This window comes from Molossus molossus, unplaced genomic scaffold, assembly GCF_014108415.1.
Source record: "Molossus molossus isolate mMolMol1 unplaced genomic scaffold, mMolMol1.p scaffold_m16_p_10, whole genome shotgun sequence".
In the NCBI taxonomy this organism is placed as follows: Eukaryota; Metazoa; Chordata; class Mammalia; order Chiroptera; family Molossidae; genus Molossus; species Molossus molossus.
In genome coordinates, this window is record NW_023425345.1 from 87030522 (window position 1) to 87102610 (window position 72089).

At 36.7% G+C, this 72089-nt stretch overlaps 1 protein-coding gene across 2 annotated transcripts; it reads right to left on the reverse strand.

Annotated features, from left to right (window-relative positions):
* Nucleotides 1-8276: 8276 nt before the first annotated feature.
* Nucleotides 8277-48900, reverse strand: DCN (decorin). Of its 2 annotated transcripts, none has more exons than XM_036251679.1 (8): nucleotides 48733-48900; nucleotides 44508-44784; nucleotides 30135-30247; nucleotides 22513-22726; nucleotides 21595-21708; nucleotides 17616-17709; nucleotides 14364-14502; nucleotides 8277-9011 (listed from the first exon to the last, which is right to left on the reverse strand). In XM_036251679.1, exons 2-8 carry the CDS (start codon nucleotides 44749-44751, stop codon nucleotides 8817-8819), a joined length of 1113 nt encoding a protein of 370 aa, XP_036107572.1. In that variant the 5' UTR covers nucleotides 44752-44784; nucleotides 48733-48900; the 3' UTR covers nucleotides 8277-8816. The 2 variants fall into 2 exon arrangements, with proteins under 2 accessions (XP_036107572.1, XP_036107573.1); XM_036251680.1 differs by lacking the exon at nucleotides 48733-48900 and adding an exon at nucleotides 45594-45709.
* Between the last annotated feature and the right edge of the window lie 23189 nt (nucleotides 48901-72089).

Here is a 72089-nt window from a genome sequence, read left to right on the forward strand (position 1 = left end):
GTACTTTAATAGGGATTGCATTGAATTTATAGATTGCTTTGGGTAGTAAGAACAGGCATATAGATCAATGGAACAGAACAGAGAACCCAGAAATTGACCCAAGACAATATGCACAATTAATATTCGACAAAGGTGGCAAGAGCATACAGTGGAGAAAAGACAGTCTCTTCAATAAATGGTGTTGGGAAAGCTGGTCAGGTACACGCAAAAAATGAAACTATACCAATTGACACCATACACAAAAATAAACTCAAAATGAAAAAAGACTTAAGTGTAACTCAAGAAACCATAAAAATCCTAGAAGAAAATGTAGGTAGAAAGATCTCAGACATCACACACAGCAAAATTTTCACTGATATAACACCTTGGGCAACAGAAACAGAGGAAAAAATTAATGAATGGGACTACATCAAACTAAGAAGTTTCTGCACAACAAAAGAAAGAACCATCAAAATGAACAGGGAACCCACTCTCTGGGAGAACATACTGGCCAATGATACATCGGTTAAGGGGTTAATATCCAAAATATATAGAGTACTCATACAACTCAACAAAAGGGAGACAAACAATCCAGTTAAAAAAAGGGCAGAGGAATTGAATGGACACTTCTCCAAACAAGACATACAAATGGCCAGAAGACATATGAAAAAAATGCTCAATATCACTAATCATCAGATACATGCTAATTAAAAACAACTGTGAGATATCACCTCACACTTGCCAGAATGGCTGCCATCAACAAATCCTCAAACAAGTGCTGGTGAGGATGTGGAGAAAAGGGCACTCTGGTACAATGCTGGTGGGAATTCAGACTGGTGCAGCCAATATAGGAAACACTATGGTGTCTGGTTGGTGTGCTTCAGTGGTTGAGCTTCAACCCGTGCACCAAGAGATCGCTGGTTCAATTCTCAGTCAGGGCACATGCCCATGTTGTGGGCCAAATCCCCAGTGGGGGGCATGCAGGAGGCGGCCAATCAATGTTCTCTCTTATTGATGTTTCTATCTCTCCCTCTCCCTTCCTCTCTCTCTAAAATCAATAAGGAAAAAATTTAAAAATTAAAAATACTTTTAAAAAAAAAGAAAAATAATTGGTGATTCCTCAAAAAATTAAAAATAGAAATGCCATTTGCATTGATCCCACTTCTTGGACTATATCCTAAGAAGCCTGAAACACCAGTCACAAACAATATATGCACCCCTATGTTCATGGAAACGCTATTTACAATAGCTAAGATCTGGAAACAACCCAAGTGCCCATCAGTAGATGAGTGGATAAAAAAAATTGTGGTACATATACACAATGGAATTCTATGCAGCTATAAGAAAGAGAGATCTTTTACCCTTTGAGACAACATGGAGGGACCTGGAAAGTGTTATGCTGAGTGAAATAAGCCAATCAGAAAAAGCCAATACATGATCTCACTTATTTATGGTTTATCATGAACAAAATAAGCTGTCAATCAAAATAGATCCAGAGTGATGGAATTAGGGGACAGACTGACAGATCTCAGAGGGTGGGGGTGAGGAGGTCGGAAGAGATAAACCAAAGAACTTACACGCATATAGGCATAACCAATGGACACAGACATTAGTTTGGGGGAAAGCAGGAGGTAGGTGGAAGAGGGGAGGAGGGGGTCCATGAGGGAAAAGAGGGGTACATCTGTAATACTTTCAACTATTAAAAACATAAAAATAAATACAAAGTTAATCCACCATTTAAAATAATAATAATAATAATAATAATAATAATAATAATAAAATGGCCTAGAAAGTCCTGCAAGAGTTAGGTTCCCATTACCTCTTGGACCTCGGGTCACATTTTGCCTCTCCTTCCTCACTTTGCTGTGTATACATTTGCCCTCTCTGCCGTTACTAGAATCTTCTGCACACCTTTCTAATTAGAGGTCCTAGTTTTTTGCCTTGCTTCCTTCAGTCAATATCTCTGCTCAAATGTCACTTTATCTGAAGGTCTTTCTCCGACCGTCCTATATAAAAGAGCACGCTCTACCCTCTTGCATTCCTGTGTCCCAGTCCCGCTTGTGTGTCCTGCCTCGAAATGTCTCCTCCACCGTGACGTCTGCTACATGAAGGAAAGATATTATTCACCGCTCCATCAGCCACGAAGGCAGTGCCAAGCACACAGCTGCTCCTTAATAAATATGTGTTGAATAAACAGAGTCATCTTTGCTGGGAGATATATAGCAGGCCTGGACAGAAGGGTGAGATTATTTTGATATTTTGAGTATATTTTTACGTGGATTGGTGTCTCCTTATTGCTCACAATGGCCTGGAAGCCTTAATGTTGTCCTCATTGTTTCCATTGCAGTCAAGTGCCTGGGGACAGAGGCTCCTGATCATCAACGGTGAGCCCCTTGTGAGAAGTCACGTCTCACCCAGTCCTTTTCGAATGATCTGACATTGGGGAAACAAGTAAACTTTCTCCTCCTTGAACACTATTTAACTTTGTTTTGAGGTTGTTTCACATTCCTGGATGTTATTTTGTATTTGATTTTCATAAGTTTAGCGTTTTCTCTCTCTTGATTTTCCTTTTCTACTGTGACGCTTTGTAGTGTGAAACCGACAGTCTGGCACAGACCTGTGACTCCGAATGATTGGGGCAGATGGCCCTCTAGAACGCAAAAGCAGACCCACTGGAAGAAATTCTTTAGCAATAAGCATGGGAGGTAAAATGAGCAGCAAAGTGGACCATGAAATGGCAGTAATATCACTTCCACAACCTATACCCTAGTGCTGTGGGGGATCAGAGTCTGAAGGGCAGCGGGACCTTGTGACGAGTTCTGTGTGCAGGAAGGAGGAAGTCTTGGGCCAGGCCTTTCCGGAGCTTCAGATGACTGAGAAGCTGCTGCACGCAGCATTCGTTTTAGTTTACTGGAGGACTAGGCGTTCCTTTGTTTGCATGGAAGACAAGCAATGAGATTCTGCAGCTACAGCTGCAATGAACAGTGCAATGAAGGAGTTCCTTGCAATAGTATTATGGAAAAGGAGAAAGGGGAAAAAAAGAAAAGCAAGATAATATCACCACTCAGTAAAATGAGTGAACCAGAAGGAAAGTGGAGACCCACATTATGCCTGATTTATGTGATGAGACGACATAGCAATTTTCCTTGCTGGACCAAGGTCATTGAAGAGGAATGCATGAGAAGAACGTAAATACTGTGCTCTGGAAAATGTGGGTCACTTGAATATGGTGAGATGACTGCCTTTAAGACAGAAATGATTACAGCTTAAGTCAGCATGCTAGTATGGAGGGGGCTTACCCCACCGCAAAGGGGCAGAGGCAAATTCACATTTTCCAACCTCTTCTTCAAACTACACACATTCAAACAGAAATGCTAACAAAAATAAGAACAAAAACAAATAACAACTTTTATAAAAATATAAAGTGTGAATGGTTGAATTGTGTCCCTCCAAAAGATATGTTGCCGATGTGACCCCTAGGACCTGTGGCTGTGACTTTATTTGGAAACAGGGTCTTTGCAGATGATCAAGTCAAGGTGAGGTGGAGCCTAATCCGACATAAGTAGGCTCCGTCCAAGAAGAGAATAGACACAGACACACAAGACGAGAAGAGAGAAGGCCATGTGGGAGCAGAGGTAGAGATGAGAGTGAAGTTGCCACAAGCCAAGGACATTTGGGGTTGCCTGAAGCCAGAAGAAGCAAAAAGTTCTCCTTTAGAGACTGCAGAGTAGGCATAGCTCTGCCAGCACCTTGATTTAGAACATTATGTCTCTAGAAATATGGGAGAATACGTTTCCATTATTTTAAGCTACTCAGTATGTGGTCCTTTGTTACAGTAGCCCTAGGAAACGAAAACACTGGTGTTTTCTCGTAGTGGGAGGCCAGAGACAGACACGGTACAATAGGTAATGACAGGACTCTATGGCTTTGTTCCTCAAAGTCTGAGTCAAGGAGCAGAGACATTCCTGGAAGCTTGTTTGAAATACACACTCTCAGACCTCACCCTAGACTTAAGAAACCTAATATCCCCGGAGATTGTTGCAGCCCTAATCACAGCAACAGCATAACCATATCTGAGCCTTTCTCATGTGCTGGGCTCCGATCGGAGAATCACACCATAAGTTAACCCACTTAACTCACCCACCAACCTATAAGGGGCGTAGTGTTATTATTCCCACCTTACAGACAGGGAAACAAGTCACCGAAAGGCGACGTCACTTCCTGAAGTCATGCAAATAGCAAATCTGGAACTCAAGGAAATGAGCTGCATGTATCTTTATTTCAAAGGAAAGACGTAAGAACAGTTGTGTTGACACTGGAGAGACTTGCCTAGGCACACCTCTGAAAGGTCAGGCCTCTCTCTCCTGTTGATCCTGAAATAAAGTTAGAAGTAGCTTTGCTGCTGGAAATGGTGTGTCACAGAATCGGCCTTGCGGATAAAAGTCTGAAGCTGTCTTCCCTATTCTTCTAGCTCCACCCACCTCTCACCAAGTGGTAAGTTAAGCAAAGTAATTGTGAGCTTTACCCCTAGGAGAGGGAAGATACAGTGTGGAGGAGGCAGACTGGAGAACAGAGTGCAGCATTCAAGGTCCTGCTTAGAAAAAAAAAAAAAATCTAGTGATGACATGGCCCTTGAACACTTGAATGGCTTCTGAAAGAAATGTCCTTGTCACTATGAAGGTGGGATCTTTTGGGTTGTAAGAAAGAAGAAAAGAAAGACATTCGTTCCCTCCTATTGAACATTCTAGGAAATTGACATTCTGTGACTCAGCAATACTCTGGAAAGGGTGGCTTCCCCTAATGCTGTCCTTAGCTCTGCGTACATCATATGTGATTGCAAACCACTGCCTCTGCTTCAGAAGTGGGTGGAGACGCATCTGAGTAAATCCTCCTTGATGCTAGCCTATCAGAGAAGACTTGCCTAGGCACACCTCTGAGTCTTTGAACTTATTCTACCTTGAGTAGCCCTTTCCTTAAATCTCCCAGTTGAACTCTCATGCATTCACAAAACCCACTCCACTATTACCTTGTCGGTGAAATCTTCCCTATTTTTCTATGCTTATTCTGCTACTGTTGGCAGAACTGAGCCTCTGAGCCTCTGCTAGAACTTGCATAAATTTGAATGATAAACTTTATTCTTTCACATTTATATTATTTGGTTACATAATTGTGTCCTTTATTAAACTATGATCACCCTAAAGTCGAGGAGGGTATCTTATTTATCATTATATCCCCAACCTGGTAAAAATATTTTTGCATGAATAGAAATCTATTCTATATCATGGAAGTCATATTTAAACTCCTTGGCAGTAATTAGAATATGATAACCAATATGATATCAAGTAGTTATATATGGCTAGTTACTTGAAATTAAATAAAATCTAAAATTCAGTTGTGTAGTTCTGCCACATTTCTAGTGCTCCATAGACATGTGTGGTTAGTGGACACCATACTGAACAGCATTGATATAGAATATTTTCAAAATTAAACAGTGCTGTTGTAGAATATTTTCTATTTGTTATGAACAAATGCATCATTTTTGAAATATAACAACACTAATTTTGACTGGTGGGATTACCCATTATTTTATAACCCTGCACAATATTTTAAAGAAATGGAAGATACCGTGAATGTTCATTGATGCTTCATTTATTTTTTCTGAAGTAGCAGAAGGCAATGGAAGTGATGGAAGGTCTGTTTTTCTTACTTATACGCTGTGTATCCAAGGGAAAATTACTTGACCTCTCTGGGGCTTCATTTGCTCCTCTGTAAAAGGGATATTAAATAACCATACATGGCTCATAGGGCTATTTTAAGAATTAAATGAGATACTGTACATAGAGTTAAAACACAATATTCAGTGAAAGAACAGTTATCTTTATGGCACCTGAACCTCAAGACCCTCACCTATTAACACTATGCTGAGGAACTGCTACGAACCATGGACAGATTCCCTTCTTAGTGGTCAAGACTGCGACCTTCGATTTTGACAATGCTATGAATTGAATAAACTATTGCAAAAACAAAGGCCAAGCCTAACTGGGTCAGCACACAACAAGGTTACAATGCTGACTCCAAATTTTCTATATGTCTCAGTTTCATCGTCTATGAAATGGGAATAATATATTCTTATAGGGTTTTTCTGATAAATAAATACATATGATTAAAAAAAAAAAAAAAGAGCCTAGCACAGAAGCTGGCAATTTGTGAGCACTGAATAAATTCCAGAAACAAATATTTGTTTTTGTTGTTTACATTTTCTATTAGAAGTTACTTCATGTCTAGTTTATTTAGTGAATGAATGAATGAATGAATGTGCTAAATCAATAACCTCTCCCAGTTACTGCCTGATACAAGATTATGAATAAATATCACCAACATGATCTCTTCATGAAAGTCCAGTTAAATTTAATAGATTATACAAAGCTTTGTATATTTCAGGCACTAACTGATGAAAAGAAAAATACAACTTTAAATGCAACAGCTTAGAGATCTATGCTTCAGTTCTCATAATTACCAAATATTATTTTTGTTTTCTGCCAAATTTATATGTAATACATAACTGACCACCCCTTAATATTGAAGAGTGTAAGTTTTCTGTTTACCCTTTGATTTTTAACATGAACCATATTAAACTCTGCTTTAGTCAAAGCCATTGTAAAAATAGCCTGACTTTAATAATGGAAAATCAGATTCAGCTAATCATTTGACAGAATTTCATCAAATATATACTTTTTTATTTATTAGCACCTCTGATCAATGCAAAAAAAAAAAGGTCAAAATAATTGTGGTTCAGAAAATGTGCTGGCATAACATATGTGAACGTAATGCTTATCTGAGGTTAATAGTGTTTATCTCGTGGAATCTGTTCAATCATCCTACAGCTGTAACTAAGGTGCCTGGGCTAGTGATTCCCCAGGTGCCGACCAGATCCACTGTCCTCTCTTCACGGCCCTGCTCCAGGAGAAGACTTCCTCTACCTGCTGTCTTTGATGGTTGTCTTTCCTCTAGGCTTGAACACTGGGAGGGTCGGTATTAGGAGAGAAAGATGCCCTGCTTCAGTACCTCCCCTCTTGTAGAAGTTGGGTTCCTCCAGTAACACAGCTCCTTGGGCATGACAAGTCTCCATGCTGTCATCTCACTTGGCTCCAGAAACTCAGTTTCTTTCCTGTTCATTCAGCTATGTGTTGGGAATGGCTTTCCACCACTGCCAGTCTCTGGGTGTCTCACAACCCCTTGTTTAATGCAATCAACCCTCTCACACCCTATAAAAATCCCTTCATTACATGATCTTCATGTGAATTCTCTGGGGTAAATTCCATTCTCTACCTGAACTTGCCTCACACAAAGGAAAAAGAAAAAGTTCTGTTGCCAGGTATTTCCAGGTATTTCACTACGGAAAAGTTATTTCTACTAACTTCAGTTCACTCTTCTACAAAACGAGAGCAACAACATGTACCCATTGACTCTACAAGGTTGTGACACTGGTATGAATAATCGGAGAGCATCTCATGACTTTTCCTGGAAACACTGCACTAATATTTCTTTGTGTTCTGGATGGGATAAATAATAGGGGAGACCTCTATTTTGGAACCACAAGAGAAGCCAGCTGGAAATATGAGGAAGGAAGGCAGAGCTGAAAGGACCACAGAGAAACTCAGCTAGAACTCTGAACAAACTCCAGCTGAAGGCTCGCCGAACAGCGGCACTATTTTGTATTTCTCTTTACAGTTTAAATCGGTTTGGGTTTGCTTTTCAGGATTTACAACCATGAAACATCCAATGTTGTAGAAGAAATGAACTGCCTTCGCATGTTTACTTATTAGATGCTGATGGTGTAAATACACTTTTTCATAAATATTTACTCTTTGTAAATCAGCCCATTCCCAGGCTTGTTGAATGGTCTGCTTTGACAGTTGTTCCTAAATCCTGCAGAAAACATTCTAAAATCGAAGGAAGGTTTAACTCAATGCAAAAAAAATATATATTTCTAATACATCTGGTAATTATAGAAATGTTCAGGTGAGCGGCCTAATTATACACGTGATAGTATTAAAACCGATTTAGTATCGTAGTCACTGTAAATATCCATTTTCAGAAAAAGTCACTTTAGTTCTTTATCAGCTTAACACTGAATATAAACAATGTGAGTTACGATACACACATGTTAGAGGACAGGAGCAGACGAAATATCTAAGGACTTGAAACAATGTGCTGTTTATATCAAGAAAGCAACACCTGCTCTTTTCAGAAAATTAAGTTTAGGGAAGATTTCCAATTACACTTTTATACAATAGTGACTCTGAATGTGAACTTGTGAGTTTATTTTTTTCAAAATAATGACAGCAAAAAATTTTACAGAGCCTATATTGAATTTACATATTCAACTGAGGCCTTCCCAGTAATAATGGGGTTAATACAAAGCTAGGGTTTGACTTTTGACGTTACGTCAAATGTACTAACCATCCTATGAGTTACAGAAGATTGATACTTTTTAAATTTAAGATCTCCTGAAAATTAAAAAAAAAAAGAGAAAAGCTTTACTAAATTTTGGACACACATATTTTCTCCAAATTTTACATCGAGTGAAAGAAGAAATCTGCAATAGCTCAGTTAACATCAACAGAAAGCTTCAAAAAAGGATCTCGAAATGGCAGGCAAAACATTTTTTTTTATTGTAGGCAATTATTTAAACTGCATATTTGGCTTTATGCTTAATAAGTCATGTGGGAAAAACATCCACATTGCTGTTAGGATTTCAGTATCTAGCTTTCATTTTCTTTTTTCTTTTTTAATGGGATTTTGCCAGGTTAGAAAAGTGAGGGCTTTCGTGGGAGTTACTTGAAGTTTCCGAGCTGAATGGCTGAGCGCACGTAGATGCATCGGAAGGTGGATGGCTGGATCTCCCAGTACTGAACTGGGTTGCTGAAAAGGCTCACTCCCGAATACGAAGCCTTTTTGGTGTTGTATCCAGGTGGGCAGAAGTCATTAGATCCAACTGCAGAGATATTGTTGTTATGAAGGTAGACAACCTGCAACATGAAATAACGGAAAATAATTATTTTCCTTTGAATATGCGGAGGCCCCTTGTGTCAATACTTTACTCTTTTTCAGTATTTTCATTCTTTAGTTCAACTAGTGTAATACTTCTCAAACCAAACTTTTCATTTCTCTCTTCCTTTAAAAACTTGTTTTTCTCTTTCTTTCTCTCCTTATTTTGGTCTATGGCATCTCAATCTCTCAGATGCTTACACTAAGAATATTGTCATTATCCTTTCTCCTTCCTTTCTCTTATACTCTCTGTTCAACTGTTAACAAATCCTGCCAGCCCAAACTTTAAAAGACTCATATAATCCAGTTCTTTCCCCAAAATCTACTCCCAGATCCGTTTCCAAGCTGCCGTTATCGTCTATTACTGAAGTTCTTCCTTTTTTGCCTTCCTAGAGTCTGCTCTTTCTTTTTAGTTCACAGAGCAATTATTTTCAAATTTAAGCCAAGACATATGTTCTTTGTCTCAATATTTCACTGTCTTCCCATGTCATGCAGAGTAAAATCCAAAGTTCAACGGTCTCCAAATCCTACGTGATCCTACGTGATCTGACATCCTTCTGCTCTGACCTCCCTTCCCCCACTGTTCAATCCAACCGCCCTGGCCTACTTGCTTCTCCTCTCACTCACAAAGCATGGTTCCTCCTCAAGTTGGCACACACTGTTCCCTCCACATGGAATAATGTTCTGCAAGATGGCTGCCAGGCTTACTTCCTCATGTCATTCATTTTTGCATAGCTGAAACGTTTTACCTGAACATCCTATTCTACTATTCTCTCTCTCAATTACACTTCTTTATTTTTCTTTATTGGAAGTATCACTATATAACATATTATATTTTTGTTTGTTGTCTGTCTTCCTCCTGTAGAATAAAAAAGCTTCATTGGTAGAAAAACCTCTTCTGTTTTATTCATTACGGTATTTACAGTAACTAGTAGAAAAGAGTAGGTAGGCATTGAATAAATATAGTCAATAAATATATGTTAAATAAATGAATGGATTCATGGTTACATAAATTGTGTCTACATGGAGTATTATATTTTCAGGGCAAAGACAAATGATAAACTTTTCAATTAAATTATATAAAATGAGGAAGTAATATATAGTAAAGAAAAAGGGGTTATACAGTATTGAAATAAAAATAAGGAATCACAAACTCTAAGAAATACTTGAGTGTCACTGCAATTAGAATAAATATACCAAGAAAGTTTTAACAAAAATTTATTCTGTTACAAATTATACTCTATGAATATAATGTTATAGCTCATCAAAACTTTTTCTGAAATATATACATGGTTATGTTTAAGATAATGGTAATATGTTCATAGATTTCCTTAGTGACACTAAATATAAGACAAAAGGGACTTTAGAAATGAGCTTCTTACTTCCATTATGCAGATGTGAATTCTGAAGAGCAATAAATAATTTGATGATACAAGCATAAAACCAAGGCTAGAATATAATGCTAAGACAACAATAGCTGAAGAAAGCTCCAAAATCTGTGAGGTGCTCCCTTAAAATAATTGACTTGAAATACTGTTCTATCTACCAGAACACCCATACTCAATTGTTGGTGACAAGGGCCTTGTCTGAGAAAGGGTTTATAAGGAGAACAATAGATGTCATATAGAAAGAGGAACAAGGGATATTAAAATCAAAACAATACCTGTGAATACTTTTATTTTGTGATTCTCAAATTCTGAGAATTTCTTGTAGTCATTTACTATTCTACACTCCCTAGCAGTGATTACCAAAAAAGGGGAGAGTTGTTTGCTGAGAGTTTATGGCTGGTATCGAAAGTTAGAGATGAAAATATGAAGATATAAAGCAAGCATTAGTTTCTGTTAAAAGGAAAGTAGATTCTCAACTCATTCCAGGAGGTCAATATTTTCTAATATTAAAGACAGACAAAACTCATCACAAGAAAACTATATTCTAATATCTCATATGAGTATAGACCAAAACACTTTAACAACCTATTATTAGAAAACTGTATCTCACAATATGTAAAATCACTGTACTTCATGACTAAGACCGAGCACAGTTTATCTCAGAAATGTAAAATTGGTTTAATTGATTGTCCAACCCCCTCTTAAAATAAGAAACAAGGCAAAGGTTTCTAATTTTATCTCTTCTACTCAACATTGCACTAGCAATTCTACCCATTTTAATGAAGCGAGAAAAAAATATTAAAAGAATTTAGATAAAAAATAATTAGAACTATCTTTATGTGCAAATGACATGATCTTAAATATAGAATGTCCAAAGGAATACATAAAAACTAACTGCAACCCCAAACAATTTCAGTACAGTATTAAGATAGAAGATCAATATACAAAAATCAATTGAATTTCTGTATACTAGCAATGAACAATTCAAAATTAAATTAAGGTAACAATTCATTCACAACAGAATCAAGAACTTAAAAAAAGAAATGAATTAATAAAAGAATTATAACACTTTTACCCTAAAATTATAAAGCATTATTGTAAAAATTAAAGAAGATAAAAAAGATATTACATGCTTGTTCATTGGAAGAGTCAATATTATCAAGATAAAAATTCTCCCCTAATTGACCTAAAGATTCAACACAATCCGTATCAAAGTTCTAGCAGGCTACTTTAGCAGAAAGGGACAAGTTGTTTTGAAAATTACATGGATAGGCAAATAAATAGCCAAAAGAATTCTGAAATCTAAGAACAAAGTTAGAGGACCCTCATTCTCAATTTCAAAACATAATCAAAAGCTACAGTAATCAAAGGTGTAGCGCTAGCAAAGAAATTGTGGCATACCCATATAATGGAATTCCCTTTACCAATAAACATGAACGAACTTCTAATAAATGCTATGATGCAGATGTCCTAAAGTTATTATGATATGTTTAAAAAGCCAGGTACCAAAGCCATACATTGTTATGATTATATTTATATAATCAATATAATTATATTGATAGTCAATTAGATATGAAAAATCATGGCAAATCCATAGAGACAGAAAGAAGATTAATGATTCCCTGTGTCTGGGGATAAGATTAAGAACTGACTAGAAATTAATAAGGTTATATTTTGAGGGTAAAAGAAATGTTCTGTAGCTGGATTGTGGTGATGTTGAACTATATAATTTTGCTTTAAATAATTGAGCTATATACTAGAGAAAAGAAAATAGATTAGTTGAAGTCCCTCTGGTCTGTAGAAAGAGAGGCAAAATGAGTACATGTATAGCCAATGAGATATGGAAACCAAGGGTGAGACCCTTCTGAATGCGGGACCTTGTGTGAAAATCCATGAGATTTGCTGATATTCAACAGATTTCAAACTAAAATGTTTCCTATTTTTTCTTCTATGATCCACAATATGAAACATACTATATAATGAAGTTTAGTATATATAAATCTGTGCATATGAAACAAATTTAAAAATACTTAGCATTATAGGTGATTTTTCCTTTTATATTAAATTTATTCTTCTCCATCCCAACCCGTCCCATCACACTTCATAAATGTTTCTAAAGGACCCATGAAACTGATTTTATGAACTCAAAAATGCATTCAGACTAACATTTGAAAAAGAGCTAACAAAAGGTGAAAATGATTATTCTGAGATCTAAAAATAAAAACAAAAACAAAACTCACCACCAACTAAAATTTTAATAGTAAAAATGATAACTATTTTTATTAGGTCTTCCAAGAGACCTGGTTTTGCTTATGGCTTCAGACCTGCTTACTCATTTCTTTACCATCATCAAAGACCCCCTAAATAAGAATTAGCAAAAATAATGAAAATTGTGATATATCAATTTAATTTGAAGTTTTTGTCACACTCAATTAAAAAATCAGTAATTTATTGATATTTTTGAGAGCAGAGTAAAAGATGAACCTATCTTGAACCCTAAGCAATAAAGTTGAGATACCAGATTACGAAAAGGGCAACTTTATAAAATAATTTTACATATAACATAGTGTCAGTGTCAAGGTATAGTTTCTGAATCACCATGGTTGAACTAAGTATTTATGTAAATCTCTGAAACAATTTAAATATGACCTTTAAGCCCTGGCCTGTTTGGCTCAGCCATTAGATAATTGGCCTGAAGACCAAAGGGTCACAGGTTCGATTCCTGGTCAAGGGCATGTGCCTGGGTTGCAGGTTTGATCTCAGGTCCTGATCTGGGTCATTCAGGAGACATCCAACCAATGTGTCTCTCTCACATGGGTATGTTTCTCTCTCTCCCTCCCTCCCTCCTTCCCTTCCACTCTGTCTAAAATCAATGGAAGAATGTCCTCTAGTGAGGATTAACAACAAAATAAATACATAATAAACATGACCTTTAAAAAGCCAAAAATTTAGATAGAATAAGCAAATATGTATAATCTGTAGTTGTCCTCATCACTGAATTTATAAAAAGTTATGTAATTTGAATAACGTGTTTATTTCCTCAAGTAACAATGGAAGTCTTACATTGCTACATATGAAATCATTATCATTATTTCAACTAAGAAACATGTCTTCCATTTAAGGATCTGCAGACTGCAAAGCTCTATTACCACAGTGGGCCATTGAACCATACTTTCCAATTCTTTCAAATGTATGTGAACTTTCAAATGTATGTGAACTTGAAATTCTTTCAAATTTATATAAAGTTAATTCAGTCATGCTGCTAGATAAACATTCCCTTTCGAACAGTCTGACATTTGTTGAAGCTAGGAGTTATAACTATAATTTTATTCCATATCTATGCATCACAGATGATATCATCTTTTCTGACCAGTATGTATTTATTACACTGATCTGTGACTTGAAAGTATGCTGCCTCATAAAATATAGTACATTCTGGAGGCAAGCATCATTATAAGTTCAAGACAAGAATCCTAATTATTAAAAATTTAATCATTTAAACCTACACTTTATAAAACTAGAATGACTATTTATGTGGAAACATTAAAAATATCTCTCTGCAGCCCTGGCCAGTTGTTCAGTGGTTAGAGCACTGACTAATGGACTGAAGAGTCTCAGGTTTGATTCTGTCAAGGGCATGTGCCTGGGTTGTGGGTTCAATCTTGGTCCTGGTTGGGGTCCTGAGGCAACCAATCGATGAGTGTCTCTTACCTTGATGTCTCTCTCTCTCTCTCTCTCTCTCTCTCTCTCTCTCTCTCTCTCCCCCTCCCTCCCTCCCCCCCTCCCTCCCTTCTACTCTATTTAAAAAATAATCAATGGAAGAATATCCTCAGGTGGGAATTAATAAAAAATGATTTCTAAGCAGAGCTTCCCACCTCCTAGCACCCCAGTAAAGAGGGTCTGCTCGCTAGATATTATTCACAATAGTAAGCGGCACTGCATTACCTGGATGTACTTATGTTCTGCCAGCCCAGCAGGCACTTTGATAAGCTCATTGTTGTTCAAGTGAAGTTCTCTCAAATGAGGAGTGTTGGCCAGAGAGCCATTGTCAACAGCAGAGATGCTGTTGAAGCCCAGTCCCAGCCTGCAACAGAAAAGAGAATTCAAGGTCATACACCACCCATGATGCCTTCTTATAGGTATGTGATAAACCATGTCAATCAATAGAAAAGGACATTTTTCATTTTTGCACTTACTCTTCCCTCTGCCTGGAGTGCTTTTCCCAAGCTTGCTGAACTTGGACCAAGCCCACTTGTTCTTACAGCTTAGAGTAACCTCTTTAAAATTCCTCTGTCAGTACCAGACTGAATCAGTACCTCTGGTAGATGCTCATATAGCAAGCATTCTGCTGTCACCCTCCTGTAAAACTCAAGGGACTGTGTACCTGTGTGTCAGTCCTTGAGAAGAGTGACTGTCTTTTGGTATATTCAATACTAACACAGAGCTTGAAATCAATCATCAATGAATAGCTGTTGACTTGATTTCTATATATAATGAATGTAGTGAATTCATTTGGGAGACAAATAAAAGAAATACCACTATCATTTTGTTACTTTGGAAATTAAGCAATTGTATATTTATTACATAAATTTGTTAGGAATAAAAGCTACAAGGCTTTAATGAGTCAATAAACCTGGCTTTCAAAAAGATTAACGTAATTAGCATCTTGCACTAGTTTGAAAGAGTTCATCAATGACCATCTGTTGCTGTCAGAATGTACCTGGTGCCAACATCCCTAGATCTTGACCTAGATCTCTAAGGATGAGACAAGAAGATACGGAAGAGAGCCAGAAAGCTCCAAGAGAGAACACGAGTAAGAAACCATTAGGTTTCTTCAAATGCAGTGAAAGAGACTTGGGCCCATTTTATAGGATGGTTTCAGCTTGGTTTCAGTTAGTACTGACCACTGAGGCCTTTTAAGATTTAGACACTGGCTAAGGGAACCAAAGTCTCCCAAATTTTAACCATGACTTGGTATTTGAAATAAGTGAAATTACATCGTACTGATTTTAGGTACTAATTAGCAGAGTTGGTTTATTTTAGCTATAGATTCTTAACCTGGCATCTTGACTCAGAATATTTTGCATCTCCCTTAGTTTTAGGCATTCAGATCTTGTTTCTGGTCTTTCTTTTTTTTCCTTTTATTTTCTTGTTTTTGTTTGTTTGTTTGTTTGTTTGTTTTTTATTCAGAATCAAGTCTCCTATTTCTTATAACATTCCAAGCCCCGTATCCATTTTGGGCTAATACATTTCTTGGAATATAATATTCCTAATGATTTATTCAAGAAAACCTTGATTTTTAAATAATTTACTTATTCACCTTGCAAGAGAGATGATAATATAATGATATATGGATATGGATATAGATAGATGATATAGATAGATATAGATATAGATATAGATATAGATATAGATATAGATATAGATATATAGATATAGATATAGATATAGATATAGATATGTGTGTGTATAATAAAAGGGAAGTCTGCCTGAAAATATATTTATATTTTTCTTTTTGCAGAGGGACACACACCATTTCCCCCCACACTGTTCCCCACAAGTAATTGGAATATTCGCCCTGCAACAATGTTCTGTGATCAGTGGCTACTTTCTTCTTATTTTCACAGTTTGATTTTTCAGCACCAAAATACTTCTCATGTTCCAACATCAATGAAAAGCAAACAACACGAGCATTTGATGGTTTAACAGACAAATTTTTTTCTGGACTAGATCCCCCCCCCAAAAAAAAAAAAAATTGTTTGATATATTTAAGAGTTAGGAAAGTTTGCTTTGCCAATGAGGCAATCTGCTCTAATTTAATGAATGGAATTCAAATCCATTTAAACAGAAATCCTCACTTCTATCGATCTTTTCAAAGTTTATTAGCTCTTTGGGCTTCTTTCTAGTTGATACAAACCATAACGATGTTGATATTAAAGTGCAGAATCTCAAAATATCTGTACCATTTTCAGTACAGAACATTTTTTCTTACTAAAAAAGCACAAGTATTATGAATGATTCACCATATTTAGAACATTAGACTATTGGTAGTCTCCTACTACTCCAAATAATAATCCAATAATAATGGCTGTCTTCATTCTGCACAATAAGCAATACAATTTACCTTCCAACATTTTTCTGAAGCTAGAGGGATCAAATAAACAAAGAACAGTGGGTGATGCATAATGCTATTTGGAAAATACTCTCTACATTAGAAGCTGCAGTTGCAATAGCTATAGATAAAGGATTTCTTATCATTTGAGACACACCAGGGTGATGCTTTGTAGCTATTGTCATAGGCATGTGTTTGTCTTCAGCTCTCACCATCCCCTGGGTCACTGAGAAATATCCACAGAAATGGGCAAGTTGCATTATATACCCATCTGGTTCGAGGCAGTTCTCAAACATGAATTGAATATTTTATATGTATTTATCTATCATGAAATTCATATACAAAAAGAGGAGTGAGCCGATTTGGCATAATGTCACGCTTCTCTGTAAAAACATTCAGCAATATGTGTGGGTTGAGAACAAACGTGTTCCTTGAAGACAACCGAATGAGTTTTCCAGCGCTCTCTTCCTCTCATTATTTAGCCAGATTGTAAATACAGGAAGATTGAAGTTAGGTCAGACAGCAAGACAGGCACTAGTGATCATTTATAAGGAAAAGAGAAAATTAAGAAAGGCCAGACACTAAAAATAATGTTTTTATACTACATTAAATGTCCAGACACATTTTAATCTCTTCATAATAAGAATTAGAGAATCTCATCATAACCATTCTAACTCAATAATGTGGTGTAGGATGCCCAATATTTCTATATCCTGGTAGCCTTCAGTTTAATGTATTTTCAAATGCTGGGCACTGTTATAATTTGTTTAACCTCCAATGCAACTAAATTATAACCTGTTGAATAAACATACTGATTTAATTAATAAATACCTTTTAATAAGAAATATCTTAATCTAACAACAACAGGGTATCCATAAAATAGGAGGTTAATCTTTTGGTTACAGTAAGTATACTGTTACATTAGTTTTTATAAGAAATAATTGAGCAATCTAAAGTCTGAGGTTGTTGTAAACAATAGTAAAAATGTATACAGTAAAAATGTTAATCATGTTTCTAATTCTGAGCATGGGCACTAATATACCTGGTTATTTTACTGATAAAATGTCATGAAAGAATATAATTACTTAGCCAAATTATTCAGTCCTTTCAGGCTAGCTGCATCAACTTTGGTGATTTTGTTGCCATCGAGATGTAATTCAGTCAGGGAAGGAGGAAGACCTGGAAGATGGATACAAAATGTTGAATGAGCAGATAAACATAATCACAGAATACAGAATGACGTAACGAGGACATGTGCCATTTGCTAAAACACATACACTTCCAAGTGATTTGCTTTTCATCTTGTTCATTAGTTTTGCTTTTCCTAATTTTCCTTCATTCATAATAATAGATGCTCTGGGAAGTAGTGTGAGATGTTTGTACCTTTCTCCTAAATTGATTTAACAAAACCATGGACTGGGTTTATCCCGTAGTAGATTTATACCCTAGGAAATGTTAGGATACAGTTGCAGAACTGCAGTGAAACCCTGAATCTCATTAGGTTCTTACACCTTTGCTAATGGGCTAACACCACCAGTGACAAAAGATAATAACTCTCAAATGAAGGGATGAGCAGTTGAATCAGAATAAAGAGATTATATACCATAACAGTGAACTAGTTATTTCATTAATGATCATCATTAAATATTGACATACCGGTCTTATTCTTAATCAACTTTTCCATAAAAAGATCAAACGCCTGTCCAACATGGGTGTTTAGAGACGGCTAATGCTTCCTCGGACTTTAAAAATCAAGACAGCTTCTACATACATGTGGAGTGCAGAGGCCTGTAGTCAAGTGATCTGCCATATGTAGAGCATCCGGAGAAGTCGTTTTAGATCCAGAGTATCCACTAAACCTCTGGATACTACTCCTTGAATGGCTAGACTTTCTAAAAATTCAGTGATATAAATATAAAAGTTCAAATATTGTATTCTCATTTCCTCCTGCCATCGGAAGAGGTATTATATTTTTACATAACATTTTAAACAGCATATTGTTCCACTTATAAGAATAGCACCAGCTACAAAGCAAACTGCAAATCGGTTGCATTTAGAACTAGCATCTGCTCAATAGAAAGTGTTGGTTGTTTGTTCACTAAGAACATAAATGAGAAAACCACAGGTTGTGTTTGGTCTAAATTTTTCACTGCATCCTATTGAACTCTGTCAAGATTGTCTATTCACTGTAAAAGTGCACCCACATTTGATTTGAAATGACATTAGTTTCTCTATGTGAGACATGCTAAGGAAAAGTTCTACTTAGTGAATATCTGTTATGTGCCAAACACTTAGATTGGCACTTTCCTTAACTTAGCTTTCTTAATTTTTTCAATATTTAAATTAGTTTTCATTTGTCCCATTTCATAGACGAGGAAACAGAGATGCAAGTTACAAATGTAGGTTATCTAGCTACTTACTAAGTAGGGAATGTAATAAGTTCCCAGATGACCTAAGGGAGTTAAAAGAGCATGTCCTTAATGGAAGGAAATGAAAACACAATCGCATTATTCTCATGAAGAAGTATCAGGAAATCACAGTCACTCTTGGAATAAGGGATTTCAACCACTTGAATCTCCATAGAATAAATACATGTGGGTTTTTAAACTATTTTAATGAGTAAAACAAGTGAGGATATAAAAACCAAGGAATGCATCTCTCTTCTTCCTTATTACCATGAAAAGATGTTTTTTAAATGTAATGTCTCTAGAATACCAATTATAATCACATCTGTCATTCTTACCTAGTATCTAAGTATCTCCCTTTGGGGATATCATTTTCCCAAAAGGAAAGTTATAACCAGGAGGAAGTTTAACTGTGGAGGAAAACTTTGCATAGAATAGAGAGAGTCAAATTTATAAAGAACACCATTAGCCTTTGGCACTCTAGCATTCAGCCAAAGAACCTAAATTACAGTTACTTTTTTATTTCTTTTCTGTTTTCATTTGATGATAAAACGTATTGCCAGCTTACCTTGGGCCAAATACTATGCAAGTGCATTACACGTCTTACATCTATAGATCTTCACAAATGTTCTCAATGCTCTAGGTCATTAATAACCTCCATTTTATAAGTAACAAAACTGAGGTTTTAGAGATGTGAAATAATGAGCTTAAAGTCAGAGAGCAACTAAAAGGCAGAATCAGGCCGCTCACTCGGCTTGGTGTCACTCAAGAGTGAATTTATAATCCCTCCCTTCCATTCCACCAACTGTTTCCATCAGTGATGGAAGATAACGTGGAAAGTAAGGCTCCCAGAAGGTTGGTGACATTCAGGCAGAAGAGTCCCAGCCTAAGTATAGTCGGCTCACGTATTAGATTTGTATGAATATGCTTGGGGGTGGGACGGGGCTTACTATGCAGCAGAGCGAAATGGTCAAACACACCGGCTCTGACGTCAGCCCAGTGCAACCCCAGCTCTGCCGCTTTCTAGCTACAAGACTGATACAATTCACTTCATTTCATTAAGCCTCGTATTCCTCATTTATGAAACAGGTGATTGTTCTGAGATTCATATAACAGAATCCATGAAAGGCACTTGGTAGACGAGCTAAATAAAATTTAGGTACTATGATTTAAATATTATTCAGTGTTCAGTAAATAAGAGCAGGATGAGAAAAGGACACCTAGGATAGGGAAGGACAGGAGAAAGTCAAGAAAAGAAGATAACTAAGTGATGACGTGTTACCAAGGGACATTTAGGAAGATGCATAAGGACAGCAACATCAAAGATCGCTCTTACTGCAAGCCGTCTGGATCATGAAGTAGTGGAAAAATCTGGACTTAAGTTTCAGCCATTCTATTTCCCCTTCTAAAGCTCCAAGGCTTTAGGCATATATATATATATATATATATATATATATATATATATATATATATATATATATATATGTCATACGGATAAAAACATCATCCGTAGCAAAAAGACTGTGGAGAGAACAAGAGTTGAAGTTTCTATGGAAGTACAATAAAGGGACATTGTTTTCTGTGACTGAGTGGCTACATGTTCTACCCAGTCCAAGAATAAGACAATTGAGAAGGGTCAGATTGAAAGGAAAATTGGAGACCATAGAGGGGGTTTTTGTGAGACTGAAGAACCCAAGACAGGGAAAATGTGACAGTTAGAGAAACTTGTTTTTGGTGATTTGATGCCTTTTGTGATTCACAAAGAGTGTCCATGCGTCTCTCCTGGGTAGCCCTTCACACAGTGAGCTTACCCATGACTGTGTGGTGATGCTGCTTAACTGTCTGGCTTTGCTCCAGGAAATAAGCTCCTTGAAGGTAGGTAGTATATCCTATTCACTGTCCTGTCTGCTGTGTTTGGAACTTTACCACAGCAAAATGAGCGTTCAAAATATTTTTAATCAACAGCATTAAGTAATATTAATCCACTACTTATCTACATGCCAGATAGCCCTGTAATTATGTGTTTAATTTTAAAACAAAACAATGAGATGGATATAAATATTATTTTCACTTTGCAAGTATATAAATCAAGGCACAGATTTTAATATTTTGTCCAAGTCCTAGAGCTAATTAGTGACCATCTGAAGTGCACTCCAAAATCCACACTCTTGAACCCACAACTGCCTCTATTAAATTAAGAGTATGGTCACTGTGGATCCTTTCACTCAGAAAGTAACAACTGGATACTCCTCAGACTCAAACTCACTAAGAGAGTAGAGACTGGAAGTAAAAATTGGTTCATTTTCAGAGGTATTTCCTTCTCTCTCTCTCTCTAAACAAGGCACTGCTAAGACACTCTATTTCTTAAAAATAACTGTACTGTACTCTTTGTGAAATCACAATTCTATTGTATAAAACCACTGTGCATTAAATTAGATCTTAAAGGAGACTTTATAGGTAGACGAGCCTGGCTATCTCCACAATGAGCCTAGCTGGCCCAGTGGTCCACCAGCCTCAGTAGAAACACTTCTGAGGATAAATAATTTACTAGAAATAAAGTTGGCCACTTGAGTCACCATTCAAATGTCCAAACAATCTCTTTAAGGGTCCACTCCTTTGGATTTGGATTTTCAAAGTGCTTTGGAGCCGTTTCAATCACCTTGCGGGATGGCGGTGATGTTGGTGTCGGCGATGCGGATGTAGGAGAGCTTCTTCATTCCCTGGAAGGCTCCGTTCTCGATGCCCGAGCTCTTCAGCGGGTTGGTGCCCAGTTCTGCAGGTGCAGCAAGGGCAGAGCTTTTAGAAGACAGTCTTAGGACACGGCCAGAGCAGGGCCTACCTCAACAAGGAACTTAAAAGAAATTTGGTTCAATAACATCTCGACTGAAAAACAAGAGAAATTAAAGTAATGCTCCTCAAAGGAACAGTAAAATGGAGTAAAAATGACCCTCACTGAAAAAAATAACAACAACAAAAAAAAACCCAGAAATATTTATAAAATAGTAACAACAGTAGCAAAAAACAAAAACAACAAAATTATTTAAGGTGCCTATACAGCTTTGCCCAGAAATCAATAAAAGCAAGTGTTTACAAATTACACTTATTACGGGGCTATTACTTTCCTAAAATACATTAAAATGTTGTAAAATCATTCGATTCCAACATTTCGTAAGCTAATTATAAAATGGCAATTTTTGTCGCGCATAGTGCAAAACATTAGAACACACATGTTAAAGCAAATAATTTATAGATGTTTAGAATAAAACTGATCCCCACAACGAAAATCTATCCCCGTATATCTCTAATTCTTCACTACTTAATTACATCCTGCGTCTTGCACACGCATTAGGGTAACTTTAGCTCTAGCTTTCTCTACACCCTCAGATCCCCAAGGACAAGAAATAAAAACGCTGTAAGGTACAGTTTCAAAATCCCATTTCTCCTGGCCCTGCTCCTGCTAGCCCTATAGGCTTGATATGGAAGTTCTAGCTCATTACCTTCCTGCAGCTAACGCTTCCTTGAAATCTCTCAATGTGAACCTCGAGCCCTGGTCTTAGAGTTATGAGTATATCTGTACCTATGACGATCATCTGGTTCAGCCCGTTGAACACTGATTTCCGCACTTTGGTGATCTCGTTCTCATGGACACGCAGCTCCTGAAGAGTTTTGGGCATTTTTTCTGGCAGTTCCTTCAGCTGATTCTTGGACAGATAGAGTCGTTCTAATTTCACCAAAGGTGCAAATGCTCCAGGGCTGATTTTACTGATTTTGTTGTTGACAAGGATCAGTGCCTGTAGATAGGGAATAAAAACAACCTTTTCTTAATTGCAACAGCTCCCACACACGTATAAAGGAGGCGCCGAGTGTATCCATTCCCCCCGGGAACTAGCAGAGAGACCAGCAGCAATGCAAGAAATCAGTGAAGATCGAGCAGATGTGATTCCTGTCAGAAGGTGATGAAGATCTGAGCATCAGGCATAAAGAGGAGGAAAACAATGAAATATATGCATACTCAACAATCAAACAATAGATAATACTCCTAAAGATCGAAGTTACCAGAGTGACCCACGGTACCTGAAAAGGCATCCATTCTCCAGTTTTCTAAGTCCGTCTTCATTGACTGTTGTCATGAATTCCACCACGAAAGGGTGGCACCAATTTGCATTAGCACCAGCAGTGCAAGAGAGTAGAATTTTCTTGAAACCTCAAACATTTAGATATAATCTGTTTCAAAACATTTAGATATAATCTGCTTTGGCAAAAGTTTGCCAAATTAGTACCTGATGGTGTAGCTCTTTACTTCCTTACTTTGCGTTTTCTTGTCATTTGAAAGCTTTAAAAATTTTAAATTCATTTTAATAACATTTACTGTATTCCGGAGGGAGAGAGATTGCCTGATCACAATATTTCTTGTTTTTATTCAATTTTAATAAATTTTTTAAATTGGTTAAGAGAATAAAGGTGTAGTTGATATGATATGCAGAGCCTAAATACATATTTCTTTTATTTTCTTGCCATTTTTACATATAAAGATTTTATATGGTCAAATATATTAATATTTTTGGCAATTAAAAAAATTGGTGTTGGTTTATTCTCACCCAAGGATTTTTTTTTTTTTTTTTAAGAGGGAGAGAAAGAGAGTGAGATATTAATGTGAGAGAGACCCATCGATTGGCTGGCTCCCAAATATGCCCGAAGCAGGCTGGAGATTGAACCTGCAGCCCTTCAGTGTGTGGGCTGATGCTCTAACCACTGAGCACACCTGCCAGGGCAGCAATTTAAACAATTTTTATTTCTGTGTTCTCCTAATATACAAAATTGCTCCTCATTCATTATTGCTATACCTATTGCCAAACCTATTTTTGGACTATCTCATTTTTTCCCAGAGATCTGTATGTCTAATAATCTAATTATTTCAAGTTTTTTCATCAACTAATCCTAATTAACAGGATAATTTTATCAAGTTTTAAGAAACTCACATTTTACACTGTAGTCCACTTTTATGCATATACAAAAATGCAGAGGGCCAAAATGGGACCTAGAGTAACAGAAAAGCCATAACCTTCATTCTCAGAAATGCAAGAATATTTACTTATAGTAACAGCTGGTTAATTAAACCATTACAAACTCCTGTAGTTCACGTGTTGTTGTTTTCTATCCTCACCCAAGGACATTTTTCTATTTTTTGTTCAGATAGAATGGGAGGAAGAGAGAGAGAGAGAAACCTTGATGTGAAAAGGACACATCGATTGGCTGCCTCCCACATGACCCAACCAGGGCCAGGGACAAACTGCAACTGAGGTACGTGTCCTTAGCCAGAACCGAACCAAGGTCTCTGTGGACTGAACCTCTAACCGCTGAGCCAAACCAGCCAGGGCTAGTTCATGTTTTTTAACTTATCTTATCTAATCCTAAACATGCTTTGGTGATTAAAACAAATTCCTAAGAAATTCTAAGGTAGATTACAGAATGTTCAAAAACTCGTGAGGGTTCATAAGTCATAGAAAATTTATATCAACAAGAAAAATGTCCAGGAAATCAGGGAAAGCGAGAGCTAGAGAAAGATTGAGAGAATTTGTGTCATTAAAAGACATCCAAAACCGTGGACACTTAATTTTAAATGCAAAGCAGATCCTCAATGGCCATCTGCGGAAGAAAATTCTGAAAGCTTGGGATATAGAATCAAATGCATTAAACATGATTTTATTTCATGTTAAATGTTAAAACCTATTATGAGAATCAACCTGATGATGTATTACCTGCTATTCCTGGAAACAAAATACTGTGTCTTGTCTAGATAATAACTACATAATGCCTTTACCTGTGAGTATGCTGTAGTAACAACTGCTGCTAAATGTTGGTGAAAGTGTGACATTTGTCCCCAATTATTTCTTATATAGTAAAGTGGGAATAATAATATCACCCAGAGGGTTTGCTGTGGGAATTAAAAATGACAATGTATATAGACTGCTTTTTTGCAAAGTGTCTTTCAAATATTATTGTTAGTTAAAAGTTCAAGTCCAGTGAAAAGCATCTCTGGTTTCAGAGTAAAACAAATTTGAAAAGTAAAACTGGAAATTTTGGTCATAATAAGGTAACATTTTAAGGGCTATGGGAAACAGATCCACACATGAAAAAGTAATTAGTGTATATACGGTATTGCTAAAGATGGTCAATGCTAGTTCCATACAGAGGGATCTGTATTTAAGAAAGCATAGTTGTAAAGTAACAGGTGGCGGCAAATGTTGAGATGGGAAAAAACTAATTACACCGGCTAATGAGAAAGTCCAGCTACCAGAGAAAAACTCATAGGTGAACCCCAGATGTTCTTCAAGAGATCAGCTGATGAAAAGAAGAAAAACACACAGAAATGTATTATCATTAGTCAGTGAAGAGGCCGAGGGAAGTTGAATTAGAAGAGAATGTGCTGCTTGTGGTAAGAAATGTCTTAAATGCCACTTCATCTGAAATTAAAGCACAGACTCAAAAATCAGGACAACCTACTTCTTTGGTAACTAAAGAAAAAAAAGAAAGAAAGATCTAGCCTGGGAGGTAGGGAGGGGTGATGAAAAAGATGACGAGCAATAGAAAAAGGGTAGAAGTAGGAGTACAAGTATTTTCACCACCTGTATTCAAGAAAGTGATAAAAAGATACAAATGTTTGGTTATATGATAAATAACCCCTGTGGATTTAATGTACAACATGAAACCTATAGTTAACACTGTGGTATATTTGAAAGTTGCTAAGAGAGTAAATTCCAAAATTTTTCATCATGATGAAAAAAAGTAATATCTATATGAGATGATGGATGTTAACTAATCTTACTGTGATAATCATTTTTCAATGTGTATAAATCAATTATTTGTGGTATACACCTTAGACTTTTACAGTACTGTAGGTCAATTATATTTCAATAAAACTGGAAGAAAAAGTGTGGAAATCTAAATTCATATGTACAGTTTTCTCCAAAGCCACTTATGTAGGGTTTATACTGTACCAAGTACTGTTTTAAGGAATTATATAGTGGCTATTAAATTTGTGGGAAATTATTAGTGCACAGAATCAAGTCAGACTGCACCTGAGTTTAGATCTCAAGACTTAGCTCTTATCTACTGTGTTATTATGAGCAAGTAACTCAACTTATCTGTGCCCAAGTGGCCTCATCTGTATAAAGAGGTTATCATCAAGAGGGTCTACCTTATAATCATAGTTTTAAGAAGTAAATAGGTTAATGCATATAAGGTATTAAGAACAGTGGGTACCAAGTAGTAATTGCCAAACAAATTTTTTTATTATTCAAACTTTGACAATTTTTAATTATAAAAATTTCTTTACTAGATTTTTAAAACTTCAATTTAAAAATATATTGAATGTTGACATTATAATACTCAATTTTTATTTTTATATTAAATAAGTATGTAGTTTTTCTACTACATGTAAGTATATAAAACTACTCTTACAACATCTAAGAACCACTCAAAATGAACCAGAATGTTGTAAACTGATCAAATTATTGAGGAAATAAAAGGACATTTTTCTCTTAATTCCTTTTTCTTTTAATCCTTACTAAATTTTCATTTCTTTCCTTCCTTCTCATTCAAGTGTGGCTTTCCTGGATGAAATGATAATGTTTATTTGCATAATAACAAGGATAGAAATGATCATGAATGAAAGAGTAAGAGAAAAATGGCTGTTTAAAATCCTCTCAATGGTTAAAGCTCTAGTAAACTCTCTCTCTCTCATCTTCCAATGTATACTTTGAAGTAGAAAGAGATTACCAAGATGATAATTGCCTAAAAACATACTTCGAAGGCGATCTCGAAAAGAAAGAACACATCATTACAAATGCCAGATTTAATGAGAACATCACAGAAACTAGATATCTCTTACTTAAGGATATGAGGAGTTTAAACGAGTAATTCAGATTATACATAAATACACAGGAAGTAAGAATTAGAAGAAGAGCATTTTCCTTCCCTAAAAAAAAAAAGACGCTTTAGGGTAAGCTTATAAAGTTTTTCAAAATATTTTAGTTTAATGAAACTAACAATATTCAATTTTTATTATTACCTCTTCTAGCTTATTCCAATGACAGATTCAACAGTCATTGGCTCACTATCAGTGGAACCACAACATGAAAGCAGAGGACCAGCAGGGGCTCAGGCCCAGTAACCTTCCAGTGGAGATGGATCCTATTGGACTAGGGTTTGAGATCTCTAGGTCAAGCCTTACCCTCACTATTTTGGAGCTTGAATCTTTCACTCTAGCCAGTTTCTATTATTATTTGCCTGCTTCTTATTTTATTTTACATTTTTTTCCTCTTGCACAGAAAATCCTCTTCTTTTCTTTTAAAAATTCTGCTACTAATCTAAAACCTCATTGTCCCATATTTTCTCAAAACACTAATGTTTGATTTTTACTCTTACTTAGTGCTCATAACATTGACTACTGATATCATATTGTACTTACATAGTTGGATACTTCAATAGATGGAATACACAACTTCATATGTGCTATTAGTTTAATGAACTGTTCCTGGAGAATCTCAAAATCTTAAGAAAAATAATCTATGCTTCCTTTTAAAATACTGATATTTTCTCCTAATGAGTAAATGTTTATTGCTTTTTTCATCTTGGCTGTCACAAAGTTGATAACTACATCTTGTCTTCATTATATGAACTCTATGGCATATTATGATCAGTTTGTTTTACTTTAAATTACATTATTTCCCTGGAACATATATTTTTATTCTAATATGTAGCAGTCAGACTATTCATTTTTGTATTTATATTTTACTATGTATTGTCTACTATTACTATACAACTCCTCAACTATTTTTTATAATAGTTAAATAAGTGTCCATCAGTAGATGAGTGGATACAAAGCTATGGTACATTTACACAGTGGTATACTACATGGCTGTATAAAAAAGAAACTCTTACCATTTGCAAATGCATGGGTGGACCCGGAGATTATTATGTTGAGCAAAATAAGCCAGAGAAAGACAAATACTGTATGATCTTACTTAAATGTGGAATATAATGAACAAAATAAAACCAGAGGATGGATACATGGAACAGAGGTCAGAGGGGAGGGGTGGGAGGGTACTGGATGAAAGAAGGTAAAGAGATTAGTCAAAGAACATATATGCATAACCCATGGACACAGACAACAGTGTGGTTTGGCGATGGCCAGAGGCAGGGGTGTGGGGGTTGGGTGGAGGTGGGTACTGGCTGGGGGAGGGGAAATGGGGTATATCTACAATAGGGTCAACAATGAAAAAAAAGAAATGAATATTAAATTAGAGTTTTCTGTGTTTATATTCCCAACCTTAAGAATGTATTTCTGTGATATTTAGCTCTACAGATAGATACTTGATCACTCGCAGTTCTCTACATTATTTAAAAATTCTAACTCTTTACATTATTTGTTTGTTTTTGTTGTTAGTCCTCACCAGAGGATATTTTTCCATTGACTTTTACATAGGGTGGAAAGGAGGGAGAAAGAGAGAGAAACATCAATGTGAGAGAGAAACATTGATTGGTTGCCTCCCTCACGACCCTGACTGGGGCAGGGTATGGAACCTTCAACTCAGGCACATGCCCTTGACCAGGAATCGACCTGGTGACCCTTTGGTCCGCAGGCCAACAATCTAACCACTGAGCCAAATCGGTCAGGGCTTTACATTGTATTTTTAATGTTGAACATAAATCTGCATCCCTGAAATTCCATTCAATTCTCAATAGGACAATTCTCTGATATTGTAGCTGAAGCAAGAAAATTAAATTTCTCTTCTCCAGGGTGCTCCTACAAATAAGTCACTCCTGACCTTTTGCATGCAATTTGGATATCCACATTTCCATCAACTGTCCTGTAACATGATTTCCAGGTTCTTTATCCTCATGATGATCATTCTTTAGATGCTCAAAAGTTAATGCCCTTCTTAAAAGGTCTTGTCCAGGATCAGACTCAATATTTAAAGAGTGGCTTACCACAGTAGAATACAAAGATAGTGAGACTTTTAGTCTTTATTTGGACACTGAAATCTAGCTCCTTAACACTAAATGTACAATGATATTTTGATGGAAAACGCGGGTAGAGACTGGACTAGATTACAATTTTATAGGGATTCTGATGACCTATGTGAACAGACAGTGCATTTACTCTTAAGAAGGCTACCTTAGCAAGGCTTAAAGCCATTTGATTAGGTTGGTTATTTCTCATTTTAATGCACCCTCTCCCAAATACAGTTATAGTAATTCTTTGTCCTTTTTGACCCTTCCCTATTCCCTAGGAGGCTGACCTCTGGTGACTTCATCACCCAGAGGTTTGTCCCCTGGCTCTCAGTTAGGTTCAACCATGGAAGACACTGGCAGGAAATCAAGAGATAAGACTATAGCTCCCTACTTCTCTAGAGGTTCTGGGATTCCCTAGATCCTTGAGGCCTTGTGGGCCTGAGGGTCATAATGCCTTGTTGGCTTCCATACTCCTTTGTAAATAGTCCCTTTAGTAAAAGTCTCTTCTGTGAAATGTTTTTGAGAATGCTATCTCCTATCTGCTGGTTTGACTGGTAGATTGGATATGTTGCCATAGTCTACAGTAGAGGTAAGTGACAATCATAACAAAAACACAAATATAGATAAGAATGCAGCATGCATAATCCGAAATGCAAAGCAACACACACACACACACACACACACACACTTTTTAGATGGGATTATATTATAAAATAAAGTATAAATCATTACCTTTTTCCTCCTGGTGTCAATCTGTGAACCTTTACAAAGTTATTTGTCCCTCTTAGAATATGAATAAAAGAAAACAAAAGAAACTAAGAAATAAAAGAATACTGAGATCAGTCCATTTTGTTGCACTATTGAAGTACAATATAATTGGGACAATAAAGATTTTTATTCATGAAATGTGAAAGAGATTAAGATTTAATATAGCCTTAAGAAGCAAAAGTTAAGTACATATGAATATATATAAAAATTTTTGGCTGATTTTTAGAGGTTACTGATTATGATGCTATGCTCTCTCATCACCTCCTAAGAAGAGAATTGAATAAACAGTTATTTATTACCATACAGTATACTTGGCCTTACCTAAGTTTTGTTTTGAAAAATACTTTGAGTCAGATCTTCTAACAATGCAAAAATGTATAAAATAAAAAACAAACAAACATAAAAGACTCTTACATGAAGGTTCTTCAGGTTCTTAAAGTCCCCATCTTTGATTTCAGTTATTTTGTTGTTTTGCAGGTCCAGCAGCATAGTGTCAGGGGGAAGATCTTTGGGCACTTTGTCCAGACCTAGCAAGGGAATAAAAGCAATGCTCAGTCAGTCAAGGGAAACATTACTCCGGGATCACAGAGGATGTGTTCACTAAGTACCGTTGCAATGACAGTTGACAAATACCATGTTTTTCTTCTTCTAGGTATTGTATCAATTGTTGGTTAAAGTATCTGTTTTACCTTTTCTAACCAAGTCAAAAGATTTTGTTAGTAAAAAGAACAAATTATTCTTACTATGCACTCTTCTTCATAAAAAAAAAATTAATACTGTGCTAAATAATATTAGGTTAATATTAGGTTAATGAATATTAGCTAAAGATGTGACTCAAATAATTAGCACACAGTATATTATACCTCATTGTTCTTATTTTAGAAAGTTATTCTTTTGATAAGTGTTAAGTGCAAGTTATTTGTAAATCTATACCTTTTACATAAATAGCCTGTTCATAGAGAAGAATGTTAGCCAAATCATCAGGTAACGATCCTTTGATAAATCTAACACTGTCACAGATCTACATTTAACATTATAATTATGAAAACATGCAACTGTGTTGTTAAATCAACAAGTTGAAAATTTATTCAAACTTTTGAGAGTTCTTTCCATTTTAATTGGAATACCAAAACAATATCAATTTTAGTTGATGTTTTATGACTGATGGATATGTGGCTAATTAGAATAAAATGAATTAAAATTGTTAGTGTGGCTAGTCTAAAATTTATTATGTGAAGCACTCCTTTTGTACTTTAAATCTCGGTCTAAATAACTGAGTTATTGTTTTTAGTTTATAAAACTAAATACATTAACTAAACAAATGTTCTATAGTATTAAAAACATATTTATTCAACTAGATGTGTAAAGATGAACTGTTTTTATTATTTTAAAAATTGCATTTAAAATAAATCATCATTTTGAATGTTCATGGAGAAAAATATTTTTATTTATTTATTTTTTATTGTTGAAAGTATTACAAAGAAAAATATTAAATTACATATCTGTTTGCCATTCTTTATTCCCTTGACTTTGTTTCATATTAGTGAAGGATGTTACTCAAAATTTGAGGTTCTACTAACTAAAACGCATGTGATTGTTTCTGTTTTTTAAAATTACATAACATAAATCAGAAATATTTTTCAGCCTTTCCATCATATCTGAAACTTGAAGTACTGAAGATTATTCTTTTATTCATTTAATAGTGCTTTACTGAATACCTCCTAGACACCATCAATTTATTAGACCCTGGAGATAGAGCAGGGAGAAAGAAGATAGAAATTGCCCAAGTCATCATGGAAAACATAATCCAATGTACAATTTTCAATTTAAAGAAGTTACAACAGTATTTTCAATAACTGCTATGTGGGAAGAAGATATCTTTTCAATTCTGAATCTTATGTAAGCGCATACTAGTAAATTGTCATGGTAGCCATATTCTATCTTCATGTCTTCCATGAAAATTACAGAAAATGTATCTGAAGTCACCTGCTCTGAAAAAAAAGTTTAGTTCCCAATTCAGTGATCAACAATTGCTTTACATGTAAATATTAAAACGCAGGTGAGATGAGATCAGATGCGTTCGCACTCTGCGGCAGCATGGAGGGACCTGGAGAATATTGTGCTAAGTGAAATAAGCCAGTCAGAGAAAGACAAATACCATATGAATTCACTTATATGTAGAATCTAATGAACAAAATAAACTAGTAATCAAAGTGGACACGGACTCATGGGTACAAAGAATACACTGACAGCTGTCAGAGGAGAAGGAGTTGGGGGCTGAACCAAGCCAAGAAAAAAAAAGAAAAGAAAAGAAAGAAAGACTCATGGACACAGACAACAGTATGGTGACTGCCTGAGGCAAGGAGATGGGGAAGCAGAAGACTGAAAAATGGGGATGAATAATGATGGAAGGAGCCTGGACTTGGGGGTGGTAACACACAATACAATATACAGATCATGTACTATAGAACTGTACACCTGAAACCTGGATAATTTTATTAACCAATGACACCCCAATAAATTCAATAAAAATAAATAAATTTTAAAAATAAAATAAAAATAAAACGCAGGTGATTCTAAACATACCTAAATTACGTTCCAAGAACTCACAGAAACATTTCAGAGAAATAACAAGAATGAAGGGTTTTCAGTGACAAACAGCAAATCAATGACCAGAACAGCTGCCTTGTAGGAAGGAGGGTTATTCAACTACACTACGTTGCAATCGGTGCCATTTTCAGAAATGTCAGTTTGCTGATTTCATGCAATTAGGAGTGGTAGAATTCAGCCAAATCTTTGATAATTAGTGTTCTCCAGCCAAGAAATGGCATACTTTCTTTCATTCGAAAAGAGGTTGCTGCCTACATTTCATCACTATTTCACAGACATCCTTGTCAAAGTCTTAATTTCCACTTATGCTCACTTTTATGTATTGTTGGACTTAAATTCTAGTGGCTCTCTTAACATTTGTTCAAGGCAAAGTGCTACTAAGTTTCGGATGTGAAGAGAAAGAAATGACATGTTTGAATGACTGACGATTTTGATTACGCTGTCATCCTGGATTTTACAACAACAGGAAATGCTTGAGGTAAATTAAATACCTTTTTTTCCTGCAGATTTTGCATAAAAACATCTTTAGGCTTGTGATTTTTAGAATTCTGTTCTTAGAAAGTCATTTTAATGATCAAAATACTAATCCTACAATCTTCTCTGAAATACTAGTACATTCATGTCTATTTGGGGGATTTCACATATCACTATTTTATTATTAAAACTTTATGTAGCATTACAGTTTATAAAAATAAAAATATACTTTTTTATTGACCTCACAACAATTCAGGTAGATAAGTAAGACAGTATGATCATTTCATTTTCCCAGACGATGTTTAGAAAGGCTTACTGACATGAACAAGCTCATGTAGCTAGAAGTGACAAAATGCAGACCAGAAGACAATTCTGCTGGCTTCCTACAGGATGTCTTTTCTGTCCTACTCAGCAAAAATTGTTCCGACAGCAGACCCAGTAACATGCTGTACATTTCAGAGCTAGACAGAGCACTGGGGTGTTAACTAGCTTGTTTGACAACTATAGGCAGAGCACAATGGGGAAATGACCCAGTTATAAGTTCTCAGACAGGGAAGGGCTGTTAAGTTAGTCTATGTATCCCATATGCTGATTAGGTAGACTCTCTCATGAAGTTCTTATCAGTCTATATCAAAATCAGAAAAAGTGAGGGCGATCTGGTTAGTTTTAATATAAATTATCACATACACAACCAAGACATGTGCGTGCGCGCGCGCGCGCGCGCGCACACACACACACACACACACACACACACACACACACACTGCCTTCACATAAAATATTCTCTCTTGCCCGGTTGGTGTGGCTCACTGGTTGAACGTCGACCATGCACCAAGAGTTTGCTGGTTCAATTCCTGGTCAGGGCACATGCTCAGGTTGTGGGCCCGAACCCCAGTGGGGGGCATATAAGAGGCGGCCAATCGATGTTCTCTTTCATGGATGTTTCTATCTCTCTCGCCCTCTCCCTTCCTTTCTCTCTGAAATCAATAAAGAAAAAATATATATATACATATATATATAAATTTTAATTTAAATTTCTCTCTCTCTCTCTAGAGAGAGAGAGAGAGAAAGAGAGATAGAAAAGAGTCTAATAGCAGATGGCAGGTTGCTTTCATTTTGTTGGATTTGGTTTTGACTTTAGTAAAAAAATGACATTTTAAACATTCAAAAATCTTTACTTGTCCCATAAATCAGGGAATTCTAAACCAATCCAAAAATCTCTTTTCATAGGTTAAAAAAACAAACACCCAGTGAAGTTAAATGGCTCATATGAGTTGCCTGATAGCTAAACTAAACCAAGCCCAAGATGGTATGAGTCCTCGCTCTCCAACAACCCAATGTGCCATTTATGCACATAAATATTCTACACAGCCCTGGCTGGTGTGGCTCAGTTGGTTTGAGTGTCGTCCCATATACTGGGGGTGGCAGGTTTGATTCTCGGTCAGGGCACATACCCAGGTTGTGGTTTTGATCCCTGGTGGGGATGCATGCTGGAGGCAACCAATGTTTCTCTCTCACATCCATGTTTCTTTCTCCCGCTCTCTCCCCATATTTTTAAAAGATGCTGATCAATGCTCTCTCTTGAAAATACAGTGCTTATTCCTAGCTACTCATTTTTGTTCATATGACTTATGTGCATGGAATGTGAGACCCCTCCTTTCCTTCTACCCCCACTGTGACAACCCTTTCAAACATACTCATCCTCCCTTATAATATGCATCCTAACCAACCCAGGTAACGATGACCCCCACCCTCAAACACCTTATATATACACTTCCGATGTATTGTAGTGCATTTTAGATTCCTTCCTTTTCTGTAAGTTCTAGGACAGCTGGAACAAATGACCATGTTCATCAGGGCTTTGATCTTCCCGCTTTATACATAGGAGGTAGATTTTGATTAATTAATTTTAAAATCACAGTCTGCTCTGCTGTCCCGTGGTGGACAGTTCAGGTCATGGCTTCAAAGTATTTTTCTGCTATGTTTCCTTACGATCATCTCTTCACATCCTGCTTATTTTTCCTCAGAAGTATTAGGATACAACTGGCTATAACAATCATAATTTTTTTTCTGATTCTTGGTTGTCCAAGAATATTTTCGAAATAAGTGCTACTATCAAACGTATCCTCTCCATTATCTGCACCTGAAAATTGCTCTCACTTTCTAATGCATCTGACACATTTGGGAGGAAGCATTTGTTACATATGTATCTGAAGAAGTCTGCCTTTTCTGTCCCACAGGGTGACCGATCCAGGGACAGTTTCTCTGCAGGACATGTATCTCTCATATTTCTCTTATACAGTGATACCTCGGTTCTCGAATGCCTCTGTTTTCGACCAAATCGGTATTCGACCAGGAGATTCGAGAAACTTTTGTCTCGGAATCCGAACAAATATTTGGAACTCGAACTTCCGAGATGAGCCGAGTTGAGCCGAATGGCGTTCATTCGGCCCAGCGCGCCTTGCTTGCGCCATCAGTGTGAGTGCAGAGAGAGAGTCACGCTTTGTGGAGTCACGCTTTCCTATTGGGTTTCATTGCTTCGGTTCTCGAACAATTCGGTTCTCGACCGTCCTCCTGGAACGAATTATGTTCGAGAACCGAGGTATCACTGTATTTCTTGTGGAGAGGAATTGACTATAACTTTTGGAGGGAGAAACAGATTCACAGTTATGGATTAGTATTGTCAAAAACAAACAAACAAACAAGCGGATAAACAATGTTTAATTTGATTAAGCCTCACGATGTAACTCCCATTTTATAAGAAATAAAGAGGTCAAAGGAATGTGCTCAAGTCTACTAAAGTAATGGATTCAACAAAATCCTAATTTCTTCAACAAATAAATTGCATGGAAAAATGAAGACATGTTGGGGAAATTATAGTGGTAAAGAGACATAAGAGCTATTTAAGTAATTGCAATTGTTGTATTTTAATTGTATTATAAATGTATGTACTGCATTTGGATGTGATTCACACAAAAATACTGTAAAATAAAACAATTAGAATATTTATAAGATGATTGAAAATCTGTGCATTGAATACATAATTGATATTAAGAAATTGTTTTTAGTTTTAGATATCTGGTGTTTTTATTGTGTTATATATGAGTTTTAATCTTTCAGAGAAATATACTGATACATCTGTTGGATAAAATGATATGATGTCTGAAATGTGCTTCAAAATAACACAGACAGGGGAAGGTGGTGGGGATATATGGGGAAATACTGTCAGGAGTTGATCATTGGTGATGGATACATCACTGTTTCTTATATCTTGTAAATTTGGCATATTTAAAAATGTTTTAACATCTTTTTATACAATTGCTATTTGAATTTGAATTTTGGTTCTCTTCTTGATCCTTAAGATCACCGGGCAAGTAGCTTAAGCTCTCTATGCCTCAGTTTTCCTGCGTCTTCACAATTTTTTTCCTGAGAGATCAATAAACTATTCTACAAAATAATCTCCTATCGTAGTACTTAGCAGGGTCTCAATTATTGGTACCTATAATGATCATTAATATGGAGAAGATACCTTACTGATGACTAGTCTGTCTGTCTGTGTCAAGTGGTGGCTATTCTTTTTCTTTTTCTGCACAACGCAATTAAAATGCATATTATCCTGGAAGTTGAAATCTCTTTTAATTGTATGTCACACACACTTTTTTTTTTAACCTACAGTTCTTGATCTTGGGTGGGTTTGTTGTTTTTTGTCAGTTCATCATCTCACTACATTAATCATTGTTCCCATGAAATTTAGAGCCTTCAGAGAGCTTATTTATTAAGCTGCATCTTTGGATGATAACCCCCCAGGTTAGTAAGCACATGTTCCCAACAAGTAATTAAATCCCCTAGAAGCTGTCCATGGTCAATATAACCTTATTTGAACAGTAGCAAATCCTACACTCTTGCAGATCTGAAAAATATCAGTCTTTGTTTGCATTAGGCTATTCTTTTTTTTTTTTTTTTCTTTAATCAAGAAATGTATATAAATCTAAGTGACTGTGTAGATAATTGCATATTTCAAAGATGAAATGAATCATGTCTCCCATCCAATATGTTCTTATTCAATACAAACTTGTCCTAACCCCATAAAAAACTTGGAGTCAAAGTCCCTCCCTTCGAATCTGGCCCGGCCTCAGAAGGCCTCTGTGAATTAATGCGATCTGGTGGAAACGACACAGCATGACTTTTGAGGCTGGGTCAGAAGAGGTTGAGCCGCTGCTATCCAGTCCTTCGGGGATGTTTGCTCTGGGGGCAGCCAGAGGCCGTGTAAGGAAGAATTCCGTCTACGCTGAGGTCACCACGCTGGAGACGCCACCTGAGTCTCCCAGATGGCGGAAGGCAGAATTCTCTGGCCCAACAGCACCACCGCCGGTCCTGAGAGCCAGCTGGCTTTCCTGGGTGTCCAGCCTGGGCTAGCAGCTCCACGGCTATGGCCCCAGCCCACGCCTGACGACCACGAGAGACCCCACGTGAGAACAGCCCTCTGAGCCCTGCTCAAATCTCCTGTACCTCAAATCATAAATCAAATTATACGTTTAAGTTGCCAAGTGTTGAGGTGATATATATTCAGCAGCAGTAATAGGAACAGAGTGGTTCCCTAAAATTCACTATTTTTCAAGAAGCATACTTTAATGCAATTCTCAATTTTCCATTAAAATGCAGTCATTCCTAAGGCTATTCTGAATTATTTATTTGCTGTCCCAAATTCTGTAAATAGAACTGTGTCTTCTTTAAAATAGGGTTATATTTTAAAGTAAAAAAAAAAAAAAAAAAATCTGCTTAAGACGTTAGCAGAAAATTATTTCTGAAACAAAGGTTTATTAGTAAAAAGAATTTTACTTTTTTGCGTAGTTGTCCCAGTGATGGATGGCATTGTTCTGTTAGCCAACGTCAGTAATCTGCTAAACATCATGCTGGACAAGGGCCAGGCTGTCCTAAGACACGCTTTTCTTTTCCCCCTGCCCTGTGGCAGGGATCCAAAATTCATGATTTATTCTTGTTGATTTCCAACAATATATTTTTGTGATTCTGTCTTCAATTTAATAAGTAGGATAATGGTGATACATTTCAGTTTTGGGCATGTAGCCAAAACAATATGTAGCCATCCAGCCCCATCGAAATACCTTCCTGTTCAGGCCATGAGCTTCCCTCTTCCTCTCTTAAAAATGGCAATTTGACTGTAATGGGAGTTGGATTGGGTTTGAGAAATAGAAGATTTACCCCTTTATTTGGAATGTTTTCCAAATAAACTCAAGGAAGGTTTAAGCTTCCTTCCAAGGTCATCCCCAAGGAGAGTAAGAACGAGTAATCCATGAACTCTGACACCTAATTGCCAGTCAGACATGTTCCCTCCTGTTTCTAGTTTGACAGGATCAAGAATGTTGTAGAATTATGCTCTCATCCACACACTGAGCCACACAATGGTCCATGTATTCATTCCTCAAGTGTTTATTAGTGTATGAGAGCCCATCAGGTAGAAGGCATTTAGTTGAGTAGAGGGTCTATGAAGATAAATTACTGTTATGCTTTCCTTCTGGTACAGAAAGTAGATGCTTAAACACGTAAGAAAAAGAAAGTGAATAATAATTATTATATATCATTGATTGCTAAAAATAATCAAGGTAAATATATATTACAATGAAAACACAGAAGTAGACAAGCTCAGAAGTTGCCTCTAAAAACAATCCACAGTTACGAGTTAATCTTGAGTATTATAGTGTAGCTGCTACAAGGCTTCCTCTTTTTATTACAATTAAAAATGGAACTGCCATTTGCCCCAGTGATCCCACTTCTAGGAATATACCCTAAGAAACCTGAGCCCTGGCCAGTTTGGCTCAGCGGTTAGAGTGTCTGCCTGCGGTCCAGAGAGACCCGGGTTCGGTTCCCGCTAAGGGCAGGTACCTTGGTTGCAGTTTGTCCCCGGCCCTGGTTGGTCGTGCGGGTTGCAGCCGCTCGATGTGTCCCTTCACATCGATGTTTCCCTCTCTCTCTTTCTCTCCTCCTCTCTCTCCCTCCCACTCTATCTGTACAAAAAATGGAAAAATATCCTCGGGTGAGGATAAAAAAAAAAAAAAAAAGCCTGAAATACCAGTCAGAAAGAATACATGCACCCCTATGTTACAGCAGCACTATTTGCAATAGCTGAGATCTGGAAACAGTCCAAGTGTCCGTCAGTAGATGAGTGGATAAAAAAGCTGTGGTATATTTACCCAATGGAATACTATGCAGCTATTAGAAAGAAAGATTTTGTACCCTTTGAGACAGCATGGAGGGACCTGGAGAGTACTGTGTTAAGCAAAATAAGCCAATCAGAGAAAGACAAGTATTGCATGATCTCACTTTTTTTGTGGAATATAATGAACAAAGTAAGCTGATGAACAAAAGAGATCCAGAGACATGGAAGTAGGGAAGAGACTGGCAAACTTCAGAGGAAAAGGGGTGGAGGGAGGGAAGAGATACACCAAAGAACTGATATGCACATATGCATAACCAATGGACACAGACAATAGTGTGGGGAAGGCAGGAGGGAGCGGAGTGGGGAGGGGGTGTCAATGGGGAAAAAATCAGGGACATCTGTAATACTTTCAATAATACAGATAATTTTTTTAAAAAGACTGAAGTGCAAACTGGCTTCACTCTTCTTTATCTTTATTTTCAAGGAAATCTATAATCTTCTTGCTACTTTTTTGAAGAAGAAAAGTTGAAAGGGTCTCTGGATTTCCTATTTTACCCAGATTCTGGGTAACTGATTCCCATCCTGTCCTCTGGAGCCGGGGATGGTCTTACAAAGGAGAACGCACCACAGCTGTAGTCTAACAAAATGTCCTGATCCCACAGAGCTGGAAACCAAGAATGTGTCCGTTCTCAGCCAGGTTAAGGAGACAGAAGCTTCCTTTGGCCTCTCTGCCTCCTGTCTTCCTCCTGCCCATCTTTACCCTTTGAGTCAGGAGCCCTGTGTGCTCGGATGGCTCCGGAGCATTACCCTGGCTTCATCTGAGCATGTCTGTACTCCACCTCTATCCAGTACTAACTTAGGGAACCCACAGGTCATGCTCTGTGCAGTCTCTTTCCTATACCAGGTTTTGGAGTTGCCCTTTGATGCATCTAGACTCCTAACGAGGGTTCCCTTTATCCTTGCTGCCACAGAGCTAGACATAAACCTGAAAGCAACTGAGCTTCCAGCATTCTCTCTACCCCTCTACAAAACAGCCCTAATGTCTTCTTCTGGGTTGATTCCATGGACGCCTAACCTTTCGTTTAGCTCATATGTAAGGCTTGCTTCTGGCGAATGAATTTCCCCAGACAAGAGATAAGTTGTCTGACAGTGTGTCCAAGTTGTGACCCAGAACAAAATTTCCAACAGTTGAGAAAAACTATTAACAAGAAAACTAACTTTTTGCAAGTTATGCATTTTTCCTTAAGTATTTCTTTAGATTAAAATATCTCTTGTGGTACGAGGTGCATTGTAGGAACAATATTTATTTGTAATGATTTTACCTGGCAGAATAAAACCTTCCATCTTCTGGCATTATTTCCACAGGGCTAATTATGTGGATATGAACCATATTTGATTATATGGTTTACTGTTCTTCACCCAACCAAACCCATTCTGTTCAAAGGAATAGTGTGGGGAGAACAGGGACTTGTTTAATAATTGCACAATTTTTTAACTCTTATCTATTTACATTGGAGGTGATGTGGTCCCATTTATGAGGGTGGGGAGAGAAGATGCTATTTTGTATCCAACTTGACAAGCCATATGCTTATTAGAGATTCTCAATTTCCAAGAAAAATACAAGAACATATCAGAAATAGCCTCATATTATTAGCCAACTTGGTCTGAAATGGTAAACTGAATGTAACAGTTATTATGGGAAACATTTTCAAAAAGTTTTATTCTTACCTAATGAAGATATATTCCCATGTATTAAATGAGAAAACAGATTTTGAAAGTTCCAAAGTTACAGGTAGTAAATGGTAAAGCAGGACGTGAGCAGAGGGTTGCACTGCATAATCCAACTTCTTTCCATTATTAAAAATTTTTAGAAGACATTTCAATTCTTTTGAATCTTGTTTATTAAGAACTGTATCGATAACTTTTACTTTAATCAGGATAAATAGTCAAAAAAACAATGTGTTGCTCATTTCATATGTCAGGTCTGATCTGCCTTTTTGCAATAAAATGAAAGTCATGACCAAATGATGTGCACTGGACAGTTGATCCAGAGATGAATGGCTGATCCAAAGAGCACACAAGTAAGAGAAACTACCTTCCTTCAAGACACTAAGCACGTAAAACAGAGCATTGAGTCACGGGATCAATAGTGGGACATTTTTAAAAGATCTGACAAGATTGAGTAGCATTGTGAGTGTATTACTTTGAAGTAGCTCACAGATTTCTGAATTTGCTATTCCTACATTTATTTTGATATTTTACTTTCTATAAATGCTATAATTAGGGGTGAACTGTTTTATGTTTTAAGAGCATAGATGAAGAAAGAAGACATAGTCCTCATAAAAGTCTGGTTCAAATTACAAGCTAAATGGCAATACTTTCAACCAAACCAATTTGGCTAATATTGAGAATTCATTACTTCCTCAAACAGGTTAAGGCATATGTTTGCTTTCTCAATATGCCATAGTCTAGGAAAACATCATATAACACTATTCTGATAGGTTAGAACGAGAGCTCAGCCTGTGTGTCTTCCTGGAGGTCTCGAGTTATATGGAGCAATTTCTCAATTCTAATTTCACAATATTTACTTCTTTGCTTTAAGAGAACTGTTCAAACATTTGATGTCGTTTAACTTTTCTGAGAAATAACTCTTAGTGGCAAAAACAGTCGAACATTTTAATAAAATATGTTTGTTTATATTAAACATTATTTAGATAATAAGTTGACACTTCTGTCCCTTAACACTGAAGCTTCTCTCTGCTAATTAGAAACTCTGCCAAGGAAAACACTGAAGAAAACATTAGCCTTTGATACAGATAAGCATTTACATTTCTTATCCCAATGTGCACAGCTTTTTTCCCCTCTTTATTATAATAACACAAGCTTCATGTTCAGATCATTAGATAACTTAAAAATCAAGAATAAAATAGACTGCATTGCCTTTACTATGAATGTTTGCCCATTTCTCCCTCCTTGTTTCTTTCTACTTTTCTTTCATCCTTTACTCCACATAATCGTCACACAGAAAAAATGTTTTGAGCATCTACTGTGAGTCAGGAATCTCACACACATAATGAGCTCTCAGACTGACTGCAATTTTCTGCAGATAAAGATGCCCAGGCTCTGAAGAGCTTGCCAAAATCATGAAGTGAGCAGGAGTGAGAGAGTGTTTTTCTTAAAGGCAAGTGGACAGTTCTTCCTTTTTCTTGCATTTTCTTTACTTTGTAAGTTATATAAATGTCTTACCACTGTGCTGTACACCTGAAACTAATATGTTGACTATCAACTGTAATTGAAAAATAAAAGCAATTAAAACATGTATTTTCCTTCTGAGAAATACCTGACCAACGTTTTTGAAAACATATTTAAATAGGCATCTATGAATTAATAAAGACCAAAAGTAAGTTGATGAGCCCATTGCTCATTTGAACTCAGTCCTCTTAGTCAAATATGATTCCCCCAAACAAATCATGATTGTATTTTTGCTACTTCCTTTTCATGAGTAAGTAAGACTATGTATAATAAAGGAATTCTGTGTACTCTGAGCCCTTAGAAATAAGATAATGTAGGAAACATGCTCATCTCAAAACAACACAAAATAAACAAAAAACAATACCAACAACAACAAAATTATCATGAGACACCGTCAATCAACCTTGATGACTATTTTCTAACACTACACTTTTCCTAATGTTGAGCAACAGGCTTGGGACTCTTTTGTGATAGACAGCTGGAGCCCTGTTCCAGTGCCTGAGGCAGAGTCAAGCTTTCTGGACCATTTATTGTGCAAGCCAAGTAGATTTACGGAAAAATAAAACTTGAGTGAAATGACTGGACAGGTCTTCCTTCCTTAAAAACATCAAGCCTTCGTTGTTGATAACACGCAGTGGGGGTGATTATGAAGTCTCTCAACCTTGTTCAGAGACAAAGCGAGATTTGATCTGTATCACATTACTTGGTAACTCAGCCATTTCAGTAACATCAGAAAAAGTTCACCACTAGTAGATCCATCAAATGGTAACTCCTTTGTTCAGATAGTTTCAACCCCATTGTTTTTTCTGACGAAACCCATAATTCATGTAATCTCTAGATGCTTACAGAAAGTTATTTTGCGTTTGACAGTAATCTAATCTTTGTAGCAATTATACAAGTCAAAAAAGCAATAATCACCACCAGTAGAATACAGATTTACAAGAACAGGAGTCATATCCATCTTTTTCATTCCTTCCTCTCCAAGGCCCAGAAAAGATCTGACCATTGTGGGCTCTCGGTATATTTGATGGATGAATGAATGAATGAATAAACGAACGAACGAAGGAATGAATTCAGAGGAATTATCCTAGTCTTTTTAGACCCTTGCTATACACTTATTTGGGTTTCAAATGGCTATGCAATGTATGTCAGTATTGAAGAAGCTATCTCAAAAGTGGTTTTTATTTTTCAGTTATTATTTACCATGTTATGTTTTCCTGGGTCCCCATATGTACTTTATTCCAATGACAGAAGTTAGGGGTGATTTTTTTTGAAAAATCCTGCTAGGAAGTATGTTTGGAATACACATAGGATGACTGAAAAAAGTGTCCTACTATGCTATGTGTTTCTTCCACACGGAAATGCACCATGGTAGAATCATTCAGTGAGGACTTTTTTCTTTCCAATAAGAAAATGCACCCAAAGAAATAAGGAATGTGAATCAGTTGCCATGTAAACTAAGTTGATTCCCTTTTGGCCCATGTGCTGGGACTTCAAACTTACTGGAGATTTATCTTCTGAGTGTACTGCTCTTGAAATTCCCAGGCCAAATATTTCTTGAAAGATGATAAATCAAACTGTATTTACAGTGTTGGGCTAAACATACGTCCTCTGTGATTATACTGAATATGTACACCATACCTTAGTTATAAAGATTTACTCTGAAGAATATCAACAGCTAGATTACAAAATACTAACAATAAAGGGAGAACTAAAACTCAGAGATTAAGGGAGTATTTTGGTATTTGAAAGATAATTTTTTGTTCTCAAAGTTTACTTGGTTTTTTTTTGTGATAACTCTGCATACTTTGCAGTTTAGTAATGTTTGAATTTGATTGTCTGTACTAAGCCAAGAATAGAGAGATTGCCCAGGTTTTCTTAATATCTAAGATTTCATGAAAAAATAAAATCAAATTAAAATAAACCATCACTTTGGAATCATAGAACATAAGACATTGTTTTTGCTTTAAATTTTATTTTGGAGAAGGGGGCACCATGAGACTCAAAATGATTTCTTTTTAAAAGTGACTTGTTCAGGATTGCAAAGTGATGGAGCCCTGACTTAAAAAACAAACAAACAAAAAAGAAAAAAAATGTCTCTTAACCTTGAAGCCACTTCTTCCTCTCTTACTTTGCTTCCTTTCCTTCTCATTAGGTGGCACTGTCTCTCACGTTTGGAAATGCAGAGATTCAGACTGAAAGTGCTCAGATCCCAGGAAACCGTGCCCAGGAATATAACAAACGAGGCAGGGAAACAGAGTTTGCATCCCACTCACCCAAATCAGAACACTGGACCACTCGAAGATGGCATTGACAGCGGAAGGGACACACGGGTCCCAGAGGCTCCAGCTCGGGAAGTTCAGAACTGAGTCTGGGGGTATCAAAACGGGGATCCTCCGGGGCTGCCCCAGAAGCCTCATCATTTGGCATGGAGTCATAAAATTCAAATATGTTGCTCTGCTGAAATGGTCTTGCCCAGGAAACTTGAGCAAGCAGGAGGAAGATGAGAGTTGCCTTCATGATTTATCTCATGTATTTTCACAACCAAGGAACCTAGGAAACAAACAAAAGGGTTAGCAGAGCAGCCTTGCCTAGTTTATCACACCGCACAGTAGAGTGAACATAAAGAATAGTAAACAAAATATATATTTAATATATTGTTAGGAAGCAGAGCATTAGAAATGGACTTAGGTGATAAGGTAAAGTATAGACTCATTTTCATAGCTACTTGCTTATGAAGAAAAACGTGAATGCTATTAAAATCTGCTGGGTTTGAATTTGGGGTCTGAATGAAGACAACATGTTACAGATTCACATCACATCATTTACAAAATCGTTATGGATAAATCACATTGAAATCGGCAGTGCTCACTCAGCATAAGCCACACCTCAGTTAAAGAAAGTTTTGTCTATACAACTGAGAGATCAGAAATACCTCTGAAAGCCAGTCTTATCTCTCCATCCTACCGTATTGATCTTGCTCTAAGATTTTCTCATCTCCTGAAACTATAGTAAGAACTGGTATCTGCCTTAATATTCCCTCTGCACCAGGCCATCTTCCACTGTGCTGCCCAGGTCATCTTGAATTACTCTTCTACTGGAAACCCTATGCTGACCTCCATAGCTTGCCAATAAGGTCTACATCCCCTGTGGTGCATTTAATTATTGATTGATTTTTTTTTTTTTTTTTTCCTTATTGAAAGGGAGGATGAGAGAGAGAAAGAATCCCTGTGGTGCATTTAAGACTATTCATAATTTGGTACCAACTGATATTCTAGCCAGATTTCTCTGCATTTTCTCTTCACACCCAGTCCCCACCTCAACCCTGACCCTCAAAGCTAATTGCCCTTGAAAATACCTACCTTGTAAGAATGTAGTAAAGATTAAATGAGACAACAGGCTTCCCCTGTGTTTTCCCCTGGCTCATCCAGGCAGGATGCTGCTTTCTCCCTCTTCTCTGCTCCAAAGCATGGAGCTCTTAAACTCTTTTAAAGAATTTATCACATTATATTGTAATTTGTTTTGCGTGCTTGGTCTGCCCCCCCAACCCCCCAATAGAAGATGTGCTCCTTCAGGGCGTGTCTTATTATTTTTGTTTTGTACCCGGCCTTGCACAATATTTTGCACATAAATGACTCAATTGACCATCGATTTATTAATACCAGTTATTCAGTTTGTGCTCGGCAACCAGTCAGTCTGATTTTTTTAAACACAAAATCTCCTTTTTTTAATATCAAATTTCTAGTACAAGAAAGCTATCAAATTGAAAATCTCAACTTGGCATAAGCAAGGTTCACGTTTAAAAATAATTCTATTGGATAGTTTCTCAAAAGGATCATTTCAAATGAACCATTAAATACGTATAGAAAATCCTAACTGATTTTTATATGACTTATATATTAGTTGGTTTTACCTATAGGGCTATTTTGTAAACAAACAAAAAGTACAGTTCTGATAAATCCATACACTAATTACCCATTCATTCATTAAGCAATTATAGATATATACATACATCTATGTTATTGAATTGGTTGTTTAGTTGGTTTAAGTGAACTAAATAAAATTGACTAATTAAATAAAAAAATGTGAATAACAGAAATTCATTGATCATGCAGAAAGCAAGAAGTCTATTTTTGAGTTGATATATTTAAAAAAAGAAAACACTGAAACTGTTCTAAGTATTCCCAAAACATATGTTATCTTTAGTCCCATCATCTCTACTTTGAATTGTGCAGGTATAAGAATCCAAATTAAAGCTCACATTTATAACTAGAATTAAATAATTGTTTGGAGTTATTATCTAATTGTAGCATATGGGAAAAAAAAAGTTTTGTATGCCCTAACCCTATGTATCTTCGGTAAATTTATGCCTAGATTTTCAATTTTTTATACTTTTGTGTCTTAGTTTATATTTATTATTGAAGTATGTCGAAGGCAGCACATATACAATATGAGCTTGTGGATTTTCATTTAAAAGTATTTCCAAGATTAATGATTCACACTGCCCCTTTAAGTTCAGTATCAGGTTTCTCCTAGGAGCCCATTTCTACTCAGTTACTACCTTGCGCTTTAACGGAGACCCTATTGTTTTGGCAGTGTTCCCTTGGATCGGATCTAAGAAAAGGGTTTTCTGTCTGTTTCACATTAAAATGCAAAGTTTATGGTTTACCACAAGTTTGCTAGCCTTGCATATTTAATGTCTCAAAATTTTAGAAGAAAAATGAAGCAAAGTAATCGCAGATTTAATAAATAGCAACTAGAATGAATAAATAGCAACAAGAATTAAAGATCACTTTTTGATCTTTTCTCCAGAACAGAAAGTGCCTGGTTGTTTCACTCAGTCACAAAAGGAAATGTTCAGCATTTCTAACGCTCAAGGAAATATTATCATTTATATTTATTTACTCTTGTTAAAATGGTGCAAATTCTCTGCACAAAATTCTTTTTGGTTGAAGCTGAATGCAAACAGGCAGCTATAAGCATTGTGTGTGTGTGTGTGTGTGTGTGTGTGTGTGTGGTATGTGTGCACACGTGCATTTTAACCCTGACTGTCCTGGGGAATAATACTACCATGTCCAGAACTTGATACAAATTCCTCCATGAACTAACTTCTTTTAAATTAGGGCCATGGTACTTGAACACTCAGCATCTTAAAACAATTAATATGGGCAGTTGGTACTAATAATTTTTGTTTCCTCCTTTCCTTAAGAAATCAGAAAAATAAACAAATGCAATAGTTAGCCATGTAGAAATCAGGCAGACTATTATTGAGATGATAGACTTTTTAAGTTTCATTAAACTGTTTTAATTAGTACTGTCAAATGTATGCCTCTTTCCTAAATGTTAACTGCTAAGAATAATGTCAGTACTTCACTGAAGCTCATTGCCGTAATTTATAAGTATTTTATCAAAAGTAATCTCTGGTTCCTTAAACTACTTCAGCCCATTAAATTAACTATATCATTCAGATCAACATTTGTATGATGTCATTTATGCCTTTGGAGTGACTTTCAAAGTCAAAATTTAACCCCAGGAGATAAGTGAAGCTATAAACTCAGAGCAAAATTAAACCCCCCCCAGCACTAGGTGAATTAAAAGCCTCAGTAAAATAGAAATAATTAAAAAATAAACAATAAAACCACACTTATCCATAAATAAGGGCTACTATAGGAGGCATTTGTTCTTTTCTGGTCAAAACAGCAATTAGAAGGAAAAAACCACAGGTATTTACATCACCAAAAGCCCACTTAACAAGAGGTCATCATCTTACCCTGTTTTGCAATTAGAATAAAAAATAACCTGCACCCTCATTTCATAGTGAATGTATCCTGTAATAAAATTTCATCTACACTGAAAATACAGACAGGGTCTCTTCTTTACGTTTAAGAAATTATGTGGCTAAATGTGATAATGTTTTAGTTAGGTCTTTAATAATCAGCATCAGTGCTTTCAATGTTTATTTTCACCTCTGGTGATCATTTATATTCTTTTCTAGGTTGTAGAAATGTACACTAGACTTCTACAACTAATGACCAGAGTTCACTTCTCTTAGGTTTTAAAAGTTCTTAAAAAATACAAGAATTCGGGAGGGAAATAAGTCCTTAAATATATATAATGCAACTATTAATAATATGCTTGTCGAGAATAAATACTTTTCTATAAATACATTCTAAAGAGCTAAACATTTCATTAGTACAAATACAAATATATAAATATAAATAGTCATGGTGTTAGGTTATAGATTTTTAATACACATCTTTTTTTTTTTTTTTTTTTGCAAGAACAGAGAGAAAGAACTAAAACAATGCATTTAATCACTTAACCAAATATTTAACTTCTGTTTTCAATCAATACTTTTTTTAAATGCTGCATAAAGATCATTAAAAGTTTAGCACAATTACTTTTCCTTTCTTTTTCTCACCAAATAATCTCTATTTCTCTCAACTTGATCAAAGTTTATTAGCCTGTAGCAGAGTTCAGGACAATTATTGAAAACCATACCTTTTAATCCGGGGATTTGCCACAGGAGCCCTCAAAGCTGAGATGTAATTACACTAAATATTCGGCCCAAGCAAAAGAGTTTGCAGGTGTGGGAAGGAGGAGGGGGTAGGTGCTGTTCTGTGTCTGTCACTAGGTTGAAAAGCTCCTGCTTCTACTCCATAGCCCAGATAAAAAATAAGGTTTCCCTCAATGAACACTACCCGGCTGACACCCACATTAGATCATATGGTAATGATATGTCTCTTGTATTGTAGCCAGAAACTTTATTGGCCTTTTTTTTCCTCCCCATTTGCTTTATTCCTTTTTACATCTGCTTAAGATTCTAAACTGCTTTATGTTATATAGTGGAGGAACTTGACTTGAAATTAGTTTTATTGTGTCGATTCCTTTGCCTAAAACATTGTAACTAAAGGGTTTGTTTCCCCACCCCCACCCCAGCCCCACTATCCACCCTTTCTAGTCTTTTTAATAAGGAACATGTCTTATACGCTTGAAACGACAGTTTTTCTTGCTTTGAGGATGTGTAAGTCCAGCAGATGGAATGAAATGAATCTTGTAGTTATTTTAAATGTGGTCTGTGAAAATAAATGAGTCGCCGTATGTGAAAACACTCATTCGGAGTCTTACTTGCTGGGGCTGTTTGTGCAAATCCGAGCTCTGTGTTGTGGAGCTTTTCTGTATGTTTTGAATGTGTTTCTAAAGTGCCCTGGATGAAAGCCATGGTTTTATATAAAAAACATGTCATTTATTACTTTCATTGCCCACAGTTTCAAATCTTTCTTGTTGTCCGCCAGTTTTTTGTTCTGTTTTGTTTTTCTTTAATAAAACACACCGATAATGGAAGTTGGTCACAATTTAATTTAGCCTGTATAGGAAAACTTTTCTTTTCATAGGCTATGATTTTATACATGTAGACCTGTGAAGAGGCAATCGGGTCTATGTCTCTTTCCAAATTTCAGTAAATAGCAAAAGGACAGTGCAAGCACAAAGAAAGTCATTTATGCAGCTACTGGAGGACTTTTTGGAGTTTTTGTAATTCCCTTGCTGGATGCTGGTAGTCCTTCTCTGTGTCTCTCTGTTTTGACTTGTATCTTTTTGTTCTGGCCCCCAGGCTATTACCAGGTGGAAACTTGAAATCAACATGTGTGAAACCTGAGAGGATCCCCCTCCTTCTCCACCCGCCTTTACCCTCCTCTAGCCCTCTAAGGATACAATTCCACAGCAAATACTCTTTTGCCTTGATGAAACTGCAAGGAATTAAATTCTTGAGTGAGGAACTGGAGGGGAAAGGGTGTTATCAAATTGTATGTTACCTTATTTCCCAAGCCCCGCATCCTTCATTTTAACACCTTACCCCGCTCCTCTTTTCCTTGACATTTAATAACCACAAACCCAGTTATTTTGATGCTTTAGAAAAGCATCACAATATTATTGTCCCTGGACATTGGTGCAAATGATCTACTTATGGGGATTTTTTCCTCTGACATTCTCTGGCATTTGTCTCTTTCTTAAGACCTATAGTCACTTCTTCTTGATATTATAGCTATTTATGTGCATGTCTTACCCTGAGGGAGACGATGCATCATGTCCATATTTGTAGAAGCCCCTGCACCCAGGATAATGGTGGACAGTACATCTTCAAGAAACACTTGAACGACTCCCTAAAGACACTGATATCATGGGTTATGGACCATACCATGATTGTTATTTTGCCCAGCCCTGATTTGTTTCTCATCAAAATCCAATCCTACTAAAGTATATCTGATGAATAACAGCCATAACTATTGATGAGAGAAAGAGAGAGAGAAGGAAGGAGGGAGGGAGGGAAGGAGGGAAAGAGGAAAAAGAGGGATAAGGGTATTAAAGAAAAAGTCGAATTGGGACAAAAGGAGAAGACATGATATGTGGACCATCTCACTTTTATGAAGCAGAACCATTTTGGTTAGGGTTCACAGCTGGGTCCTTCCCTCTGACAGTAATCTGTGTGGAGTCAGACAACTTACTTAACCACTCTGAATCTCAGTTCTCAAATCTGGGAAGCAGGCGGAAATGACGACCTCCTGCATGATGCTGGAGTGAAGATGGATGTGGCCATATACGTAACGCGTGTTAACTCAAAGCACAGCCCCAGGAAACTGAGCCCTTTTTAAATGAGCAAGAGAAATTGTATATATATATATATTTTTTTTTAAGTTTTTTTTCCTTAATTGATTTTAGAGAGAGAGGAAGGGAGAGGAAAGGGAGATAGAAGCATCGATGAGAGAGAACTTTGATTGGCCGCCTCCTGCATGCCCCCCACTGGGGATCGGGCCCACAACCTGGGCATGTGCCCTGACTGGGAATCCAACTGGTGACCTCTTGATGCACGGGTCAATGCTCATCCATTGAGCCACACCAGCCAGTCGAGAAATTATATTTACTACTTCCATTTTACAGATGAGAAAACTGAACTCCAGTGATCTGCCCAAGCTCACCTAGCTGGTAAGAAGCACAACAGAAACAAATACTCAGGTCTTCTCCTTTTCCAACACTATACTACATTTTCAGAAAGATCAAACTCAGCCCTGGCCGGTTTGGATCAGTGATTAGAGTGTTGGCCCATGGACCAGAGGGTCTCGGGTGTGGTTCCCTCAAAGGGCACGTGCCTCAGTTGCAGTTTGTCCCTGGCTCCGGTTGGGTGGCAGCCACTCAATGTGTCTCTCTCATGTTGATGTTTCTCTCTCTCTCTTCCCCCCTGTCCCTCCCGCTCTATCTGAAGATAAATGCAAATCTGTCCTCAGTGAGGACAAAAATAAAAAAAAGAAAGAAAGAAAGATCAAACTCAGAAGACACAGAAATTTAACTATTTCACAATCAAAATTCTTGGGTAACATGTCTTTGCAGACAATTTTAAAAACCATGACCAAGTTATAGTTCTTATTGAACTTCATAGTTGTGCAAGAACGGGTATTTCCATGTCTAACATTTTAATGAGTACCTCACCTCCAATATCCCGAGGATTTTATCAAACATAATTTCATTTCAAATCTGTACCTGTAATCAGATACTAAGTTACATGTATTATCATGCTTTTATTTATTTATTTATTTATTTATTTATTTATTTATTTATTTATTTATTTATTTATTGTGGTACGTGCCCCTAGCGGGAACCGAACCCAGGACTCTCTGGTCCTCAGGCCGACGCTCAGCCCCTAAGCCAAACTGGCCAGGGCAGCACACTTGCTTTTAGATAGAAGAAACGAAGTCACCACAAAGTCATATGCCATTAAGTCACCAAGAAGCCATGAGGCTGTCATCAGAATCCAGGTCTCTTGCAATCTAATGGTCAAGGAACAATTCTGAGGCTAGAAGCAGGTTTTGTGCAGAGATTACCGACACTTATCTTGGTTTGGAATGTGTGGGGGTTGGGTTCACAGAAATTTGGCTGCTGTATAGATATTTGAAATATTCAAATTCAGAGCACATACCACCTCTGCTGTTTAAAGCACTCACACTGTGATTCCCACTGACAGCTCGCTGGTTAACAGGGTAACTATGTTCTGTTCTGCCTGCTGTCCAAGTTCATTTCAAGGGTCATCACTCTTTCTCCCAGACATCAAATACAAGTGATTTAAATTGTACCAGCATAGTAAGGAGGTGAAGAATGCCAGACCCTAGAATGTTCTCCTTCTGACACCCTTATATTTTCTAAGAGGTCTGGAAGCAAGTGATTATCTTCAGAAACCTGATGTGACTGGTTTATTCTTAGCTGACTCTTCAAAGCCAGGTCGGGGGTTGGCTCTGTCTTCACCCTCCCCAGACTTTCTGCTTTAGCCAAGAAGGAATGCTAGGGTGGAATTCGGGGCAGCTGAAACTGTAGGATGGTTTGACGCGAATTGCAGTAGTAGAAAACTATTACCTTGGCCAGGTCTTCCTTTCCCACGTGGCCTCACTCTCCTCACCCATCTCTGCGGCGGTCAGTGTTCTTGTGCCTTTCATAAGTCACTTCACCTCTCTATGCCTCAGGTTTTTAATCCATGAAAGGAGGATAACCATCATAGTACCCACTTCATAGGTCTGTGGTGAGCTTTAGGAAAGGTTAACACATAAGACATTCAGAGCTGCGACAGACACACCCCAAACAGTACACAGTGTTGTTGCCCCTGGGGCTGCCCTTCTTGCGGTGGATATTGTTACAAGCCATTCTTTGGACACACCAGTCCAATAAACAGAACACATCCTTTCGTAGTCCAGGGTGTTTTCTGCAGAGAAATCCCTTCAACCATCATATAATTGGGAAAACGAGGACTTCACAGTTAGATAAGCTTGGGTTTAAACTCGTGCTTTGTACTTGTTTCATAACTGCCTGGCTTTCTTCACACATGACATTTTACTGGGTTCCAAGTACATCTTGCTGAAACCCATTCATGGACTTCATAAAAACCCAGAGACTCCAAGGGGAAGAATCTCTACTCTGAGCAGTGAAGCAGAAATAACTATAGAGACAAGGACAGAGTATGTTGTAATTTAGAACAGGGGAAAGATATGGAGACATCTACCTCTCTTTAACCTAAAAAGTACTCAATTGCTTCAGAAACTCTTCTTGAATATTCAGGAGCGTGTCTTTTGTCAATTGCAGTCAGTAGATTTATTATTCTTTCTACAATATTGATTAAACAGTTTGCACTGGGACAACAAACCGACATTTATTGAATATCTAGTAATGTGTACAAGCCACACTGTCTATGAAATACATGGAAATTTTCAGTAACCTATCAATCAATCAATCAATCAATCAGCAAATATTGACTAAGGAACCACTATGGGAGAAAAGCTTGATAATAGGCCCTGTGGAAGGTACAAAGAGATAAAAATTATAAAGTGAAAGGTATGACCATGAAGCATTTAGACTGAAGAAAGGAGATAGAGAACAGTAATATATATATATATATATATATAGAGAGAGAGATAGATATAGATAGATATATATAGAGGCAATTTAGAGCTATCATACTAGAAAACATATAATGCATTATATAATTATAATTCCTGGCCAAAGTAAAGTATGTTGTACTTAAAAATAATTATCTTAAGTCGGAGGAGAGATGGCGGAGAGATCATGATAGATGCACAAGGGTGGTTAGGGGAATATTAATGGAGAACAAGGTAAATTTATTTTTAATCTATATTGTTAAAAGCCCCTCCCCCCGACACCCTTCTCCCCACTCCCACCCCCTGCTTTCACCGCACTGTTGTCTGTGTCCATGGTTCTGCATATATGCATGTAAGTTCTTTGCTTTATCTCTTCCTGCCCCTCACCCCCTTCCCTCTAAGGTTTGTCAGTCTGTCTCTGGATCTATTTTCTTTCTTTCTAGCAGCTGCATAGTCCTCCACTGTGTAAATGTACCACAACTTTTTTATCCACTCAGTGCAGCCACTATAGAGAACACAGTACAGTTTTAACTGAACCCTGAGGAATAAAATGATGTGAAAGGAGAGAAACAGCTCCTTAGGCTGGTGACACAGTGCTATCAAAACCTTGGCAACAGGAAAGCAAGAGAATAAATCAATGCAGAGCCGTTTGATCGTCCTTCAACATTCAACAACTGGCATGTTTTGTCACCCAAAAAGTGAAGTTCCAAGTCTATGGTAATCACTCATGGGTGACCAGGAAAAGAAATGATGGTTGAGTCTAACCTTCGAAGGTCTTGAAAGTTTCCCATGGAGCACTTATTTATTCATTAATTTACTCAACAAATATTCACTTGGTGATTAATATGTGTCAAGTACTGTGCTAGGAGCTCGATGTTATTAAAGGTACTTGAATGAGGTAATCACATGACAAAAGTTTTATTTTAGCAAATCAATTCTTGTACATATATGCAGGGCGGTGAAATGGGAATCAAGGAAACTAGTTAGCAGGTTATTACTTTCCTCTTGGTGTATTAATAGCTTCGGAACAAGAAGATGAACATGGTAAAAATAGGGCCACTGCTCAGGAAGCTAATGTGCATATTGAAGATAAACGACTGGAGGACCTGTTCTGTGCCAGGCACTGTAGTGTATTCTTTAAGTGCTTCATCTCAACTAAGACTTATAACAACCATATCATTCAGGCACTATCACAATTTTAAAAGCACAGAGCTAATGCTTGAAGAAGTCATGTACTCCACACTCTGTTCTCCTTACCACACCAACCAGCGCTTCTTTGTGTACACAATGACAGGGAAAGAACTGACGTTTTTACCGACATCTTTGTATCCAAGGAGATCATTTTTTTTATTATTATTATTATTGTTGAAAATATTACAAATGTCCTTCCTTTTCCCTCCATTGAGTCCCTCTTCCCTGTTCCCGCTACCCCCTGCCTTTACTGCACTGTTGTCTGTGTTTACTGGTTATGCATATATGCATATCAGTTCTTTGGTTTATCTCTTCCGGGCACCCCATCCTCCTTCCCTGTGAGGTTTGTCAGTCTCTGGATCTATTTTGATTGTCAGCTAATTTTGCTCATTATATTCCACAAATAAGTGAGATTTTCACTGATACATTGCCAAAGGCAAGAGAAACAAAGGGAAACATTAATAAATGGGACATCTAACTAAAAAGCTTCTGCATAGAAAACAAAACAGCATCAGAAGCTTTTGAGTTTGATGTAGTTCCATGTGTTCATTTTCTCCTTTGTTTCTGTTGCCTTAGGTGATGTATCAGTGAAAATTCTGCTGCGTATGATGTCTGAAATTTTGTTGCCTACAGTTTCTTCTAGGATTTTTATGGATTCATGAGTCACATTTAAGTCTTTTATCCATTTTGAGTTTATTCTTGTGTATGGTATAAGTTGATGGTCTCGTTTCCTTTTTTTTTTTTTTTTTGCATGTAATTGTCCAATTTTCCCAACACCATTTATTAAAGAGGCTGTCTTTACTCCACTGTATGTATGCTCTTGCCAACTTTGTCAAATATTAATTGAGCATCTAGTCTTGGGTCCATTTCTGGGTTCTCTATTCTGTTCCATTGATCTATCTGCCTGTTCTTGTGCCAGTACCAGGCTGTTTTGATTACAGTGGCTTTGTAGTATAACCTGAAATCTGATAATGTGATCCCTCCAACTTTGTTCTTCTTTTTCAAGATTGCTGTGGCTATTCAGGGTCTTTTTTGGTTCCATATGAACTTTGGAAGTATTAGTTCTAGTTTTGTGAAGTATGTCATTGGTATTTTGATGGGGATTGCATTGAATCTATACATTACTTTGGGTAGTATGGACATTTTAATGATGTTAATTCTTTCAATTCATGAACAAGGTTATGTGCTTCCACTTTTTGATATCTTCCTCTATTTCTTTTTTCAATGACCTGTAGTTTTCTGGGAGTAGGCCCTTTACTTCTTTGGTTAAGTTTATTCCTAGGTATCTTAATTTTTTTTGCAGCAGTGGTAAATAGGATTGTTTTTTTATTTTCTCTTTCTGTGACTTCATCATTAGTGTATAAGAATGCCATTGATTTCTTGACGTTAATTTTGTATCCTGCTACTTTGCAAATTCATTTATTAAGTCTAGTAAATTTTTGATGGAGTCTTTGGGGTTTTCTATGTATAGTATCATGTCATCTGTGAATAATGGCAGTTTCACTTCCTCCTTTCCAAATTGGAACCCTTTTATTTTTTCTTCCTGTCTGATTGCTATGGCTAAGACTTCCAGTACTCTGTTAAATAAGAGTGGTGAAAGTGAGCATCCTTTTCTTGTTCCTGTTCTTAAGGGAAATGCTTTTAGTTTTTACCCATTGAGTATGATGTTGGCTGTAGGTCTTTCATATATGGCTTTTATTATGTTGAGATATGATCCCTCTATTCTCACATTGCTGAGCGTTTTTATCAGAAATGGGTGCTGGATTTTGTTGAGTGCTTTTTCAGTGTCTATGGATATAATATGATTTTTATCTTTCATTTTGTTTATGTGGTATATCACATTTATTGATTTGCAAATATTGTACCAGCCTTGCATCCCTAGGATGAAAGCTTCTGCACAGCAAAAGAAACAACCACCAAAATGGAAAGGCAACCCACTGTATGGGAGAACATCATTGCCAACAATACATCAGATAAGGGGTTAATTTCCAATATATATAGAGTACTCATACAGCTCAACAAAGGAGGACAAAGAACCCAATTAAAAAATGGAGAGAGGAACTAAACAGACACCTCTCCAAACAGGACATACAAATGGCTAAGAGACATATGAAGAAATGCTCAACATCACTAATCATCAGAGAGATGCAAATTAAAACAACAATGAGGTATCACCCCACACCTGTCAGAATGGCCGCCATCAACAAATCATCAAACAACAAGTGTTGGCGAGGGTGTGGAGAAAAGGAGACTCTAGTACACTGCTGGTGGGAATGCAGACTGGTGCAGCCCCTATGGAAAACAATATGGTGTTACTTCAAAAAATTAAAAATTGAACTACCATTTGACCCAGTATCCCACTTCTAGGAATGTACACTAAGAAGCCTGAATCACCAATCGGAAAGAATATATGTACCCCCATGTTCACAACAGCACTATTTACAATAGTTAAAATCTGGAAACAGCCCAAATGTCCATCAGTAGACAAATGGATAAAAAAGCTGTGGCACATATACACAATGGAGTACTATGCAGCTGTAAGAAAAAAAGATCTCTTATCCTTTGAGACAACATGGAGAGACCTGGAGAGTATTTTCCTAAGTGAAACAAGCCAAGAAAAGAAAGACAAATATCACATGATCTCACTTATTTGTGGAATATAATGAACATAACAGTCTGAGGAATGGGGTAGTCCCAGAGACATGGAAGTGGGGTACAGACTGACAATCCGCAGAAGAGGGGGTGGTGGGGGAGATAAACCACAGAACTTATATGCATGTATGCATGAACAATGGACATGGACAACAAAGCTGGAGACACGGTGGGGAGAGAGGGGAGGGGGGAATCAGTGGGGGAATAGGAGAAACATCTGTAACAAAAATAAATAAATTAATTAAATAAAAAAAATTTTAAAAGAAAACAAAACAGCATCAAAATGAAAAGAGAACCCACTATATGGGAGAACATATTTGCCAATGATACATTGGATAAGGGGTTAACTTCCAATATATATAAAGTACTCATACAATGGAACAAAAGGAAGAAAGACAATCAATAAAAGAAAATGGGCAGAGGACCTGAATAGACACTTCTCCAAAGAGGATATAGAAATGACCAAGAAAAAATGAAAATGCTTAATATCACTAATCACCAGAGAGATGCAAATTAAAATAACTGAAGTATTACCTCACACCTGCCAAAAAATTATCATACAACAAGGGCTGGCGAGGGTGTGGGGAAAAGGGGACTCTAGTACCCTGCTGAGGGGAATGCAGACTGGTGCAGCCACTATGGAAAACAGTATGGTGTTTCCTCAAAAAATTTAAAATGGAATTGCTGTCTAACTTCTAGGAATATATCCCAAGAGGCCTGAAACACCCATCAGAAAGAATATATGTACCCCCATGTTCACAGCAGCACTATTTACAATAGGTAAGATCTGGAAACAGCCCAAGTGTCCATCAGTAGATGAGTGGATAAAAGCTGTAGTACATATACACAGTGGAGTACTATGCAGCGGTAAGAAAGAAAGAGCTCTTATCCTTTGAGACGACATGGAGGGACCTGGAGAGTATTATGGTAAGTAAAACAAGGAGAACATTCTTTAAATGGGAAAAAAGGCAACAAACAATAGTGATCAAATTAGCTAAAGCTCTCGATATATGTAAACATCCTCAGGAATTAACCATTCTATGTGAGTTCATCCTTTAGGTTACTAAAATAATTTGTGATCTTGGTAATGACTCTAGTGTGAATAATTGTGGAGAAATCATGCAATCTGAAGTGTAGAATAAAAAATGGGGGAAGGATTAACATAGACTCTTTCCCTGTGGACCCTCATATGGGAAAGACCCTGTGTTTAATGAAGGCTTCTGACACCATGAATCCAGAAATGTTGACATTTTACAGATGGGGCCAGCTTTGGAGATGTACATTTTAGAAGTGAGTGAAAACTAAAAAAGAGGGAGATAAAAGCCATATATTACCGGAAAGACCACCTCCTGGGGATGCTCTTATTTGTTTACTTGTTAGTTGACTAGAGTTGCTAGAAATAAGGTCTGCTACCATAAACCCACCAAAGTAGACTCCATTGGAAGTGCTATACTTTCTTCTCAGACAAAGAAACACAAACAAAAAGTTGTGGCCAAGCACAACAGATAGAATAGAATAGTGTGCAATACCTGGATTTTAGAAAGCAGAGAAGACCCTATATTTGTAATTTCCTGCAATAAAGATCACTTCTCTTCATTAGCTTTTCAAAAGGCAGCACAGTGTAATAGTTGAGCACACAGATCCTGGAGTTGGACTACTCAGATTCAATTCTTAGCTCTGCCATGAATTATTTGTGTGACCTTCAGCAGTTTTCCCATTGATAGCACATAGGAGGATACAATGAGTGTATTTGCAAAGGGTATAGAACAGAATCTGTCCCAAAGGATACGCTACATAAGTTCAAGTCAAGCAACAAAAATTTCTGAATAAACTGAGACTTTTAAGAGATGGCTTCTTCTTCATCTTGCCTTTGATTCATCCTCTAGCCTAAAAGTTACATCCTGTTTAGTTTGGAGCTTTCAAATGCAGGTCATGTCTGTACAGTGTGGATTTACTGCATGGCACCTACTCGGTCTCCTTTCCATGTGTCCTGTGTCCTATGAAAAGTAAATGCTCCGCCACAGAATACAGCCATGCGGAATTTAAGTGGGCAAATCAATGAAAAGCTTTACTCTAATATCAGTAAAATAATGACCTAGATTGGGAACTTTTTCTGAGACAGTTATAACCCCTTGAGAACTGTTTGATTTGATCTGGGTTGTGCCTTCAACAGCAATAATTCATCCCTCGCAATGTGCCTTGTTGAGATTATTTCTTTAATAATTCATGAGATGGATTTTTGGTGCAGATATAGATTAACATGACAACAAAGTAGAAGAGACTTTATCATTTAAATCATATGAGTTTTTTTATTTTTGTCTACTCCCCTGCAGTTTTAATAAATCCACTTCAAATGCTTGCGGAAATATGACTGTTTAGAAATAATTTATATGCTCATTTTTATAGAATGATGTCTGAATATATCATTGATAAAATCATTAATCCTCCAGTGTGAGCTTACTTTATGATTATGAGTCTATGGGGATAACAAAAGAAAACCGAGGCACAATCAAATTTAGTGTTTCGGATTTATGGCTTTTCTGAGCTTTCCTCGTCAAAAGGTTGATCTCATGACACACCTTCCCTGGCGAAGGGCAGTTTCAATAACTGCCCGAGCATTACTCATGGTCGGAGACAATACAAACTCCAACTGGAAACAAAGCATTTCATTCTTCCCATAAGACCAAGAACCACAGAAGTGTGTGCTATCAAAACAGCTCTTAAAAATAGGTGATTTGTGAACCTTCTGAATAAGAACATCGGATGCCTGTCTGCGAAAGTAAAACCACAAAGTGGTTGCTAATGAGGACTTAATAATAAGGATTATTAATTATTTTTTACTTCATGTTGTTGCAAGTCTTGACATTCACCCACAGGCAATTAAAACGTGGTGGCATCGCCCTGGCCGGTTTGGCTCAGCTGTTGGAGCGTGGGCCTGCAGACCAGAGAATCCCGGGTTTCGTTCCCGCTAGGGTCACGTACCAAAAACAAACCATGATGGCACCAACATTACGTACCAAGTAAATGATGATGCCATTGCCCATCTAGTGGTTTAAGGCCTTTTTTGTTTGTTTGTTTCCTTTTCTTGTGGTTAAAATATACATAACATAAATTATACCGTTTTCCGTGTGCAGTGTTCAGTTTGGTGGCATTAAGTCCATTCCTGATGTGGTACAGTCATCACCACGATGCACTGCAGAACCTATTCATCAGGGCAAACAAAACTCAGCACCACTAAGCCGGCTCCTTCTTCCCTCGGCCCCCAGTAAGCTCTGTTTTACTGTCTCCGTGAATTGCTTATTCCAGGTACCTCATATAAGTGGAATCGTAGAACTTTTTTTTGGTTATTTGTTTGGGCTAAGTATTTTTATTTTGTATTAAATGAGAAAAGAGTGGAATGAGAGGAAACTCTGAAGGAGTCGAACCATGTTGCTAACGGAAGGGTTTCTTCTGGCCTCAGTGAGTAAACCCTCATAGAGGGGCCTAGGATCTTGCTGTGTGTCAAATATGTCATTTGAAGACACCTAACATTCTTTATTAAAATCGAACCAAATATAAACAAAACAATGGAAGCAGACAGATTTTCTATAGAAAGCACTTGACCAACCTTGGGCTAGGTAGCTCCCTTCATCAATGGGACCAAGCTAGGAACTGTCATTTGTCAAAAAGGCTGGTGGCTAGAGAAGTATGTGACTCAATATCGAAAAGGATGTCTTAGCAGTGACCCACAAGAACTTCCTAGCTTATCATATAGGAAAAAAATCCCACAAATTTTCATGGGAATAATGTGCACAGTATTTTCTGTTATTTTGAAAGTGTCTTTGTAATTTTTTATTTCAGTAAAACACAACTTTATAATTCCTGACATCTGGCATAATAAGTATATAGTTGCTCATTAATTGTTTGTTAAATCACCAAAACTAAACAAAACTGGACATTTGACCCAGTCCATAGACCATCAGATGATAATGGATTAATAGTATATAAAAATCATGAACTTGGCTAACGGGCTTATATGTGACTGGTTATATAATGTTGACAGGATACATATGCCAAATGGACTATGTTATAGGATTTTGTTATAATGTGTGATGAATTATAATCTAATCCAGGATTGTTGTTTTTTAAATATGTTTTTATTGATTTTTTTTTTTTTTTTTTTTTTTTTAGAGAGAGAGGAAGGGAGAGAGAGAGATAGAAACATCAATGAGAGAGAGAGAGTAATATCAATCGGCTGCCTCCTGCACCCCCCCACTGGGGATCGAGCCCTCAACCCAGGCATGTGCCCCGCCAGGGACCTCTCATTCCATGGGATGACACTCAGTCCTTTGAGCCACACTGGTCGGGCAAATCCATGCTACCATTTAAGAGTTAAGAAAAGAGATGGCTGATTCTTCCCAACTATAACAATACTGTAACTAGAATAATACTGACACTAAGAAAAAAGTTAATAAACATTGAGTAATTCTCAACAGTTATTTCTCACCACATCTCTGGGAAAACACCGCATCGTAGTCTGTTTGGGTTCCATAACGAAATATTGAGACTGGGTGGCTTACAAACAACAGACATTTACTTCTCCCTGTTCTTGATGCTTGAGTCCACGGTAAGGATGCTGGCAGATTTGGTCTCTTGTGATAGTCCACGTCCTGGTTCATAGAAAGTCGAGTCCTATTGCTATAAATGCACATAGAAGAAGAGGCAAAATAACTCTCAGGTCTCTGGTACAAGAGCATGAATCCCAATCATGAAGTTTCCCCCATCATGACTTAATCACCTTTCAAAAAACCTTACTTCCAAATACCATCATAATAGGGATTCGATTTAAATATGGGTGTTTGGGGGATACACACGTTAAATTTATAACACACCGTATGTTGCATATTTATAAACAGCTCTAAAGTTAGATATTTATAAAATTTTACAATGTATATGTATCGTGTCATTTTATAAAAATTTGTTATAAAATTGAAAAAATATTTTAAATTTCGTCTAGTTTCCTAAAATCAAGTTGGGCCTATTAACTTTAGATCTTTGTTATTTTGTTATATATTATCTTAATGTCATAAATTCCCTCTTATTACTGGTCTTTTACTGCACTCCATGAATTTTGATAAGTTGCTTTTTCAGTTTCATTTACTTCAAACATTTCAAAAAGTTTTCTCCTTTGACCCAAATATTTGTCTTTTATTAACCCAAAAGTTATTTAGAAGTTTACTGTCTAATTTCAAGTATTTCGTGATTTCCCAACTATCTTTCTCTTTGATTTATATTTTAACTCCATTAGGTCTGAGAATATAGTTCCATTCTAGTAAATATGTTAAGGTGTATTTTATGTGTCAGAATGTGGTCAGTCTTGGTGAATGTTCTGTATGAGTATGAATGTGCATTCTGCTGTTATTTTTATTTTTTAAAATAGGTTTTTATTGATTTTTTTAGAGAGAGAGAGATAGAAACATCTATGTGAGAGTGTAACATCGAACAGCCACCTCCTGCACGCTCCGTACTGGGGATCAAGTCCGAAGCCTGGGCATGTGCCCTGACCGGGAATCGAACAAGGACCTCTCAGTCCAGGGGATGATGCTCAATCCACTGAGCCACACCAGCCAGGCTTTTCTGCTGTTGTTGATTGGAGTATTCTATAAATATCAGTTATATCAATGTGATTGACAGTGATATTCAGGTTAAATATATTCTGATTTTCTGCCTGATGATGTGTTGAAAGTTTCAGCTATAGTAGTGAATTTGTCTATTTCTCCCTTCAGTTTTATCAGCTTTTGCTTTTATTAATTTTTGACACTCTGTTGTTAGGTGGTACACACACATTTATGATAAATTAAAAGTGACTTCTTAATCATTATATAATGCCTATTTATCCATGATAATTTCTAAAGCATGCTTTGTTTGAAATTAATATATCTGCTTAGTTTTCTTTTAATTATTATTAACATAATACATTGCTCCATCTCTTTTCACCAAAATAAAATTTAATTTTAAAGCTGGCTTCTATTAAACAACATAAAATTGAGTCCTGCTTTTTTATTCAATTTGACAATCTCTGAATTTTAATTGGTGTTTAAACCATTCACATTGAAGAGTTATTCTTGATATAGTTGGATTAATACCTAACATGTCTGTAACTTTGTTCCATTTGTTGAATTTGTTCTTTTTTTCCCCTCTTTTCTGCTTTGTCTGGTTGTTAAGTGAGCATTTTATATGATTTCACTTCATCTCCGTTTTAGCACATAAATTAGTTTTTAAAAATTTAGTGGCTGCCTTAGATTTTCCAACATAAATATATATATATATTTTTTATCCTCACCCGAGGACATTTTTTGCATTTATCTTCAGGTAGAGCCGGAGGGAGAGAGGGAAGGGGAGAGAGAGAAACATCGACGTGAAAGGGACACATCAAGTGGCTGCCACCCACACGACCCCAACCGAGGCCAGGGACAAACTGCAGCCAAGGTACGTGCCCTTAGTGGGAACCGAACCCGGGACTCTCTGGTCCACAGGCCAACGCTCTAACCACTGAGCAAAACTGGCCAGGGCTCCAACATAAATTTTTAACTAATATAATTTCCAGCCAAATAATACTATGCTGCTTCACTTGTAGTGCAGATACGCTGTATCAGACTATCCCCAATCCCACGTGCCTCTCCCTGTGACCTTGCTGCCCTTCACTCCGCTCACCCATGTGCAGGAGTCACACAGAACATCGTTAGCACTATTGCTTTACACAAAGTTATCTCTTATCTCAAATAAGAATACAAAAAATAAAATATTTTATTTTCTCTGACACACTTTCTTTCCTTAGGTAAATCCAAGTTTATAGCTTGGATGTAGGTAAATCCAAGTTTATAGCATTATTTTCCTTCTGCTTCAAGAAATCTTTTCACATTTTTTGCATAGTGTGCTGGCAATGAATCCCTTTAGTTTATATTACTTTTCCACTTTGAGGAATAATTTTTCTCGACATAGAATGCTTGGACTGGTGCTTTTTCTTTCTTTCTTTTTTTTCTTCCAACACTTTAGAAATTCATCTCACTTTTTTTCTTCCTTGCATGCTTTCTGACAAGGTGTCAACAGTATCCGTGTTTCTCTATAGGTAAGGTGCATTTTCCCCCTCTGGATTCTTTTAAGATTTTTCTGCCTCTTTCTATTTTGGAAGGCTTCTAAATATGATATGCCTATACAGGTGTGGGCAAAAGTAGGTGTACAGTTGCGAATATGCAAAACTCAGAGTTTATTCTTGTGTTATTATTTATTAATTATTGTATTATTTTCCATACAAACAACTGTAAACCTACCTTTGCCCCACCCCATATGGAGTTTTTTGGTATTTATCCTGCCTCGTGTTCTCTGATCTTCCTGGGTCTGTGTTTTGGTATCTTTCATACATTTTGGAAGGTTCTGTGCCATTATTACTTCAATCTTTCTTCTTATGATATTCTAATTATATATGTAACCCTTTTTACATTGTCCCATAGTTTTTAGATGGTCTGTGTTTTCTTTTTTCTTTTTAATTTAAATTTGTGTGGGAAGTTTCTAGTGACCTATTTTTAAGCTCACTGATTCTTTCCTCAGATTTATCTAGTCTATTGATGAGCTTATCACAAATATTTTTCTTGTCTGTTTTAAGGTTTGGGGTTTCTAACGTTTCTTGGGGATTCTTCCTCAGGGTTTTCATATCTCTGCTTATGTTACCTACTGTTCTTGCATGCTTTTTACTTTTTCCACTAGAGAGTTTAACATAGTACCAAACATTTAAAAACCCTGTGATAATTCCAACATCTATGTCACATTTAAGTCTTGTTCCCAGGTGAACTTTGTCTTTTTACATTATATATTCTTGCCCTTTGGCATGCCTTGCATTTTTTTTTAATTGAAAGCCAGGCATGTTGTATCAGGTGATGGGAACGGAAATAAATAGGCTTTTCATGTGAGGATTTATATTAATTTGCTGAGGAATTGGGCTGTATTTATATCTGCTATGGCTTTAGGTGACAAGAGGGTCACATTCTTCTGCTGTCCTGGTTTTGTCTCCCACTAACTTTGGGCTTTTATAAGTTCTCTTCCTCAGAGGGAGTTTGTGCCTGCAGCTCGGGCTGCTGTAACTCACTGTGGTTGTTGGTGCGCCTACGTGTCTGGGCTGTGACCTTCACAACTATCTCTTGACGGTATAGCTTCCTCCTGAGCTTGCTTAGGTAAAACAGGGAGGTTAGAGAAGCTGCCATGGACGGAAACCCCTTCTCCCAGCTGGGATGGCTCTTCCCTGGAGAGTGGACCTTTGTATAGAGAACACTATTACACAATGATTACTCATCCTCTCCTAATTCCAGAGCTGTGAGGGAATCCTTCTCAGATCTTTAGCTTGAGAACATGGTGGGGCCCGGCCTGTGTGGCTCAGTGGTTAGGTGTTGACCAGCAGGTTGCCAGTTCAATTCCCAGTCAGGGCACATGCCCAAGTTGTGGCCCCGATCTCCAGTGGGGGTCATGCAGAAGGCGGCCAATCGATGTTCTCTCTCATCCATGTTTCTATCTCTCTCTCCCTCTCCCTTCCTCTCTCTCTAAAATCGATAAAGAAAAAAAATTTTCTTTTTAAAGAACATGGTAAGGTTTCTAGAGGTAAAAGCCATAAAATTGAGGGGTCTCCCTAAGACTATAAATCCCCCAAATTTCTCATGTTTATGCTAGTCCACATTCAGCCTTCAGCAATTCATCACAATGACCATTTGTTTCTACCAGTCTGCACTGCAGCTGCTTCTGCTGCAGTTAAGCAGATCCCAGCTGGGACGCTCTGAATTCATCTATCTAGCTAGATTTCAGTCTAGCACTTTGGCCTGAAATCTCCATTTTCTGATAGGTCCAACGACATCATTGATACTCAGTTTGTTTGTCTTTTTCTTATCGTAATGCGAGTTACTAACACGCTCTTTACTTGTTCCTAAAACTGGAAATATCTCAGTTCTTTTAAGTCAGTGGCTTTTGTTCTTCTTTCTAGCTTCCAGAATTCCATTGCCATAGTCTCATTTTCTCTTTTCACTGTTCTTTTTGATATGTTTTTAAGACTTTTTTTTTATCCTCACCCGAGGACATTTTTTTTATTTTTATTTTTTCAGATAGAGTGGGAGGGAGAGAGAGAGAGAAACATCAACGTGAAAGGGACACATGAAGTGGTTGCCACCCACACGACCCAACCAGGGCTGGGGACAAACTGCAACCGAGGTACATGCCCTTAGCGGGAACTAAACCTGGGTCTCTCTGGACTGCAGGCCAATGCTCTAACTGCTGAGCCAAACCAGCCAGGGCTGTTTTTAAGACTTTTTTAAACCTCTTTATTGGATTTGGTAAAGAAGTAAGGTTACTGAATTTGTTCAAATTGCCATCCAAACTTTACATTTGTATTCCCTTAGTACTCTATGAGACATAATTTCCCCAAAGAAAGCAATAATTATGTAGATTCTGAGAATTGACTTCTTTACTTTTATATCTTGAAGCCAAAACAGTACCTGGTAAATAATAGGTACTTTAAAAATATTTGCTAAATAAATTGATAGCTGAATAAATGCATAAATAGTCACTTATTATAATGATATTATAGCTATGCCAAGAAGAGTCTTCTTTTCAAACCATCTCACTGATAGTTTGTATACACTGGAAGTTCTTTTGGAATATCATAGACTTCAATCTGGAAGTCTTTTCACATTTCTGGAGTTCTATATTCATGTTGAATTACTCTGGGAGAAATGACATAGAAATCAGTATCACCTCATATTTCAGTAGAAAATTTGCATGAACCTCAACAAAATTATTTGACAACTGTCAAAAGTAGCAAAACGTACATATTTACCTTGGTAAGATTTTCTTCCTTGTGATATCTTGAGAAGAAAAAAAACCTGTCTTTAATATTAAGTTCTTTCTATCACAATTATATTGCATACTTAAAAAATAACTCTGCTGAATTGTAATGTTTACTGAAGAATTTTTATATATCATTTGTTAGTGTAATGCCTGGCACATACATAGTTCTTAATAAATAATATTTTCTAATTGAGTTAATAAATGAATGACTGGGCTTAACTCACACATTCACACATTTGGTTGAGGGACACAGTCCTGTTATAGAACATATTAATCTCTTGTGCTAAAGCAGGAATCGGCAAACTTCTTCTGTAAAGGGCTAGGTATTAAATGTTTTTGGTTTGTTGGCCATAAATCTTGATGTATGTACTAAGCTCTGGCATTGTAGAGCAAAAGCAGACATAGACATTATGTAAATAAATGGTCAGGACTGTCTGCCAATAAAACTTTATTCTTCAAAATAAAAAGTGCCTGGATTTGGGCCATGCACTATACAGTCTTGACATTTTTCCTGTGCTCTATAATTTTCTATTTCCCTTTCTACTGAACATTACCCTTAGGACATCTTATAGGCGCCTCAACCTCAGCATGCTGAAAACTGGATTTATTGCTGTTCACCAACGTAAGTGTTCCCTGTGTATGTTCCGTCTTAGGAATTGGCACAAACGTATATCCAAATAATCAACAATGTAAGGATTCTTCATGTAGCATTTATCCATCATCTCTTCTTTACCTCCACGGTGCTCCCTTGATTGAGATTTTCTCTCACTATGTTGCAAATAAACTATTTTTGTAATTTGCCTCCAAAATGGCCTTCCTTTAACCCATAATCTAATAAGCCACCAGAGTGGCTATATTGGATCATATGTTGAAAAAATTTTTATGTATATATGTTAAGCCAGGTTTGTTCACTTTTATTACTTGTCTGATCTCTGAAAGCATTAAAATTTTGGATTTTTATTCTAAGTAATTCAATGCTGTCCAATAGAATTTATGCAATGATAGAAATGATTGATATCTGCACTGTCCTAAATAGTAGTAACTAAACCCAGTAACTATTGAGCCATTGAAGTGTGGCTAAAGTGACTGTGAAATTTAATTTTTAGTTATATTTCATTTTAATTAACTAAAATTAAATTTAATCAGCCACATGTGGCTAGCAGTTATCTTATTGGAAAATACAGAAACAAACCACACTACCTGGGACAGGAGATTAATGTCAGGTTCTTGCTTAGGTCTCCAGCCTCATCTCTAAATGTGTCCTTCCATGCCCCATGTAAATACCAACCACAACAAGCAGCTTGGAGGGCCCCAGGCATCACATTGTTTCATATCCCCTGGCTCATGACTAGCTTCGTTATCTCTTCCATCAACGAGTGAAATTTACTTAAGCTTCAATATTTATTTATCTATAAAGTATAACTTTATCATTGCCATCGTCTTGATTCTCAGAAGTAATTTTTGACCCCTTTTTGTCATTCAGACCATCATGTACTTAGGACAGACTTTTCTCAAATCACCTATAACATTGAGTAGCTCTTGTTTGTTTATATATCTTTCTCCCCTTACTAGAGAGTGCATTTGGTATAAAGACATTTTTAGTACCTAGACAGTGGGTACTCTATAGAAACTCAATAAATATTCATTGAATTAATAAATAAATGAATAGAAATTTAGGACTATAATACTAACTAATTTAAAAATTGGCCACAAGATTAATAAATATTCTGGAAAAAAAAGTGCTCCACTACATAAGAGACATATTATCAGAGTCTCTAAAAGTTTGATAGAAATTAAACTCCTTTCATTTTAAAGGCTTACATTTAAAAAATTAAAATATGTAAAAATAGAATTTGAAATTAATAGTTCCTTAAAGAATTATGATAATCGTTTTCTTCAGATTCCATCAGTGTATCTCTGTGACTATATGTACAAGATTATTTGACAATAATGTTAAAAGTCAAATTTTGAAAATTTGTGAATGTCAAATAGAGTGTCAAGTAATCCAACTATACACCTTGTCCCCATAGCGGGCTTTCGTTTTCATACATGAAAACAGAGAGTAGAGGGAATATATTTGTTTGTGCACATGTACAATTCCTATTTTTGAAGCTTTTATAAGTTTTCAAGAAGAAAACATAAGAATTGTGGGTAAAGATATTTTATAATACTGTTTTGAACATAAGAAGCTGCTTTTGATGTTAACTCAAGTTTTTTAAATTCTTACCAGTTGTTTGCCTTGTTACCCCCACAATACTTTATTTTGTAAATAATTATTCACCAAACCTGGTTGTTCTCTAAAATAAACTTATTTTCTTGCCTGGCCGGTGTGACTCAGTGGTTGAGCACTGACCCATACACCAAGAGATCGCCGGTTCGATTCCCCGTCAGGGCACATACCCAGGTTTTGGGCCAAATCCCCAGTGCAAGGCATGCAGGAGGCGGCCAATGGATGTTTGCTCTCATCAATGTTTCCATCTCTCTCTCTCTCTCTCTCCCTCTCTCTCTCGCTCTCCTTTCTTCTCTCTAAAAAATCAATAAAGAAAAATAAATAAAATAAAATAAACTTATTTTCTCATAATGTTTATGTGGACTAGGATCTATGAATCATGAAGATACCTAATTTATGCATTTGCAGGGATATATTAACTGCATGTTTTCACTCGTAATTAGATTGTACCCCAAACATAATAGTTAATATTACTCAAGCTATTTTTTAAAACATTTAAACACAGTTATTTGATCTATACTGTGAATATTAGAATCCAAAAGTTATTTTTTATTTTTAAGAAAAGAAATATTAGCTTGTAGAAAGTAATTTGCTTTATGAGAATTTCTATCTATGAACAAAATAAATTGCAGTAGCCATAACATAGCTCTGCCAGACACTTAATCAACTTTTACTGCTTCAGGGATCAATTTATTTAATGCCTCATTGTTTCCACATTCATGAATATTAAGCATAGTCTGTTGACAGCTATAAATTCTATATGATATGGTTAATTAACATTAGCAATGAGGGTAATGTTCCTTAATCACTCTGATTATTCGATTTGATTTCAATGATCTTTCCCCACACTGTTCTCATCACCACAAATGTATGTCCATCGTGGTTATGCATTAGTTTTACATGGCTAATAGGGGGAATTTTCTCTTATGCAGAAATTCTCTAGGTAAACTTTTCATGGGGAGAGGTAATTCCTCGAGGTAAGCTGTGCTGTAACAAAAACTGAAAATACTAGCTATGGATTTGAGACTAAAGAGTGAAAGGCAACGACACTAGTTTCAAAGAAACTCAAAAAAATGGAAAGGAAACAAAGTATAGAAGTCTGGAAAAATGGCAGGCCATGGTATCAACTCATAATCCAAATGCACTGCTATATCTGAGAAGAAAGCATATGAATCCAGTTTTCTTGTGAATTTGGGCAAGCTGGTTTCCAGGAAGAATGTTGAAACTAGAGTTAATTGCTATGAGCAGCCAATGATAAGTTATTACAAGAAAGACTGTCTTTTATGTTAGTCAGATCCGTACATGAATCATAGATTCACTACATCAGAGGTGATAAAGTATGGGCAAGTTTCTCTCTCTGAAATTAGGTTTATAAACTATAATAGGGGAGTACATCAAGCCCCATCAAAATCCCCATCAACTAGAAAGAAAGCTCTGTGAGGGCCAGACTTCATGTCGTACATTGCTCTAGCCCAGCCTCAAAGCAATGCACATGCTAACACAGTAAATGTGCACATTGGGTGAGTGGTTAAAGACTAGGCTAACTTTCAGAATAGGAGGGACAAGGGACATGATGGAACCCTGCTGCTTGGGGCCTGGGGATGTAAATGCACTTGCCTATGCTGAGTCGGTGGCAGAGACTGTGTCCATCTGAAAGGGACACCTACCTTTTCTAAGAGGATCACTACTATTCACCTGCAGCAGTCTGGGGCCATTTCAGAATATCAAGGGTGAAAAGTATGGATTTTCATATGACCTTGACCAATTTAGAATAATTGCCTAAATGTCTTTTGAAATATTCTCAAGTCTAAACAAAACACGGTGCCAGGACACATACACCCCACAATCCACCCATGCGCAATGTCTGAACTTTGCCTTTGATTACTGCTTTATACGACCATCTTTGTTACATCTTCGACGTAGTGTATATATCATGAGAGTGCATACTCTTGCCTTGGAGTCTGCATGTGAAAAAATGAGGAAACAATAATCACCTCCCATGTATGGATGGTCATTAAGTGATATGATGCCTCCTTCCAGGGAAAGGTTCTTATAAATGATAAGGTGGGAATAATTGATTATGTGTGTTGTTTCACAGCTGTTATGGTACACTAATTTCGTCAAGGCTACTAACACTTATATCTAAGTAATTTCTGTGGCGATTTCTGTTTTTCACTTTTGTAATCACTTTCAAGGGCTTATAGGCTGACAAACCTCTAACAACTGCTCTTTGCAAAGAAACAAGGAATGTGCTTTTAGGAAGTCCTTTCAGAGGCCAAGGAATGATATTAGTCAATGAGGGCTGTCTTAGTACAAAGTTCCTGGATGCCTTTGGGCAGTTTAGGTGCTGACTCAGAGGATATAACCAGGGATGTGAGTGAGGGCTTAATTTCAGCCTTTAATCTATCATCATCATCATTATTATTGTTATCGTTATCATTACAATTATTATTATTGTCTAAAGAGTCGTCCTCCTTCTAATGACCTGCTTAAAATAAACACCTTTA

Excerpts from the sequence above, each read along its gene's own strand:
- DCN (XM_036251679.1), bottom strand. The coding sequence starts at position 44,751 with ATGAAGGCAACTCTCATCTTCCTCCTGCTTGCTCAAGTTTCCTGGGCA. Across the intron at positions 22,727-30,134 it reads AGAACCTGAAGAACCTTCAT|GCACTGATCCTTGTCAACAA; the intron begins GTAAGAGTCTTT and ends CCCTATCTACAG. Across the intron at positions 14,503-17,615 it reads GGACTGAATAATTTGGCTAA|GCTGGGACTGGGCTTCAACA; the intron begins GTAATTATATTC and ends TTTCTGTTGCAG.